The 72,089-nt window shown below is 38.9% G+C and overlaps 1 long non-coding RNA gene across 1 annotated transcript; it reads left to right on the top strand.

The window, feature by feature from the left end:
- Positions 1-16,310: 16,310 nt before the first annotated feature.
- LOC142829757 (uncharacterized) lies at positions 16,311-51,108 on the top strand. Its single transcript, XR_012904499.1, has 3 exons — positions 16,311-16,528; positions 44,569-44,738; positions 49,278-51,108. It is a non-coding gene; the product is annotated as an uncharacterized LOC142829757 (long non-coding RNA).
- The last annotated feature ends 20,981 nt before the right edge of the window (positions 51,109-72,089 follow it).

Genomic DNA, 72,089 nt, shown 5'->3' with positions numbered 1-72,089 from the left:
CCACATCTGTACACAGTGTTCAAGATGTGGGCGTACCATAGTTTTATACAGGGGCAGTAAGATATTCTCTGTCTTATTTTCTACCCCTTTCTTAATAATTCCTAACATCCTATTTGCCTTTTTGACTGCCGCTGCACACTGTGTGACAGTTTTCAGAGAACTATCCACGATAACTCCAAGATCTCTTTCCTGATTTGTTGTAGGCAAATTAGCCCCCATCATACTGTATGTATAGTTAGGGTTATTTTTTCCACTTTACACTCATCCATATTAAATATCTTTTGCCACTTTGTTGCCCAATCACTCAGTTTGGTGAGATTTTTTTGAAGTTCTTCACAGTCTGCTTCTGTCTTGACTATCTTAAACAGTTTAGTATCATCCGCAAACTTTACCACCTCACTGCTTGCCCCTTTCTCCAGATCATTTATGAATCAGTTGAACAGGATTGGTCCCAGGACTGATCCTTGGGGGACACCACTAGTTACCCTCCCCATTCTGAACATTTACCATTTATTCCTACCCTTTGTTTCCTTTCTTTTAGCCAGTGCTCAATCCATAAAAGGACCTTCCCTCTTATCCCATGACAATATAATTTACACAAGAACCTTTAGTGAGGGACCTTGTCAAAGGCTTTCTGAAAATCTAACTATACTATATCTACTGGATCCCCCCATGTCTGCAAGTTTGTTAACCCCTTCAAAGAACTCTAATAGATTAGTAAGACATGATTTCCCTTTACAGAAACCATGTTGACTTTTTTCCAACAAATTATGTTCTTCTATGTGCCTGACAATTTTATTCTTTACTGTTGTTTCAACTAATTTGCCCGGTACTGAAGTTAGACTTACTAGTCTGTAATTGCCAGAGCCCTTTTTAAATATTGGTGTCACGTTAGCTATCTTCCAATCATTAGGTACAGAAGCCGATTTAAAGGTTAGGGTACAAACCACAGATAAGAGTTCTGCAGTTTCCCATTTGAGTTCTTTTAGAACCCTTGGATGAATGCCATCCAGTCCTGGTGATTTGTTAATGTTAAGTTTTTTTTTTATTTGTTCCAAAACTTCCTCTAATGACACTTCAATCCAGGACAGTTCCTCAGATTCATCACCCACAAAGGACGATGCAGATTTGGGAATCTCCCTCACATCCTCAGCCGTGAAGACTGAAGCAAATAAATCATTTAGTTCCTCTGTAATGTCTTTATTGTCCTTGATTGCTCCTTTTGTATCTTGATCATCTAGGGGCCCCACTGTTTTTTTTAGCAGACTTTCTTCTTCTAATGTACTTAAAAAACATTTTACTATTGCTTTTTGAGTTTTTGGCTACCTGTTCTTCAAAATCTTTTTTTGCTTTTCTTATTACATTTGTACACTTGATTTGACAGTGTTTATGTTCCTTTCTATTTATCTCACTAGGATTGACTTCCACTTCTTGAAAGATGCCTTTTTGTCCCTCACTGCTTCTTTACATGGTGGTTAAGCCATGATGACTCTTTTTTAGGTCTCTTACTATGTTTTTTTAATTTGGGGTATATATTTAAGTTGGGCCTTCATTATGGTGTTTTTAAAAAGTTTCCCTGCAGCTTGCAGGGATTTGGCTCTAGTCACCGTGCCTTTCAATTTCTGTTTAACTAACCTCCTTATTTTTGTGTAATTCCCCTTTTTTAAATTAAATGTCAGAGTGCTGGATTGCTGAGGTGTTCTTCCCACCACAGGAATGTTAAACATTATTATATTATGGTCACTATTCCCAAGCGCTCCTGGAATAGTTATCTCCTGAACCTGATCCTGAGCTCCACTCAGGACTAAATCGAGAATTGCCTCTCCCCTGGTGGGTTCCTGTACCAGCTGCTCCAAGAAGCAGTCATTTAAGCCATTGAGAAATTTTATCTCTGCTTCTCTTCCTGAGGTGACATGTACCCAGTCAATATGGGGATAATTAAAATCCCCCTTTATTATAGAGTTTTTTTATTTTGGTAGTCTCTCTAATCTCCCTTAGCATTTCAATGACAGTATCACCGTCCTGGTCAGGTGGTCGATAATATATCCCTACTGCTAAATTCTTATTATTGGAGTATGGAATTACTATCCATAGTGAATCTATTGAACATGTTGATTCATTTAAGATTTTTATTTCATTTGATTCTACGTTATCTTTCACATACAGCGCCACTCTGCCACCCGCACGACCTATTCTGTCCTTTCGATATATTTTATATCCCGGTATGATTGTGTCCCACAGATTTTCCTCATTCCACCAGGTTTCAGTGATGCCTATTATGTCAATCTCCTCCTTTAATATAAGGTACTCTAGTTCACCCATCTTATTAGTCAGACTCCTAGCATTTGTGTGGAAGCACTTTAAAAAATTGCCATTGTTTATTTGTCTGCCCTTCCCGGATGCACTGGATTCCTTTATATGTGGTTGTTTGTCTAATCTGGCCCATTTTTTGTCCTCTCCCCTCCTCTCTTTCTTACTACAGCCTAGAGAATCTCTATCAATGGATTCTCCTCTAAGAGAAGTCTCCATCTGATTTATGTGCTTCTCCGCACCCATCGGCTTTCCCCCATCTCTTAGTTTAAAAACTGCTCTACGGCCTTTTTAATGTTTAGTGCCAGCAGTCTGGCAGTTTTACACTGAGTCTTTAATGCCTCTTCTCTTGTGTATGGTTTTTCAAACAGTTGTGCAGTTACCCTATAGTAATTTAATCTAGAGCGTGTTTCCCCAGGTTATTTATAAGAATGTCTTATTGTACTATATGAAAAAGCTTGCTAATGTTAAAATCACAGTTACCTTTTCCAACCACCCCTAAGAGTGTAATCTTGTTAAAGAAGAAAATACTCTGGCTGATTTGTGTTTGAAAAATTCATATTGGTCACTTCTTATCTGCTTATTCTATAGGTGAATACGAATAATTTGTTTAATAATTTTGTTGCAATATCTTTTCTCCCAGTAGCAAGGTAGGGTAACTGGCCTATAATTTGCTGGGTCCTCCTTCTTCCCTCTTTTAAATATAGGCAGGCCAGCTGGCAGAGGTGGTGAGTGAAGGGGACAACTGCCCCAGGGACTAGTGACTTGAAATGGTGCACGGGCTCCTGGCTACAACTACTACTACAGTGAGAATGGCAGCAGCTGGAGCCCTAGGCTCTTTAAATCCCCTCCAGAGCTCTGGGCAGCGTGCACTGGGTGGTGCTGAAGGGCTGGTTTTGGCAGGCTAGCCCCAACCCCACCTGACCCAAGATTCTGACCCATCTGAGGGCACAGAGCTGGCTCATCCACTTTTCCCTGGCTCAGTGAAATCTGTCAGCTGCCCTGAATATAGATACTATGTTTGCTATTCTCAGGTCCTCTGTGAGCTCACCTTTCCTTCATGAGATCTTATACTTGCGTAATTTCTTTCAAATCTATTTTGAAATGTGAAATTTGGCATGTCCACACTGTGCCAAATTCTGAAATAACGAGCTATTTCAAGCTGTCCCTTAACCCTTGTGCAATGAGGATTACCGGGATGCCGAAACAGCGTGCCTGTTATTTTGGAAAATATTTTGAAATAATGGTCAAATGGGGAAGATGTGGGGTAGCTATTTTGGGATACATCCTGAACTGTGAAATAGCAGTGCAATGTAGACATACCCATTCATATTTTGAATGACTACTGGAATATTCAAAATAGTTGTGAATGTACCATTAGTTATGTCAACTCATGCCATTTTTCTGGTTTTGTATTTCTTTCAAATAATGCTATGTTTAACCTCTCCTTGGAGAACAGTTTTGGTTTTCAAATGCGATAATGTTTTATGTGTAGTCTAATTATTGTTGAAATGCATTAGTCACATGTATCAGTACACTTTTTTGTGTATACAAAATTAAAGTCTGTGTGTGCAAATATCTAATTTGCAAAAGCACTGCTTTTTGTGTGCACAAAATTAGAAACTAACCAGAAAAAACATTGGCAGAGAACATCAAAACACCCAACAGTGCAGGATTCCATACATATCCTCCACAAAATAGAAGCTAGAAATGAACACTTGGAAATCAGGAGAGATGATGTGGAGAGGATTTCTGAGTGACTAAAAGGCCTCAAGCACTGTTACAAATCAGTAATTTCTAAGGAATTTCTTTGGGTTGTCTTATTGCCATTATGAATTGTGTTTTTATGTAAATTAAAAAAAAGGCAGACCTGTATAACTTTTACTAGTAGTTGCACACAGCCATGGTATCACTCTCATCAAATGGGAAAATTCTTATTGCTATCCAGTCTTCTAAAGCCAATTCATAATTTAGAAGAAAAATATTCACATGTATGTCAGTTACTAACATGTAAAAAAAGTTATATCTGTATGGTATTGTGGGAAATATTCTGTGTACAGAAGTTTTTTGTGTTCTATTTGTGTTTTCATCTTTAAGCAATAAAGTTGAAAGGACAACACAAAATATAGAAAATAGAAAGATCTATATTATCCAAAAACATCTCAAAACTCCTCTGACAGATCATGGAGTCAGGCGTGTCCTAATGTTATCACTAATTAGTTTTTAATAGAAAGATGTAAAACAGAACTGTCTTATCTTGCAGTCACTAAAGTACAATTCATATGCTGAAACATGAGCCATGAAATGTAACCAATTATACACAGTTCAATTATTTCCTCTCCAGTGCTTTCAAGATTAATTGTCAATAACTGCACTTAAAAATATCTGGAAAGGACAAGATGCAAAACCAAAAAAAGTGTGCCATAGAAAAAGCTGTCAAATTGTATTTTCCATTCAGTGGTGATGTGGGCAGCTTCCATTCTGGAAATGCTGTGAACACTACATAAAGCAAGGTGTGGCAATAGTAGTTTCACTATAGTAGTGAAGATTTGACCAGAATGTCTATCAGACATCATTTGTCCTTAGGAGTTCGTTCACCACAAATTTATTACATTTAAGTTACAATTTTGAAGTAAAGTTATTTAGCTGTATAGGGAAACACCCTCTGGTTTTAGAGCTCAACCAAAAATCCAGATCCTTAAGTAATACTGAGCCATACAAAATCCAGACCAAAACTTTGCAGCAGAGAGCCCTTTTGAGTTCACTGTGACTTCTCAACAAAGAAGATAATGCATGTGAGTAAAAGCCAGGAGGACTGGATGTTATCTCTATCCTAAGCTGAATCAGAATCACAAATACTACTACGCCAAACTTGCACTTCATCTCTAAATTTTACTTTATAAATAAATATAATCTCCCCCCTCCAAATGGTTTACCTTTGTCTCAAACTGGCTTTGAGTTTCAAAATGAAAGTGACAGATTGTTGGGGGGCAGAGGGGGGGGGGGTTCAGTTGGTTCTTACACATATTAGTGTAGTGTCATTGAAATCTTTCCATAAGGATTACTTGTGCTATGATGCATGAAAACCCCTCCATACTTTTTCAGAACTAAGCAAGTGAAGATCTGTGACTGCACCTTTTCCACTTTTTTCATTTCCAAACTTCCTTACTATTATTAGAACATGACTTCCATTAACTTTTATTCTTACTCACTACCTCATTTCTTACATTCTTCTTCATACAGCTGCTCCTAATTAAAACACAAAACTGAAAACAAAGCTATGTCAGCAAAAAATTTGTTACACATCTGTATCCATTCTTTATCATAGTCACTTCCTCATATATTTTATCTGTGATTCCAACCTTGCACCAGTTTATGGTTTTAGACTGTAAGCCTTTTGAGACAAAGATGGTCTCTACATTTGAATTAAGATCTTGTAAAAAAACAATGTTTATTATCACTAATACTAATAGTATGACTACTAATGTAAAAGTTACAAATTTTGTACATACCTTTTGAATGTATACCTACCTACTAAAACCACATGCGCAACTGATGATTAGAATGTAATGACTTAGAATATACTGAAGGAGGAAGGAGACAAAACAGCTGATTTCTTCTGTTACAAAACATATTCCCTTCTCTCCTCCCCTTTACAATCTCTTCATCTGTCAGTGCTCAGGACTGATAGATCCCAAGGATCCAGCAGGCAGCTACAATTAAAAATTAAAGAATCACATTTTTGTAGGGGCCAGTTGAACTATATTGCTATCCGCCCCTCTCTCCCCCCCCCAAAAAAATCTGTATTTTCAATAAGCTTTCATTTAATGTTGTTTTCATGAAATCATAGCAGACCCATCTGGGAGCTTCTGACTTCAACAGAGAAGTCTTGATAGGACCTAACGATATCCAGAATCATCTTCTTTATAGGAAAACTCTCAATTTTTTAAAGCAAATATTGAGTGGGTATACTTTAGAAATATTAATTTTAAAAGCATGTGTCAAATATGAAATATTGAAATGTCGGGGGTTTTTGTTTTAAGGAAAAGGGTCAACATTTTACTAATGTGACTTGTTCTGACTTCTTTCAGCTGAGAGAGACATTGCTAGGAAATGTAGACAAAGAGATCAGGACAGACTAGAAATAGGGCTGGTTGGAAAGCAAGCATTCCATTGTGTTGAGTGGTTGTGCATACATGTCTTTGTCCCTGCACACAATCTTATAAAAATCTATCAACTGCCTGGTGGTCACTGCATTTAGCTGGGTTGTGGGAGACCCAGGTTCACATCCCTGTTCTCTGTCAGTTAATTGTTCTGGTATTGAAAACTTATTTAAAAAAATCAATCTGGATTAATTTGTCAGTGATGAAGAATCCAATTTTGTACTCCACTGTACTGTATGCCTTATTTCTGGTCTGAATTTGTCCAGATTAAATTTTCAGGATTTGGATTCTACCCTTTGCAGCTAGATTGAAGAACCCACTATTAAATATCTGTTCCATTGTAGTCAATTCACCCCTCATCTTCCCTTTGTGAAGTTAAATAGATTGGCCTCCATTACAAGGCACATGTGCTAATCCTTTAATCATCCTGGTAGCTCTTCTATGAACCCTCTCCAGTTTCTCAATATACTTCTTCAATCATGGTCACCATAGATGGACATAGTATTCTAGCAGTGGTCACACCAGTGCCAAATACAGATATAATATAATCTCTTTATTCCAGCTGAAGATATCCCTGGTTATATGGATAGAACAATTGAATTAGCCTTAGTATTACAGTGTGGGTTTATGTTCCTCTGATTATCTATCATGTCCCCCAAATCTTTTACCAGATTCAGTGATTTCAAGGATAGAGTAAATATAAGTATGTGCACATTGTAGGAGTATGGCCTATATTCTTTATTGCTGGATTTAGCCATATTAAAAGTTACTTCCATTGCCCTATCACCACAGTATCGTAATCTTAATGCATTTACTTTCACAACACGCTTGTGAGGTAAGGAAGTAATACCTCCATTTTACAAGTGGAGAACTGAGGTACAGAGACACTATAAGTCAATTGCCCAAGCATGGGTGGTGGGTATAAGAGGCAGGGGAAGGCAATGCCTTCTCAAACTGCTTGGCTGGCCTGGCCCACCCTTTGCCTCTAGCCCCACCTTTAGAGCAGTTCCCTGAATCTCTTGGGGCTGCTGATCTTCAGGCCTGCCAAGGCTGAAGCTGGAGAGGGTGGGACTGGGTCATGTACCTCCTTCAGGGGGAGGAAGGTGGCCTGGTTCTATAGTGGGGGAGAAGGGAGCTTGGCTTCCATGGGAGGCGGTAGTGGGGCCAGCTTTAACTGGAAGTTTATTTCTGCAAAATGAAGGAAGAAGTGCAAACCACTGGAGAGAAAATGATAGCGGTGTTCCAGAGAAATTAGAGTGGTGAATGACATGAAGGTAGGGACTAGTTGCTGAGCTATGCTCATTAAATCAGTTTTAATTTTGTTTCTCTGAAAGTTCTGAGGCAGCTGGGTGAAAGACAGAGGTGGTGATCCTGTTCTGATCAGAAGTGGGTGGAAATAAAAGTAGAGAGGTCTTTGAATAAGTAATTTCAATAAAAAATGAAGAAGCAAGTAGCAGCAAAAAGTGGAGTATCAGGCAGTTGCCAGAGAAAGTTTTAAAATGTGAAAGAGCTTGCAAGAAAGCATTACCTATGATGCAGATTGACTTGTAATAGCACAACCTCTACTTTAAACAGCTTTGGATTCTTCAATATCTAAGTGATTTGGATAGGGGATACATTTTTTCCCTTTTTATTTTGAAAAAAATATTATTCCCAAAAAAACCCATATGCTTTTGAAACTAAGGAAGGCTTTAGATAGCAATAGCTGATAATGGGGAGAAAAAGCCTAAGAAGATGTATAAGGTGGAATGTGATAGAGAGCACAGAGACATTTCAGGTTAAAACTAAGGCTATGTCTAGACTGCAAACTTCTTTCGGAACAAGCTTTTCCAGAAGAAATCTTCTGGAAAAGTTTATTTTGAAAGAAAGTGTCCACACTGATTGGATACTATCTCACATTTAAGGTCACCCAGAACCAGTTCAGGGCATTAGATCAGCAGTTGTTTCTGCGTGCTGTTGCCTAAAGCTAGCTGAGACGCTTGTGTAAAGGGACACCCTCCTCCCCCGACAGGCATTTCTCAGCCTCTGCTGTGTACTTGCCTACCTCTCCAAGGGCCAGCAAAGCATTTGCAGTGTGTGCTCTGGCTGCCCAGCTTTTGGACACCACAGCACACTCCTTGCCATGGAGCCAGAGCTGCCTCTGGGCATGCAATGGCCCCACGCTGCCATGCAGCCGTTTCTGCAGCACTTGGGGCAGGCTGCCTTCATGGCCCTGCAGGACTCAACACCAAGCTCATTAATGAGACCTTCTGCCTGGGCGTGGGAGCAAGGCAGTTGCAACCGGACCCCACAGTGTAGAGATGCTTCTGGAGGCTGGACACCAGTTCTGACAGGCGGGACTGGCTGGTCGTAGAGCGGTGGGATGACCAGCAGTGGATCCACAACTTCAGAATGCGGAAGGCCACTTTCATGGAGCTGTGTGCCTGGCTTGCCCTTATCCTCCTCCTCCGGGACATCCAGATTCAATTTGCCATCCCTCTGGAGAAGTGGGTCACCATCACCATCTGGATGCTCGCCACCCCAGACAGCTACCTGTCTGTGGGCAACCAGCGCGGCATGGGAAAGTCTACTGTCAGGGCCCTCCTCATGGAGGTAATGCACTCTCGGGCTGCAGTCCCTGGGAGGGAGGGGAGCGGAGGGGAAATACTGGAAAGGGGGATTGAGGGTGCAGGGGGTGGGCTGGGAGGGAAGCCCTATCCTGGGGGTGGGGTTTCTGCATTCCTGTCCTCACACAGCCCTATGGGGGCATGGTTTCAGAAGGGAGTAGTTCCTGAGTGTGAGGGGGATGAGGATCTCCAAAGTGCTCAGGCTCCCCCTTTGATTCTCTGTTTTGTGTTTGGCTGTGTCTACACTGGCATCCCTTCCGGAAAAGGGATGCTAATGTAGCATGTTGGAATAGGCAAATCCGCGGGGGATTTAAATATCCCCCGCGGCATTTGCACTAACATGGCTGCCGCTTTTTTCCGGGTTGGGGATAAGCCGGAGAAAAGCACCCGTCTAGACGTGATTCTCCGGAAAATAAACCCTTTTCCGGAGGATCTTTTATTCCTACTTGAAAGTGTAGGAATCCAGTGCCAGTGTAGACGTAGCCCCAGTGTTTGTCTCCTTCTGAAGATGGTGAAGGTCATGAACTCCTTCCTGCTGGGCAGGGTCATCTGTTTGGGAAATCTGGACCCCATCCTGGCTGGATTTGCTGCCCTGGGCTTCCCCCAACTTCAGGGGGGCCATTGCTGGAATCCATATCCCCATGTGAGCACCAGAACAACATTGTGGAGAGCAAGGGGGAGGCCTTCCTACAGGGGTGGAGGGCAGAGGATGGCTGGGAGGGAAGGGCCTTTGAGAAGCCATGCACAGCTGCCGTCCATCAGGTGGGGATGCACATTTAGGAGGCCCTGAGGGAGAGTTTCTTTGAAGGACCCCAATAACTCTCCCCCAGGGCCTCCCCACTAGGGGTCTGTGCCTTGCTCCCCTGTGCCTTTCCCACAAGGACTCCTCCCTTCCCCCTTCAGTAAAAACAATGGTTTTGTTTTTAAAACATAACTTTGTATTTTGTTTTTCAATAAAATAACTGGGGGGAGGGAGGCTGAGAATCTCGATATGGAGAAGGGGGGTGAGAACCCAAGAGGGGAGAGGAGAGACTCAGGGCTGGGGCTCAGGATGGCATGTGATGTGGCTGGAAGTGCCCCCTCGGATCCGGGGACTGCAGTGACCTTAACAGTGGGGGGTGGGCGGTCCAGGGAGAACAGAGGGATAGTCAGGAGGGGGGCCTGGAGTGGGGGCAGGCATGGCAGGGGGACTGGGACCAGGAACATGCACTGGGACAGGAGCTGTGTAAGCCATCAGCTCCCATATGGTGACACACATGTTGTGGCCCTAGCTCAGTTACTAGCTCGGTTCACATTTGGGTCTGCCATTGGGAGTCATCCCAGACCTTCTGGGCCAGGGTCTGTTGCATGTCCTGGAGGATGACCATGTGCTCCCTATGAGGTCCTCCTGGACTGTCCAGCACCTGTGATTCCACAATGGAGATTATGCATTGCAGAAGGCAGATTGACAAAAGCTACTAACAAAGGGAGAAGACAGACAAACCAGTCACCAAGAATCAGGGAGTTTTCATAAGAAAAGGAATCCTGGGAGTTACCTTTATGGTGAAGGGTCTGATCAAAGATATACGTGCCTTAGGGAAAAAATGGTCTCCTAAACCTTGAGCACATAAGTCCTATTAAGAAGCACAAGTAGACACTAGGCACAATAATTTGTTTTGCCCATCTCTAAGCACAAATATTGGAGTTACATATACAATTTAGAGGTCTTCCCCCACCTGAAATAATCTTTATTACATAAAGATAAAAGCACCTTAAAATTAGTATTTTGGTGGTTCTTTTGAATTGAATTTTCTTAGCTTTCCCAGGTCAGATCACAAAAGGATAATCTGCTACACCAATTTTCTGTATATTATTCTAAATGTTCCTGCAAAAACCTCTTGCCATGTATTAAAAATGAGGAGAAATTTAATTGGCTTTTGAGATGACTAATCTTGAAATAAATTTAGCTGAGGCTACTACTTTAGACAAAAGTTTCAAAGGTGTCTGGCATTTAACCTGTGGAAACCTTCATTTATAGTCGTTCAGACTTTCATGTTATGGTGAGGTGTCTAATAGGGTACAACTTGAATTGCTGTTATAGTCTCCGTTAACATTTTTGCTGGTGATCTGAGAGCGACTGAACAACTCATAGCTGAAATACATATATTTAAATGAGAAAAATGTATAGATTCTAAGATAGTTAAAATAATGCCAAGGAAACCAGAGTTTAGAAATGTGGGGAGAGGAAAGATTAAGATAATATGATTTTTCATCAAGTGATTTAATCTTTTAGATGAAAGACTTCAGAAAAATGCCACTTAATCCATCCCTAGAGACTCTATTCCGAAGAGTAGATGGCTAATGGAGTAGAGAAATCTGTGGTGTATTGAAAATGACATGGAAATTGTAAGCTATCACTTTAAATCTTCATGTTTTTTTCCTAGCATTTCTTGCAGATTTCAATGCTGTGACAGCTATTGCAGTTGTTGTGTGCATTATTTTGCAGAGCTCAGTCATGCACTACCTATAGGCATGAAGTGAGTGAACTTCTCAGTGTCAGAGCTGAAGGTCAGACATCAGTCAGGGGTCTGGCCAGGCCAAAAATGCAAAGCCAGAGTTTGTTATAGAACTAAAAATGAGAGGTGAGAATCAGGGTCTGGCTGGGCCAGCATCTTTCACCAGGTTCAGCAATGGTCTTAAACCAGAGACTGTAAACGAAGCTTAGGCTGGAGAGCAGAGACTAGGTCAATGGCCATAAGTCTGGGATCAAAGTGAGTAGCAGTGAGCAAATGGCAAAATCGGTCTAAAGCAGAAGCAAACTGCAGGTCTGAGTTGCTAAACGAACTGCCAGAAATGGCTTCCTGCTTTGTAAGGGGAGCTGGGAATCATGGAGAGATCTATAGTTCATGTCCCTTAGGCCAGGAATTCCTGTGGGGTACAGCCCAGATACTGCCATCTGCAGCCCATCAGGGTTCTATGTGTGGCCTATGAGACAACTTGGTTACTGTTGCACATGCTCAGGGCTGCCAGACTCTGCTGGTCTTCATCTGCATAACTTTTTTTCCTACTGATATTACAAAAGTGATATACTTAAAACAGCGCACATGAAGTGAGGTGCGTGCTGATTGCATGCGATACTGTAAGAGCCATGCACTCCCTTTGCATCCAATCAAAGTGCTGCTATGGGCCAATCGACACACACCATAAATTCTAGGTATGCAGTTAGTAAAACTACCCTATCCCGGGAGACCATCTTGGTTATAACAATTTTGTGGCCCACTGAGTTGGAGGGCCACTCATGAAGCCCAATAACTAAGGTTGCCCCTCACTGGTTGCTTCTCAGTGGCAACACAATCTGGGTACCTCCATAGAAATGTGGAAGTGGCACCTGCCTTGAACTTCACACTCCCTGATTCTAGACCTATGGGTTGTTATAATATTTTTGGGTACCATCTTGTTTTAAGTCAATGGATAGTTTATGTACAAGTATGTTCTATTCCAAGGTGAAGAGTCCCCACAGCTCCTACAGAAAATAGAAAAAATGTGTATGGTGGTGGTGGGGAGAGAGGATGATTAATGCAAGTCACTCCTAAAACGAAACAACTCTACAGAGATACCATTCCCTGGAGGTTTTTGAATATATTGGTTTGAACTGGGTTTTCTGGCGATTAGGAGACAATGAAAGGGATTTTGGTACGAAAGGATAAGCTTGAATTGACCCTTATTTTGAGAATTTTGGAAGTAATGCGCTTGCAAATTTGAATGAGAAAGGGGTGATCAACAGTGATACATTTGTCACTCCTTTTAGCCAAGTGGAAAACCTTGAAGAAGAAATCGGCAATGCAGAGTCTGGGCATTATCTTAGAAAAATTGGAACAGAGGCGTTCACAAATAACATGCTCCGCTTTCAGGGATTTAATTGTAAACATCAGTGCCTGGTTCTATGCATTTTTGTCTAAGAATTGACTGCAGATAGAGATATTCAGGCAGGGAGCAAACATATTTGCTACTTGTCACAGCTTCCCCAATAGAAAACCAGAAACAACCCTTCATTTTCTTTCATGGTTAAAAACAGAGAAAAAGAACATGTAAGATTGTGAAAAACAGTATTAGCTGATGAGCCCTACAATAATATTATTTTTCCTGACCATATATCTAAGATTCTTGACCTAACTGAAGAGAAGCTTTCATCTTTCTTTTCTCCCCCTTTAAGAAGAATAAGGCTACAAAAATCAGATCATGGTTTAAAATCTGAAACTAAATAAGGTTTTCTTGCTTCCTTTGAGCTATGCAGTTGTCCCAAGTTTCAGAGATACTTAATAAGAAAAGAGACTCGGATTTCCAGTGAAATTCAGCACTTGTTTCTTCTACAGGAAGATCTGGAGATTCTGACCTATAAATGTGTAAGGTCTGTTTTAAAGGGTTATGTGGCTTCTCCAGAGCCCCACACAGGAAGATTAATTGGGGGTGGGAGGAAACTCCTGGCTTTGAAGGCAGAGGAAGATAAATTGTCCACACTAAAACCAGACAAAATATCTAAAACATGTATAAAATCCGCTGTTGTGTAATGTGGCATATGCTCTTGTAAGGAAAACTGTACAAGATACAAAATGCAAATAAGAAAATTGGCTGCTGTGTCAGGATCCCATTCTGGAAGGGTGCTGAGCACTATGGGCCAAGATCCATCAGAGCCTTTGAGTATGTGCATAGTTCTGTTTCAGTTCAAATGCTCGAGTACTTCATTGTATGGATCACCTTGCTGGATCGACAATTTAGCAGGCAAAATGATATTGAAGAAAAGCCAAATTGCAAGAAAACTGTAGTGAAGATAAAATAAAACATTGATCTGTACTTGCCACTCATTCGGAGGGGGTGGAATTAACAATGAAAAAGCTTATCAACTGCAACCCATATATATTCAACATGCTTCAGGTGGTACATGATCAGGATTCATCACTACATTTGATTTGCTGGTTGAATCATTAGCTTCTCAATGTGGGTCAGATACTGATGGGGACAGTGAAATGAGCACAGATCCTGCTTATAACTTTGGTTTAGAAAACTGATATGACCTGAATGTTGCCAGTTTTAACTCTGAATGCAAAAGGTGAATGTTTCTGAAAAGTTTGATGAAAACTGGCAAGCCATGTCTGTGTTACAGATCATTACACAATTTCTTGATAAGAAATGTTAATATACATCTATTTCTCTTTTTCCAACTTCCTGCACAATTAAATCTCCTTGAAAACTTGTGTTCTGGTTGGCTGTAAATAATGTGTCTATCACCTTAAGTTGCTTTTATCCTTCTCCATTCTCATCTTTGTTAACCTCACTAATGGTTGAACACTGGTACTGATAGTCTGAGGTGCAGAGTTCAATGTATGAAATAGTCTCAAGTTCTGTACATGATGTAAATATACTTTATACAGAGTACTTAGGTTTCAGTGTTTATTTACCTTTCTCTCCTGTCTCAGTCCTACTAAACTTATATAACATACATGCTATGACATGTTTCTTATTCTTCATGTAGCAAAGGTGTAATTAATTGTATTGCATCAAACAATATTACATTAAATATGATAGCTGTAAGCATATGTCTGGTGTCCATTTCATACTATACTCTTTTAATGATATTTAGAGCATTTTTTGGTCACAGCTATTGACAGTAATGGTAGAATGTTTATATCAGTTTCCTACTTTCAAATATAAGCATCTTCCTGTGAAATAATGGTTTTTATAAATGGAAGAAGAGATTAGTCCATATAAAGAGCTAGTTACATGCAACATTTCATTTCTAAAATAAAGTATGTTGCTAGAAATACAAAATATTGTAAGTGTCTTTGAATCTTTTGGCTACTATTTATTACAGATGGGCTCGAAACCAGTTTTGATCCAATTTGTTAAAAATGACTGATCTCAGAGTATATTATAGAGAGAAGGCTTCTTTTCACAAATATGTGGTCAATAATTGAAAATAAGCTTCTGTGTTGAAAACCAATTTGGACATTCACTATAACATAGTATAATTATTGCACAGCAGAGGAGCCCTGTTTATCTTTTTTAATTATTCAGTATTCTGCTGAAAATTAAAAGAAATTGTCATATGAAAGCTAGAATAAACTGATAACAACACATCAGTGGACTATCGTAAGTTCTCTAAATAATTTGCATTTTTATTAACTTAAGAATTTTCTTGTAAATGTTTTGGATTAGTTGATGCTAGAATGCATACCCATCTGCACATTTTGACTATTAGTCTAATTAGTAAGTTCATAGTTATTAGAAAAATGAGATAATAGTTAATTACTTTTCTGTTTTCCATCCTTTTAGACTTCATGAAAATAAATTAATCCTTCTTTAATGGCCATGTTACCAATGATTTCTGTGGATCATTGATTAAAAGTAGGACATGTAAAGTTTTATATAACCCTTTTCAGGAAAAACAGTTTAGTCGTTGAGTCTTGTAGTTAAAACTTTCTTCTACCATTTTCAGTTCAACTTCACCACTTTATTATTTGACTGGCATTATGCAACATAGGGAAGGTATAATGCCTTTTTTTTTGAAGATTGGTATATTAAGAGTGGAAATTAAGCTTTTAGGATTTCCTTAACACCTATTGTAAATGCATTTCTATTATATATTTTCTTGCAAGCAGTCCTCCCACCCCTGGTTTATGTACACCATAGCAATTAGCTGATTTAATGTTTAATTTTAAAACAACAAGAAATGAAGGTCAAATTTGAGTTTCTCACACTATTTAGATGGATTTGTTTATTTTCTGATGTAGTTCTAAGGAATACAATAGAAGACACAAAAAGCAAATAAGAATTGGGCTAATATGTTAGAAGTCCATTCTACAAGACATCTAAAACTATGGCCAAGATCCATCAAAGCCTTTAAGCATGAGCTTAACTTGAAGCATGTGCATAGTTGTGTTTTATTTCTTTCTCATTCTTACATATTTCACTGTATGGATCACCATGTAGGATCAGCCATTTAGCAGGCAAGATGTTTTTGAAGAAAAGCCAGATTACAAAAAAATTATAATGAAGATAAAATAAAGCATTGATCTATACTTGCCACTCATGGGTGTCGGGGGGTGAAAAGCCTTATTTACTGAGAATCCATATAGAAGAGGTGGGGTTTTTTTTAATGTTTGAAAGTTGACCATTTGTTAGATCATTTCCTTAAGAGGTCTCCTTTTGAAGAATGCTATTCTAGAATAGTATTGAGCACCTGTAGTAATGTGTTTCCTTTAGAAGAGTCCACAGGAAGGACTTTGGTTTAGACTCTACTTGCTATGTTCAAAGTTATCTTCTTTTTCTTTTTCTTTTTTCTCCACTGAAACAAGTCACTAGAGTCCATCAAGTCAGGTCAGATATGATGGAAATGTTGCCAGAGACAACCTCCAGCAAGGCTAATTTTTCTCTTTGGAGTTCTACATGGAAAAAACACTTTGGTATCTCAATGTAAGTACTGAAATTGGCATGACAGATCCTTCTTTGGTTAACCCAGAAACAGCATGTAGCATGATATGTAAAATTTCCATTCACACTGAAGATATTTCTGATCCTCATACACCAGAAATCCTTTTACTTCTTTCAGCTAAGGATTTCTAAAAAACTGCAAAGTGCCAGTACTGATAATACATGTACCTTGGTTTTAAAGAGTCATCTTCCTGCAGGATATAAATGTCAAGCTTAAAGTACTACCGAATTGCATAATGCTGAAATGTGCCAATATTACAATCCTCCTTTAATATTTTTTTATGTTTTTAAGTGAATTAATGTTCTAATAGCAGAGGTGAGCTAAAATATTTTTGTTATAAATATTTGCATTTTAACCAGTCATATATGCAAATTGAAGGGTGAGGACACTCAAAGGTTTCTATGCAGGTCTAGGGAATAAAACAAAGGCAGTGTGGACCCTTAACTAGAAGGGTGAAATCCTGGGCTCGTTAAGTCCATGGGATTTTTGCCATTGACATCAGCAAGGCCAGGATTTCACTTGCATCCTTTTCTGTGGCTCACCACAACCCCTTCTACCCTAGTCAGGAGACCTAGTGTGCACAATGTACCTTGTACCTGCTATCGAGGAGGTCTTATTGCTGCACAATGCCCTAGAAGCCTGGGGCATAGTGATAGAAATGTAGCCGTGTTAGTCTGGTGTAGCTGAAGCAAAATACAGGCTAGAAGCCTGGGGTGACCTTAGCATGGGCTGACCTTAGCATGGGTGCCAAGTTTGAATGGGTCTGTGACCCTGTTTGCAAGAGCTCAACAGGTCAGGTGGAGAGCTGGGTACAGCCCCATGGGACAGGTGCCCTCACTGCAGGGTGACTATGGAGTAGGCTCCGAACCCTGGGCCTCCTCTCAGCACTGGGCTAGGATTAGGATTGTGGTGCTAGGCCGGAGGGTGGTGCTGTGAGAGCTCATTAACACTTCCTCCCCCCTGCCCCTCATCCCGACTACAGTTCATTGAATGGAGACACTTTATTGGCCCCTGTCATGAGCTCTTCCTTTGCCATTAGCCTCCGTGTTATTTATTGCTGGAGGAAGTTCTTATCCTGTATGACTGTGGTATTCAGGATCATATTTGGAATTGATGGTACTATCTCATATGTAGAAAAAAAGTTTCACTTAAGCCTTTTGGTGATTGTTCTCTGTTATTACTTGTAGACAAGATAAAATTGTACTCTACGCTTGCTTTATTCAGACAAATAGTCCCAATATCCTCAAAGGAATTACCCTGATTGTATCAGGTTAGCACGATGATAAAGTATTTTATAAAGCAATTTTAAATTGTTAAAATAAATTAATTACATTCATTTACTGGCTTGACACTCCAAATAGACCATGTCCTGAAGTCCTTGACTTCCCTCAGTAAGGATCACAAGGTTTGGCTAAATATATTTTTCTTTGTGTGAAGACAGTTAAGCATAATGATTTTTTTATACAAAGAGATACAATGGGTAGTGACTCAGTTTTTGATCAACACACATATATAATTTCTCGGAATAATAAGGTCCTTTGTGGTCCAGCTACTGCTTGAAAAATGAACATTGCTGGCACTTGAGCTGAATCCAAATGTCTCAAGCAGGCTTTTAAGTTCAATTTAATAAGCCATTATTTCTGTTTCTTAAATATCAATGATTATTGAAAAAAAACCTCCAATGAGGTTAATAAGTAGCAAGACTTGAATCTATTTTCTTCGCAGTGATCTCCAAATTCCAAACACAAACTATTAGAAAGAGAAGGCTGGGGAGGTACTATCTTTTACCACAGCAAATTCTGTTGGTGTGAGAGAGAAGTTTTGGGCTTACATAGAGCTCTTTTTTGGGTTGGAGTTCTGTGTAATCTCAAAAGGTGTCTCTCTCACCAGTGGAAGTTGATCCAATAAAAAAAATTACTGCACCCATCTTGTTTCTATTATCCTGGGACTAACATGAATATAACAGCTGTAAGTCTTGATGGCTGTTGAAGTTTTAATCTGAATAGAGGCTGAAGGCTGGGATCTGTGGCACGCAATCCAATACACATTGAAGTTAATGGCTACAACAACCAACTTCAAGTAGGAGTTAGATCAGGATTTCTGAGTCTTTCAGAATATTAAGGAATCCCAAAAGTTAAGGAATCCCGTGCCGTGTGTAGCTGCGGGCAGGTAGTTCGAGCTACCGGGCATTTAAAAATGGCAGCGCCTGGGAACATGCAAATGAAGCCCGGGATATTTAAATCCCGGGCTTCATTTGCAAGTTCGAACGACTACATTAGCCACCCTAATCTGAACTAGGGTGGCTAGTGTAGCTATACCCTTAGAGACTAACAAAAATGTAGATATTATCATGAGCTTTCATGAGCGCAACCCACTTGTTCACATGAATGGAGCAAGTGATCATAATGTGGTTTCTAAGCTCATCAGTGGCAAAAAAAGTGTGTATACTGTAAAAGCATAAAAATATTAAAACCAGGATCAGTGATAGGCATTGTATTTGTGGTGTTATGTTTTTTGTAAAGAAACTTGGTTAAAAACACCCCATGTTTGTATTTACATATGCAGTTTATGATTTACAATGCCCTTAATTTGTTTACTGACATATAATGCTAGATTACTTCACTTAGCAATGTTGTAAAGGTTTTGTTCCATGAATAACAGAATATTGTCTGTACAAAATATTGTCTGTCCCTTAGACAACTTTTGTTTCAATAAAAGGCCATATTTGTATTAACAAAAAATCCGAAGGCACATTTTTACCAGCTATTTCATCCTGTTGAGTAGGGAAAAAAGAGAAGACCCCAGCTGAAAAGCAGCAGCCAGATCTTCATAAATTAGTATAGAGCAAACTGCTTGAGGAAATATATACATTATGCAAAAGATCCTAATAGTCTGAGTTTGAAACATTCAATCTTTTCAATAAGGTTTGTGAGTGTATATTACCTCTGAAAATGAGGTTGTAATTTTTATATAGCTTTTTTTTTAGGGCTTGCTGCCTTATGTAACTATTCAACTAACAGAATTTTAAAAATCAATTTCCAGAGACTTTCTAACTTTCAAATCACATTATATATAAATGTAAGGACACACCTTTCAAAAGTAAAATCTCGACAGAAAATGCTCTCATGTTCCACAAATTGCTGCATAGTTCTAGTGTCCATCGGCAGTCTTTATGATGAAATGTTATAAATATGAAGACAAATTTATTGAGTACTAGAAGTTAAGCAAAATGACACAGACAAATGAAGTTTGGTATGAAATTGCTACAATAGCCATGATGATGAACAAACTCTGAAGCCCATAACCATGCTGTAATTTATTCAATGAACTGTTGATCAGAGATAAAAGTTCTTGCACATTCACTTCTTGTACCAGTTCTTAATCCTTTTCACATAGGTACCTTGACAATGAGACTGAATAAACACAACCTAACACCATGAGTTGCCAGGGGAAAATTAACCATATTGATTAAACACCTTATGAGTAACTTGCTCATTTTTATGCTATTCACCCTTTAAAATGAGAGTTCATTTTCATCTGTGATTGGTAAATGCTTAGCCTATGTTGGAAACTACAATGCACACTAAATAATTTCTACATCATGACTGATATATTTAGGATAAAGATGTTATATTTATGAGTACAAAAACCCTGCCGGTGTGAACACCCCCATCCTGCTGAGTAGTGTGTGACTTCTGGAAAAAAATCAGATATGAAGATGTGAATCTAAACAAAACCTGATAAAAAGCTGTTCTGTACCAGCTGAGTGATGTTAAACCAGAAAAATGTACAAACCAGGTATGCTTACACATGGTAAGTACATACTCCATGCTCCAAGAAGTATGTTAACAACAATTAGATATTTGTTTTGTTTTGTCAAACCGGAAGAGTACTTGGCTGCATAGATACCCACTTTCTTAACATTAAACAAAAGAATAGCCATCAGATTAATTCTAAAATGAATACTAGTCTCAGGTTCCTCTCTGTCAGCCACATTGTAAAATGGATGAGGTAAACTCTAGCCAATAGACATATTAAAGATAAATAGATTTCCGACTAGAGAAGATGGGCTATTTTGATGCATTATGCTGTTTATCAACCTAATTAGGTCAAGGCAGAATACAAAATCATAAATCATAGATGGTTACTCACCAGGCAGAAGAGGTCAATATCAGTTGGTTGTCACAGATGTTTGAAGTCTCATCAGGGGGAAAGGGTACTAACAACAGGACAGTTGTAGTAAGAAATTGCATCACTGCCTGATGTACGGGTGCAGTCTACAACATTCCCTTTAATCTCACTGACACAAATAACAAAACTTAGCTTTTATATAGCACCTTTCCTCAATAGATCCTAAAGTGCATAAGAAATGGAGGCTAGTATCCTCCCCATTTTATTGATGGAGAAACTGAGGTATTGAAAGGCAAAACGGTTTGTGCAAGCAACCAGCAGTGTACATATGAACAGCATCTACTTCTTCTTTGTCCCAGTTCAGTGCCCTATCCACTTGACCAGCAACTCTCAACCTTTGCAGACTACTGTACCCAATTCTGGAGCCTGATTAGTCATTGCATTGCCCCATATTTCACCTCTCTTAAAAACTACTTGCTTGCAAAATGAGACATCAAAATCACACAATATACAAAATCACAGCACAATAGAATGAAAAAAATGCTTACTTTCTTATTTTACCATAGAATTATAAATAAATCAAAATATAAATATTGTACCTCTATTTTAGTGCATAGTATACAGAGCAGTATAAACAGACCTCCTGGCTGCTGTCTTGAGAGAACCCGGTGACCTGACCTCCTCTGGCCCACCTGCCTGGCTTTGCTGCCTGGCTTTGCTGCCCCCAACCCACTCCCACGACTCTGCTCTTGGGGTGCTCCGGCCCCATGCATTATCTGAAACATCTGAAATATGGTGCTGGTTGGGGCATCAGCCTTTATTTACTGTATTTAGACAAAGGTTTCTAGGGTTGGCTTTATGTACCTGCGCTAGATGTATATTTTTACGTAGTCAAACACACTAAGCTTCTCCCAGCTGAGAGGGTCTGCAGTTGTAGTGGTGATGCTTTTGATTGGTGTACCAATCACATAGAGGAAGCATTTAGATCAGTGTCTGGTTAGCTAGTATTTCTCACATTCAAATATGGCCTTTCTCAGAGGTTTGTATCCATCTCTGTATTCTTCCATGTATACTTGAAAGGGGTGCATATTGTCTGGGATTAGATTGCTTGCATAGTGTTGAGCACTATACATGAGAAACTGACTAGGAGTAGTAGGGAGTTTAGCCCATCTGACACTAAAGGAAATAAAACACTCATATAATAATACTCTATCAGATGAATATATTGCATGCTGGTGAAAAGACAGAGCAACCTGTATTTATGAATTTCCTCATACATTAGAACAACAGGATTGGGTTGCAGGAAGTTTTAACTGCATGCAGGTTCCATGCTTTAGTTGTGACCACATTTTGACAGCTGGAGAAGATTGTAAGTAGTCATAGATTGTTTGAATTGCAGATAGAATCAGGTGATTTACTTTCTGACTGATCAGTGTCTTGCCCACGCTTTTCTGAAATCGGCAATGTTATAGTGTGTGATGATAACTCTTTGCTTCATATTTTGCTGTAATAAAAGAGCCACATTTGATGTTCTTGTCACAAAATATAAACAAGAGCCTTCTTTGCTGTGAATACAACAGGCACATTCCTGAAGGGTATTGTTTTAAAAATGCAGATTATAAATAATAAGGGTTTATTTCTTTGAAAAAATGATCCCTGTTTGTCATCTTTATCTCTCCTGATTATATTGAACATGACCTGAATATTCACAATATTCACTTGATAGAGTACACCTTCTCTCATGTTGCTCTATGCAGTGATAGATTTTTCTCTATTAATTGTTTAGAAAGGTAATTAGAATTGATATATGTAGAAATATGCTGAGACACTCCATAGCTGTAACAGTAAAGGAAACTTATCTATTTTTAAGCATAATTGAGCAGAAGTAAAATAAATTATAGACTTAATCACTGTGGTTTTCTTTTCAGCACTGTCTTTTGCGTTGCATCTGGAAGGTTTTAAGAGTCTCAAAATTAATTTGCCAGGCATTTGACAGAATCCTTTCCAGAAGCTAGAATCCTTCCATTGCATATGGTATTAGGCTATCTTCATTATGGTGATTTGTAATTGAACGAGATTAGATTGCTTGCAGTGCCTAGAATTTTTAAATTTTATTTCTATAGGCATTGAGTGGACATTTTCTATATGTCCTAGTTTTGTATCTGGAATGCCCAGATGCCAAAATGAAAGGTGAAAGAGTTCTTATCTATCAAAATATTAAATCTTTGTTCACTTAATTAGTCTCTTGACTCGGTCAGTCCTCACACTGACCTTAGTAAAGTCAATTTGTTTATTATAAATTGAAAATGCTAATTGGATACCAGAAGGAATATTTGTTCATCTGTACATTTAAATGAAACCCAAGCATGTCATAGTGTTTTCAAAAGCATAACTATCAAGGGAATATTCATTAAGTTACCAAAACATGAACTAAAGAAGCAAATGTACTTTTGAGGTGAAATCCAATCTCTCTTGTAACATACAGTCATAGTAATGTTGAGAAAAATGAGCATCCATAAAATCAGGATTTTTTTCTGAATTTGATTACAAAATGAATATACCTTTTATTACCATTCAGAGAGAAACTAAAAAGAAAATGTGACATCAATGCTTACATATCACAAAATCCCAGAAAGCAATTATCAAAAGAGTAGGCAAATACATTTTTCTCTCAAATACTGTTCTAACTTATGTGTGACTATGTTTTAACTCTGTCCCAAGCGCATGAAATCTCTTATGGTATGTCTACACAGCAGGGCTAAAGTTAGAATAAGCTACGCAACTTGAGCTACGTCAATTGCGTAGCTTAAGACCAAATAGTTTAGCTTTGCTTTTGGTACTATCTACACAGCAGGAGGTTGAAGGAAGAACATTTTCCTTCAACATCCCTTACTCCTCGTAAAATGAGGGTTACCGGGAGTTGGAGTAAGAAGTCCTCCAGCTTGACATTATTTCAAAATAATGGCTTGCTGTGTAGACACACTCTTTATTTCAGAATAATGTAAATTATTCCAAAATAATGCTGCTGTGTAGATGTACCCTTCAGTGTTTTAGATGTTATTCAAAGACATTGCCACAGTGTTGCCTACTCTCTGAGTTTTATCACAGTTATGATAATTTTGGTGTGTTTTCTTAAATCTACAGCCTCTGCAGTCAGGTGAATGTATGGAAAATCTTAGGTCTCATCACCACAAAAGTATGTGTCTAGCCCACTGGTTGTGGACAGAAGCTTAGAACAGTGAAAACTTAAGGCTCAAATACCAGAAGACAAGTAAAATTTGAAATTTATATTTTAAAAATTACATGTTTGTTTTAGCTAGTCTTGATTTTCTGGGTGTGGGTGGGGGGAGCATCATGATTTTCAATTACTACAGTTGGCAATACAATTATCTCTGACATGGTCTTGGATGGTCTTGGATTTTGAAAACCAAAAAGAAGCTTACTTAATGATTGTATGAACTTGCAAAAGAGAGGCAGACTTCTGCACAAATTAACATTCAACTCCATTGAATGAGAGTGCAGTTGGGCCCCAAGAGTTCCAGTGAGTGCAGGCCACTTAAAATAGACGATTAGGTCATCATCTGGTGTAAAACTAGTATAGTTCCACTTAGGCTACATTTGTTTTACATAAGCTGAAGATTTGGCCAAAAAAATCTATTGTTCTCCCTGATTAACCCAATCTGCTATTGACTGAGGTGTAAGGGATGCTGACTTCTTTTGCAAGTTCCCTTCCCCAGCTCTTATTGCTTATAATAATAAATATATTTTTTCATATTTTCACCTCTTTGGCTGTAGTATTTTCCCTGTATCTGACTATGGAATAAATTAACAGACTTTAATTCAATTAGGGAAATACTATTAATGAAAAAACAAAGTAGAGCAGGTCTGTCCTAGTCAATAGTAAAACTAAACTGCAAAAGCTGTGTGACAGGTGCTATCTCCAGGATAAAATGGGGCTTACTCCTCTGTCAGTATCACCCATTGGTTACCTTAGGCAGCTCCCTGCCAGGCATGCTTGTTTTTGAGAATACCAATGTTAGGCAGCTCTCTCTCTCTATGTACTGTATAAGGAGTGTAGGCGTCTAACTCAAGCTATCTGAATCATAATGATTTTCTTAGGTATCACAACTCCAATCTCCTTTTGTGCATCTTCGGCACTTTAAAAAAATTTACCTCAGCTTGAATGACACCAGCTTTAAAAAATCTATGGAGGTTGGAATACTCTTATTTTTTGCTTTGCTACAATTTTTGTGCAATATGTTACATTAGAAATGAGTCTGAGCTGTAAAGTTAATATTAGCAAAGGCAGTGGAGTTTGGGTTTCTTTTTATTACTAGAATAGTGTATAAGATGGTGCATATAAAAACAAAATAAGACAGCCATAATAAAGAAAGTGAGAGGATTTATACACTTCTCCTTTCTTTTCATATAACTAGTTAATTGCTGGCAATTATTTTTTTTTACTCTCTTCATAATTCTTCATGGTATTAAAATCTGAGGCTCCCAAATAGGTCTTAAAGTGAAAATCAAAAGCAAACCCCAACTGCATTTACCACACTAATAGTTTATCCATTCTCCCATTCTTTCTGGTGGAAAGAGGGAAGCTTTCCAGGACAGAAAATGGAGCTAGGCCCCCAAATGCCATTAAAATCAGCTCTAGTGCCCTAGCTCTGTACCACTTTCTAAATGGCTAACTAATGCTTCAGCAACCATAGCTGACTTTAGCAGATCACACCAGCACTAGAACTAAGGTCAAATAAATCTAAAAAAGGAATCAAATGTCCTGCCACTTCCTATCTCATGTTACATTGATCTTTCAGACCTGCTTTTGAGCTTATCTGTGGAGTGTGGAATAGATAAATATGTTCAAAACTTAGCAAAATGTGTTTGCTTGTTTTTTTTTTAAATATTGGAGCTAATTGTATAGCTTAGTAACAGAGCTGGTAAAATGAATGTAAAAATGTTTTGCGAAAAAAGTGAATATTTTGTGATTTCCTCCTATTTCTTTGACTAGTTCTCACTATGTGAGATTTTATTCAAGTTTGTTAATATTCTGAGCGTGTTGGGAGAGAGTGGTACTTCATTACACTAACAGAATCTAGCTTCTGCTTCAGATCATGTAATAGGACAATATATGAAAGATGAGGCAAAAGCCTTTGGATATTTGTACAGCATTCTGTCTGAAGAAACAAAACCATGTCAGCCAATCAACTTCAGCCTGTTTTCAGACAAGGACAACTGCCACAAGGGAAAAAATGCATGCAGTGGTGTTGTAGCTGCATTAGTCCCAGGATATTAGAGAGAAAAAGTAGGTAAGGTAATAGCATTTATTGGAAAAAATTGGCAAAGACCCAATGTCACATACAGCCTCAAGTGTGAACCCCGGGTTGCCCTCTATCAAGGAATAAAATGTCTAAATTAAAAATTTCAGACTTTTTATCAAATAAAGAACCCTTGACTCCTCACAGCAGATTTTTAAAGAAACAAAACTGTGTTCTGTATGAATTAACTCTCAAGTTTAAACTTTTCTCTTTCCCTCTGTGAACCTGGTGAGCTAACCAGTACAATTTTACAATTTTCCTATCAGAACAAACATCCAGGAAAAACACGCAGTAAACAAATATATTTTAACCTTTCTTACACCTATAACAGCAGTCTGATACATCGTAGCACTTCATTTTATCTGAGTGATCATTGTATGATATTTGAGTGCATCTACACAACTGCACTAACTCAAAATAAGCTACACAATTTGAGCTATGCAAATTGCATAGCTTATTTTGAGCTTATTTTGATATAGTCTATTTTGAAATTTGGTGCTGTTTATATAGTGCTAAATTTCAAAATAGGCTGCTATTCCGACAAGTCCCTTAATCCTCATGAAACAAAGATTACCAGGATAGCGGAATAGCAAGCCCATGATTTTGATTGCATTTTAAAATAATGGGAGTGCTATTAAGATCTGGAAAATGCTATTTCAGGATACCAGATGTATCTTAAAATAGAGCTGCTGTCTAGACATACTCTTAATGTTATGGTACTGCCTAACTATTACGGTGACAGGCATAGTAGGAATAGCTTGAAAAAATGATATATGTAAATGAGTAAGGACACAGTTGTTCCCAATACTTTATTTGCTCTCTCTGGCATTGTTCCATAGCTATCGTCTGGTCCAAAATGGGGAGGAGGCCGTTGTCTTCACTCAGAGTTAATTCAAGTTATAATGTAATGGGTTGCCCCTAACTAGAGCAGCCCATGAGTTTTATCCACTACACAAACCCTTAAGTACAGTTGAAATCAAGCTGATTTCAACTTGAAATGGCAATTTCATCAGGAGGTGTTGGTGACAGGTTGAGTCAGCACAACTTGACAGTTGCTTAACACCCTTACCCTGCATGACTTGACAGTTATTTCTTTGTATGCCATTCTCACTTAAGTCCTCTCAGGTTACCTTAGATTAACTCCAGTGCAGATAACCCGAGTTGACTATTTAGTGGGGACAAAGTGTACTTTGATTGGGCTATTGAAATATAGAGAATTAATAATGACAACAAGGTGTCTCCATCTTCCAGTTGGTACAAAACGAGCTGCTAACATCATCTTTCTGGCCTATAAATTGGAACACATCAACTTCTTGAATACTTTCACTGTGTCCCTTTTTTCTCAGTTTTAAACCTTTTGCTATTGAGTTCAAAAACCTCCCTGACTTAGCCTTTCCTCACATGTCCAGTCCAGTTTATTATAATGCAGCCATATCTACTTTTGTATACCAACATTTGTTTACTTTTCACACAAATAAATCATGCCTTTTCATTTTGTCTCTTGTACATGGAAGTTCCTTCTTGATGTGCTTCAAAAGGCTAACTTCTCATTTTACATTTTTCTAGGAATTCTTGTTTGTCGTAAGTGGCCCCAGTATCACTCAAATTTAACCTGAATTCCCCCTCCACCCTCACACCCTCATCACAACAGGGCCAAATTTGAGTGAACAGTACCTCAATCCTGTGAGCCAGGTTGTAATGCCAAGGGTGAGGAGTCCAACTCCATGGGACAGAGGTCACTGCTGCAGGATGAATTTGGGGAGGCCTTGCTCTCTAAACTCCTCTTTTTGGACCTCTCAACATCAAGACAAAATTAGGTTCTTGGTGGATGGAGTGGGGTGGGAGTGTTGCTGCAGATTGTCAGTATTACTTTTGATGCTGGGTGGCCTTGGGAAAAAGGGACAAAATGCAAATGATGGTTGACTTTGTAAAAAGTTTGGTAACCACAACTTTAATACCACAGAGGAGTAGCCATGTTAGTCTGTAACTTGAAAAATGGGTAGTCCTGTAGCATCTTAGACACTAACAAACATATAGGATCATGAGCTTACACATACAAGCTCATGATCCTATATATTCGATAATCTCTAAGGTGTCACAGGACAACTCGTTGTTTCTACTTCAATATCAGCATAGAGAGTACGCTTATTAAGTTTTCAGATGATACCAAGTTGGGAGGGGTTGCAACTGCTTTGTAGGACAGGGTTATAATTAAAAATGACCTGGACAAATTGGAGAAATGGTCTGAGGTAACCAGGATGAAGTTTAATAAGGACAAATGCAGAGTGCTCCACTTAAAAAGGAACAATCTGTTTCACACATACAGAATGGGAAGTGACTGTCTAGAAAAGAATATAGAAGAAAGGGATCTAGGGGTTATAGTGGACCACAAACTAAATATGAGTCAATAGTGTGACGCTGTTGCAAAAAAAGTAAATGTGATTCTAGGATGCATTAACAGGTGTGCTGTGAGCAAGACATGAGAAGTCATTCTTCCGCTCTACTCTGCACAGGTTAGGCCTCAGTTGGAGTATTGTGTCCAGTTCTGGGCACCGCATTTCAAGAAAGCTGTGGAGAAACTGGAGAAGGTCCAGAGAAGAACAACAAGAATGATTAAAGGTCTAGAGAACATGACCTATGAAGGAAGGCTGAAAGAATTGGGTTTGTTTAGTTTAGAAAAGAGAAGACTGAGGGGGGGACATGATAGCCATTTTCAGGTATCTGAAAGGGTGTCATAAGGAGGAGGGGGAAAATTTGTTCATCTTGGCCTCTGAGGATAGAACAAGAAGCAATGGGCTTAAACTGCAGCAAGGGAGGTTTAGGTTGGACATTAGGAAAAAGTTCCTAACTGTCAGGGGGGTTAAACACTGGAATAAATTGCCTAGGGAGGTTGTGGACTCTCCATCTCTAGAGATATTTAAGAGTAGGTTAGATAAATGTCTATCAGGGATGGTCTAGAAAGTACTGGGTCCTGCCATGAGGGCAGGGGACTAGACTGGATGACCTCTCAAGGTCCCTTCCAGTCCTAATATTCTATGATTCTATGTTATGTCGACATTAGATTGAAAATTCTCTGGGAAGGGAAACTTTTTGTCTTACCTTTAGAGTGAGATGCCTAGCAAATTTTAGGTTCTGCGAAAATAATAAAAAAGAACACTTACTTACAAAAATATTGAAATTTAAAACCACGGAAGAAAGAAAGCTGAGAGGTTTAATGCCTGTTTTGCCATAATCTTTACTATAAAGGGACCAGATGCTTAACATAATTATATTAACAACATGGAGGAAGAAACACAATCCAGGAAGGAAAAGAAGAGGTTAAAAATATCGACATAAGTTAGATGTATTCAAGTGGACAGGTCCTGAAAAATTAATTGTACAATTCATAAAAAAAGTAAATTAAGAAAATCTCAGAATTATTAGCAATGATCTTTTAAAACTTAGGAGATAAGTGAAGTTCTAGAGTAGTAGAGAAGTCCATAGTCTCCATCTTTAAAAAGGAAAACAAAGATTTATACATACATAGGGATTTATTTACCCATCAGCTTAACATAAGAATGGCCATACTGGGTCAGCCTAAAGGTCTGTCTAGCCCAGTATCCTGTCTGCTGACAGTGGTCAATGCCAGATGCTCCAGAACAGGGAACACACAGGTAATTATTACGTGGTCCCTCTCCTGTTGTCCATTTCCAGACAAACAAAGGCTAGGATACCATTCCTATCTATCCTGGCTAATAGCCATTGATGGACCTAACCTCCATGAATCTATCTAGCTTTTTTTTGAACCCTGTTAAAGTTCTAGTCTTCATAAAATCCTCAAGCAAGGAGTTCCATAGGTTGACTATGTGCTGAATGAAGAAAAACTCCTGTTTGTTTGTTTTAAATCTGCTGCTTTTTAATTTTAATACATGCAAAGATACTGGAACAAATTATTAAACAATTAATTTGTAAGCATCTTGAGTATAATTGAGTCACAAGTAATAGTATGGAATTGTCAAGAACAAATTATGCCACACCAATCTTTTTTTGGGCAGGCTTATTGGCGTAGTGGATGGAGAAAATAGTAGATGTGATATATCTTGACTAAAAGTAAGCCTCTAGCATTCTCAGAAGTAAACAAGGGAAATGTGATCTAAGTGGAATTTTATTGGCTGAGAGCAAAACTGATTGCCAAATCATACAAAAATAGTTATGCTATCAAATTGGCAGGGCATATCTACTGTGATCCCAAAGAGGTCGGTCCTGGGTCCAGTACTAGTTGATATTTTCATTGATGACAGTGTGGAGATTTTATGCTTATAAACTAGCAGGTGACAGGTACTGTGGGCATTTAGGAGGACAGGATTAGAAGTCAAAATAACCTTGAAAATCTGGAGAATTGGTCTGACATCAACAAGGTACAAGTCAATAAAGAAAAGTGCTACACTTAGGAATGAAAAAAAATCAAATGCACAATGAAAACATGGAGAATAACAGGCTACACAGTAGCAGTGCTGAAAAGGAGCTGATGATTATATTGGATTAACTAATTGAATATGAGTCAACAAGATGAATCTCAGATCCAGGTAGGGAAAATTCTGCTTTGGCAAATTCCGAATATTGGTGATGCCTGTAAGCATTTTACTGAAGAAAAGATTTAATTTCACTTCTCTTTTCAGACATTACAATTGTTTTAAGTATTGCTGCTCATATATGATGATATTCTATCTTGCCCATGGGTGCACAATGTGGAGAAAGTATGCCAAGGTGTCTTTCCACCTACATAAAGGCTAGAAAGAACTGCAGTCCTTATTTGTCATCTTTCTCCAATTCCTAGCCTATTGTGTATAGTCTTTTTATCTCCTTACCCTTCTTCCTATCATTTTATTATTTGCTATCTTTCTTTTCTGGGTATGACTATACTGCAGAGTTTTTTCAGAAAAACAGGTGTTTTTCTGAAAAAAACTTCACTTGCATCCACACTGCAATCGCGTTCTTTCAAAAAAAAAAAAAAAAAAAAAAGAGGGGCTTTTCTGACATTGGTAAACCTTTTTCTATGAGGAAGAAGCCTTTTTCCAAAAGAGCTCTTACGGAAAAAGGCACGTATAGGCAGGGAAGAGGGAGTTCTTTCGAAAAAAGAGTAAAAGGGGAAAAAGCACAGGTGCCCTGGTGGCCACTCCATCCATAGTAATCACAGCTTAAATGTGAGATAGCATCCACACTGAATGAACGCTATCTTTTGAAAAAGCAGATCACTTTTTCAATGCGCTTCTGCTGTGTAGATGCTTTCTTTCGGAAGAAGTTGTGTCAGAAGATTGCTTCCGGAAAAGCCTCTTCTGAAAGAAGTCTGCCGTCCAGATATAGCCTCTGTCTCTGCACCCATGACTTCTATTTTTCACTCAGACCTTTCCCCCAGACAAATATTTTAGTGGCAGTAAAGACTTTGCACGTGAAGCTTTGGGCACTGAGATCCAAATTCATCCTATATCATCCCCAATTTTCAAATCTGTTTATTTCAAAATGTGAATCTTGTCTGCAGTACCAATTCTATTAACAGATGTTGAAAAAATGAAGTGTTCCAGACCTAAGTAATTTGTTTGATTTTTTTTTTGCAGTACTTTTTCCTACTTGCATATGTCAAAACAATTCAGAACAGCATGATATCCAAACTGATAGTAATTCATGAGAGAAAGAGCTTAAGCAGTAAATGTAATTAACCAAGCAAGTAAAAAGAAAAGACACACACACAATTAGAATGTATTCACTAGAAGAGGAATTACTATTAAAAAGCTGTAAGGGCTTCAAAATGAAAACTTATTTCTAATTCCTCCTATATCCTTTTCTTCCTCTCTTCTTTCTAAATACTCTATTTCTATCTTGTGTTGATAAACAACCATGGTTGTGGGCCTATGGCAGTAGTTGTTGTTTTTAGTTTACAATATAAATTACAGGTTGTAAATTTTAAGGATCCTGTTGGGGAGGGGTGACTCAAAGAATTACCATCACAGTAGCACTTACCACAATATCATTATGGTAGTAATCCAGTAACCTCAGCATGGTGCTAACAATAGTCAGTTTAGTACAACCACAGTTTAGTACAACTCTGTAACAGTGTTCCTTTTCAGGGGACTCTAGTTGAAGGTATTCCTCTAGGTGTTAAATACTTGAATAATCAGGAATCTAGGAAGAGTGAGCTCAAGAGAGAAATTTAAACCTGGTCGTTAAGGCATGAACATAACTTCAAGTCCCTGTTCCACATCAAGTAGAGGGAGGAATTGAGCCCACTATTCCACATCCTCATTGAGTGTCCTCACCATAGGACTAAAAGTTAAAAAAAACAAAGTTCTCTTAGGAGTCTAGCTCATTTTAATTTTTTGGGGAGGGGAGGAGGGGGGAAGAGCAGAAAATTTTCAAGGAATCAGTATCAAATTTGCAAATGGTTTTGGGGTGATCCAAGCTGCACTTTGTGTTGACTACACCTTGTCCAGAAATTATCACGACTAGTACTTTGGATAGACCCATGAGATAGGCTGGTGTAAGATATACTCCTACTAATAACTACACTATAAGGGTATGTCTACACTACCCCGCTAGTTCGAACTATCGGGGTAATGTAGGCATACCGCACTTGAAAATGAAGCCCGGGATTTGAATTTCCCGGGCTTCATTTGCATAAGCGGGGAGCTGCCATTTTTAAAACCCCGCTGGTTCGAACCCCATGCAGCGGGGCTACACGGGGCACGAACTAGGTAGTTCGAACTAGGAAGCCTAGTTCAAACTACCTAGTTCATGCCCCGTGTAGCCGTGCTGCATGGGGTTCGAACCAGCAGGGTTTTAAAAATGGCAGCTCCCCGCTTATGCAAATGAAGCCCGGGAAATTCAAATCCCGGGCTTCATTTGCAAGTGCGGTATGCCTACATTACCCTCCTAGTTCGAACTAGGAGGGTAGTGTAGACATACCCGAAGTGATAAGTAGATCACTGGAAGAAAAATCAAAATTAGCCACTGTAGTTGTGAAGAAAAGCTCAAAAATGTGACCCAGCTAGACCCAATACAGAGTTTTTGGTTTAAATTTACAAAGGAGGGAGTTGGGCAGCAGCTACAAGAGCCAGAGAGAAAGCCACCATAATATATCAGGTCCAGCTTGATTATTGACAATAGAGACTTGTATGTGTCACTGAGCCCTGAAGGATTGTATTCTGATTGATGGGGAGCACTAGTTTTTTGTCTTCCCTCCTTGGGACAGTCTTCACCTCTAAGTGTCAATAAAATTAGTGTCCTTCCACTACAAGTATCATGTCTTCCTTTGGGAGGAAAGGTTTTGGGGTTTTTTTTGGTTGGTTGGAGGTTTTTTGTACTTACCATTGTGTATAAATGACCCTGTTTGGTGATTAAGCAGATTTTGCAATCTGCTCATATCTGCTTAATTTTTATTATTTATTTGGATTATTGTATCATCTAAGAGCTATAATCATAGGTCAGTACTCCATTGGGCTAGGTGTTGTACAAGCATAGAATAATAGCAGATGATGGTTCATGACCCAATAAACTAACAATTTATCAGACAAGACTCAACTGATAGATACAGACACAAGGGGAAGTAGAATAAGACAATATTGATCAGTGTGACAGGTAGTGGTCTCAGCATACCCACATCTTAACCACTGTTAAAAATTTTTTGTAGGCCTCACAGTAAAGGCAAGGTTTGAGGAGGGGATTTGAAGGTGGATAATGAGAGAGATTTTGACAGGGAACACCTCCCAATCACGTGGAGCAGTACAGGAAAAAGGATCTATGTATCTGTCCATTCTTGTGTTGAAGATGACAATTGTAGATAAATTCTTCATCTTTAGTAGTAATGTAAATACATGAAATACCAATTAAACTATTTTTGTCCGCAGAACAAATTAATACGCATTGATGATTAATTCTTTTTCCTATTTTCACAGATTATTTTAATTTTAAAATATTTTGATAATTAATATACAAATAGAAATTATTAAAACAGAGAAATGAAAAAAATGAGTTATGATCTTATCCACATTGGACAGATTTACAAGCTCACTAGCTTCAAACTAAGTGGATTGAAGGGAACTATGGTTGCCAACAGATATCCTTTAGGAAAAGACATTTTATATATAGATAGAGACACACTTCATTGTGAACATCATTCAGTCAGGTACTTAAAAGCATGCAAAGTGGCCCATGAAAATAAGATTCCATTAACCTGATACAGAAGTGCATGTGGATAATTTTTTTCCACAGAGATTTAGTTAGGTTTGCATTTATTATTTATAGAATTCTCATTTAGGTAAAATTTCATGGCATTGTTTTGTTTTGTTTGCAATGTATTCTGAAAAATGCAGTTTTGCATCTGAAAAATGAATTTGTTACGTTACATGGGGCATTTTGCAAATTTACATGTAAAAGGGAAATATGAATTTATGAAAAAATTGTCCTTACTGTTCTGTCAGTGGCTGACTGAAAGTCAAGTGAAGTGTACAATTAATTTAATGAAACCTTTTTACTGAAAAATGAAGACATTTAACCTTCACAAAAACAAGACCTTTGTCTATGACTTCAAGACCTCTAAAAGCTCATTTTTAGTTTCCTATTTTTTTTGTTTTATAATGCAATAATAATTTAATAATACTGTAAAACTTAATAGTAGGGCTAACAATTGCAGTTAACTCATACAATTAACTCAAACTTAATCATGATTAAAAATTAATCACAATCACAGTATTAATCTCAATGTTAAATAAGGGAATTTCAGTTGAAATATATTAAATATTGTGGATGTTTTTCTGCTTTTTCAAATACATTAATTTAAATTATAATACAGAATACAAAGTACTCACTTTATAGTATTATTTTTATTACAAACAATTGCAGCATAAAAAATAGGAAACAAAATAAATTATATTTTTTAATTTACCTAATAGAAGTATCACAATGCAATCTCTTCATTGTGAAAGTGCAAATTAACAAATATAAATTATTTTTTGGTTACATAATTTGTACTCAACAGCAAAAAAATTTAAAATGTTAGGGCCTACAATCCACTCAGTTCTACTGTTTGTTCAGACAATCACTAAGACAAACAAATTTGTTTACATTTATGGGAGACAATTCTGCCTGATTCTTCTTTATAATGTCACCTAAAAGTGAGAACAGGCATTCAAATGGCACTGTCATAGCTGGCATCATAAGATCTTTATGTTCCAGATGATCTAAATGTTCATATGCCCGTTTTGTGCTTTGGCGACCATTCCAGGGTCCTTGCTTCCATGCTGATGACGCTTATTAAAAATAATGAATTGATTAAATTTTGTCTGACGACCTGGGGAGAATAGTATAACTTTTGCTCTGTTTTACCCATGTTCTGACCTATATTTCATGTTATAGCAGTCTTCGATGTTGACCAACCACTTGTTTTTTGTTTTAAGAATAGTTTTACTGTAGATTTGATAAAACAAAAAGGAAGTACCAAATGAAATTTCTAGAAATAGCTACAGTACTCAATGAAAGACGGATGGAGCATGCTTTCAAAAGTCTTAGAAGAGCAGCATTCTGATGCATAAACTACAGTGCCCGAACCACCAATAAAGAAATCAACCTTCTGCTTGCTGGTGGCATCAGATTCAGATGATGAAAGTGAACATGCATCTATATGTATTGTTTTAGAGGATCATTATCAAACACCTCCCATGATCAGCATGAAAGTATGTCCTCTGGAAAAGTGGTTGAAGCATGAAAGGATGTATGAATCTCTAGTGCATCCGGCACATAAATATCCTGTGATGCTGGCTACAACTGTGTCACATTGAATGCCTGCTCTCATTTTCAGGTGACAGTGGCTGGCTAAACAAGAAATAGGATTGAATGGACTAGTAGGCTCTAAAGTTTTACATGATTTCATTTTTGTATTTTTGATTGGAGTTATATTGGCACATCATTCTATATTTGTATGTTCAACTTTCATGATAAGTGTATGAAGAGAACTGAAAAATATTTCTTTGATTATTTGTAATAGAATAAATAGAAAGGGATCACTATGTACTTTGTATTCTGTGTTGTAATATTATCAATAGTTAAATAAATTATATTATTTTATTGTTTAATAGTGTGATTAATCACACTGTTTTTAGTCACTTAACAGCCCTTCTTACTATATTACCTTTACCTATAGATGTCTAACCAGTTTACAAATACAGTAAGCATTATCAGCATGTTATACATAGAGAAATTTGGTCAAAGCAAAGGATAGGAAGATTTAGCTTGTGTAAAGTGTAAATGTCTGGTCATGGGCAGAAGGAATTGAACTTGCAACTTTAGAGATTAAAGTCATGGGCTTGTACAGCATGAACTAAAAGCCAAGTGACTCTCAGATAAGGCTACAGAGAAGACTTCACTCTCATATGCCACTGATCTCCACACCTCTGGATTACACAAGAATGGCCTTTTTTTTGCATAATTTCTCCAAATTATGTTCAGCTCCATTATTACACCACCATGATTTTTGAATTTGGAGACTACACAGCTACCTTTTGACTTCAGTATGTAATGACCACTACCTATGAAGTTAATCCCATCCCCAGAGCCAACATTTTTCAAATACCTCAATCTTTATGTGCCAAACATTAGATATCTTAGATGGCCACCTAATTTGGGAGATATGTCAACAAAAATTGAGCCAAAGTGACTTGCCCAAAGACACACACAAATTAATGGAAGAATCACCCTGGTTTCCTGTTAACAGTATAATACTCAGTCCTGAATCTTGCTGCCAGTCAGGTTTTTATTTTCCTATGATCAGGAGTTGTCATATCATAAGTATTCAAAAGGAAAATGATCAATTACAGTCCTACACTTTCATGCATTTGAGGATCTAAGATGAAAAACATCTTTTTAGCACCAAACTAATAAATTTGTTTATGAAATGTGACAGGAGCAGTTCTGTGAAAGAAAACTTCTACATTACTTCATGTCAGTGATCAAAGATATTGGAGCATTTGTTTTAATCTTGGTTATTTCAGAAATTCAGCAGCTGCTTTGATATTAAATGCCATATGTAATCAGAGACAACATAGCATATATTTATCTCTGAACTCCAAGCTCCATCTAATTATCTAACAATCCATTTTATACAGTAAAAAGAAGGTTATTTCTATGCTATAAAGGATTCTACTGGTGCTGCCAACAAAACAAAAACAAACAAACAATACATTCAATCCAATTGCAATTTCACAGTTTCTGTGTGTGTGGTAAAAATGATGAGACCTTGAATAAAATCTGTATGTCCTTTTTCCTGAGGAATCATTTATCTGAATAAATAAAATAACTCTTACTTTTGTAAGGTTGGGTGTTTGTCTTTGCGCAAATGATGCTACAGCATACAAAAATTAATTCTGTTCATGAGAGATTGCTAACAGCTGACAAATTTTGCACTAAAAATAAAAATCTGTCACTGCAGGTTTCTCTGGCTCTAGCAGTCTTTCAGAAAGTGCACTTTCTGTAATAATATTGAAAAAGAATTACTGCTTGAACTTTCACTTTTATTCTGTGAATATTTCCTATTTATTTTATACCTCTCCTACAGTACTTGGCTCCTTATGTAGTGGAGGCACTATTAGTATGCAACTGCAGCTTTACTTGCAGTACGGCTCTGCCACTGCCAACTAATGACTGTGTCATAATCGGCCAACTCCCCACTGTAAATGATTTGTTCACAGCTGCAGTTGGAACAACGATAGAATAATTGTTTTGTCTAGGCCTTTGAGATGCAGATGCTTACATCTAACTTAAACTGCTAAAGTTGCTCCTAAATTACTTGACTCAAGATGCATCCATGATAGACACGTAAATGGAAGATGTAGAGCAGCAGCTGTCTGTGAGGAGCTCAGACCTCCCGCGGATAGGGGCTGCTGCAGTGAAGCAGCCTTTGCCCATTGTGGGCCTCAGCCTCAGACAGCTGCAGACAGAGGCTGCCTCATGGCCGTCTCCCCTGCTCTCTCCTTCCCCCCACCCCCGTCCCGATTCCTCTGCAGTGGCACCACAGAGCCGGTGCTGGGGGGAACTGGCTTTAAAGCCAAACCCTGCTAGCACCAGCTCCTGCATCCGCCCCCCCCCCCCAGCCCCTTTGCTGCCTCTGCTACAGAGGCAGCAAGGGGAGAATGCAAGTAGTTGAAAAGATTAGTTGATAAGCTTAGGCTATTGGTTAATCATCTAGCTGACTACTCATTGACATCCTTTAATTGGGGAGGAAGAGAGAAAGGGGCAGGGGAGCATGATTTCACCTATGTCTAACCAGGTCTGAAGTCCCTACTCTGACTTGATCTGAAGCTGCTGCAGCAAGTCACTCCGGCTCTTCAACCCATAAATGGACCATCCACACCTCTCTCATTTAACATGTAGTGAAGTCAATAAATATATGTAAAGTGGAAGCTTTTCTAAAGAGGCTATCGAAGTTGCATCCTTTAGCCAATGCAAAATTCTAAGCTTGTCAGAACAAACACAATGGCTACGTCTACACTGGCACCCTTTTCTGGACATGCTTAAAACGGAACAGTTTTCCGTTATAAGTATTTCCGGAAAAAGCGTGTCTACATTGGCAGGATGCTTTTCCGGAAAAGCACTTTTTCTGGAAAAGCGTCTGTGCCAATGTAGACGTGCTTTTCTGCAAAAAAGCCCCGATCGTCATTATCGCGATCGGGCTTTTTTGCGGAAAACACTACTGTGCTGTCTACACTGGCTCTTTTCCGGAACAGTTTTCCAGAAAAGGACTTTTGCCCGAACGGGAGCAGCATAGTTTTTCCAGAAAAACACTGATAATTTTACATTAGATCGTCAGTGCTTTTCCGGAAATTCAAGGGGCCAGTGTAGACAGCTGGCAAGTTATTCCGGAAAAGCAGCTGATTTTCCGGAATAAGTAGCTGGTGTAGACACAGCCAATAATGAAACATACAACTGAATGGTTATCATGCAGTTATCATCTTCCAGTACATAAATGGTGCTGAGAGTGATGAAACCACACATGCAAAAAGGATATATCATCCTATTTTGAAGGTGTATTTCCAGCATATATTTGAAAATTTGGCCCGAAGAAGACCTACTCTTCTTTTCCCCTTTATTGTAAAAGCAGTTGTTCTTTGAAAGGGTTTACCTCTTTGTCTATGCATGGGTTTTATTCATGGTTTGAATGATTTTGGAATAATTAGTAACATCCCCTTTCAGTTTCTGCATGAAAAGAATTTTTGTTAAATTACTAAGTTTCCTTTTGGAGAGACATGTATTCGCTTCCTTTCATTAGCTAAACTCATCCATAGTAAATGTTACTGTAATGTCATGTTTGTACATAAAAGTGATAAATTGCATCTTGCAATAGCATTTGGAACTTTATTGTTCTCTGTGCTACCTTGCTCTGGTAAACTCATCATTTTTTAGTAGAGATTTGTAACTTAATGTTTTATATACCAGTGACACTACGGACTCTCAGTAGGGCCCTTCTTTGGGTTTATCACATATTTGCTTCCATTTTAATTGTTTTATACACTTGATTTTCCAGATGTGATCTTCTGTTCTTATTTATTGACTAGTTTCACGAGACCTATCCTATGCTATTGCTTACCCAATATACTATAAAAAATGATTTTATACTGCTAATAGCAGGTTTTCAAGGAGAAATTTGGCAAAACAAACATGTATATAATGCAAAAGATAATCAAGTATTTTTTCTCTTTTAAAGTAATAAACAGAATCTGTGACAAATTATTAAATCTCCTTAATTGTTTAACAAGCATAATCTCCTTACAATAGTCAAGAGCCTGGATTGTCAATAATTTGTAAACCTTTTAGTGAATAACGTATTAGCAACCTCAGTTTGAGATTTTCAATATTTTCTGGCTGTTCTCTTTGGAATCCAGTTTTCAAAAATACTCATATTTAGTAGGAAAATTAATAATTTTGTTGATTTATCTGAACTGTTGAAGTATGCACTTGAAAAACTTCACTGTGTCTGAAGCAGTTTTTAACGCTGACGTAGATAATGCCCACTGTTCTTTTAATATGAATAACCTAACTATTTGAAATGTGTAGAAAGGAGAATCGTGGGCAAGATTCTCATTTACACAAAGGTCATTTGACATCACCATAGTTGTATACAGGAGCCTCAAGATGGGGGTAAATATATTTTATGCCAGAGCAACATAAACTGACCTTGGGGTACATGAAAACTAGAGCCATTATATCTATTACAGCAGAACAGATAATACTAGCCTATGATTTATTATTCAAAAACAATTGATTTGCAACTGACAGTGGCAGTCTGGAGTTTCTTGTTTATAAGCAGCTCTCGTTGTGCTGTCCATGGGCTGCAGATAACAGGCCAGCTCAGCCCACTTCTTCAAGAAGGTTGCTTTAGTGCTCTGTAGCCACTGCTCTTTATCTCAAACCTGCATGACAATGAGATCCCACCAATCAGTGCTAGTTTCCCCAGCTCAAAGCAATAGTCAGCTTCTCCGTGAATGCCAAAAGCACTGCTAAGTTGCTACTGTCCAAATCATGAAGAATGTCAGGTACTCGTGAGTCTCTCTCTGCCAATAACTTCACAATTAACTATGCAGCTATGCATGATGTCCTCATCTGTCTTAACAGAGCATAGGAGAGACATGTGGGATCCATCCTTTCTCATTGCAGTTGCTGGAGTTCACGACAAAAAATAGCATTGGAAAAATGGCACAAAAGGAAACTGGAAACCACAGGAAGGCTAGGACACAAAATAATGCCTGTTTCACATAGTGCGAAGATGCATTGTGCTCTGTTCTGCATTCCCACAACTCCTAGCTACAGAAGGTGTCACCAGGCACTGCGGGATACATATCCACAGTGCATTGTTCATGCTGTTGATGACTGTGTCCCCAATGTGGACATGTGTTGACAGAGAAAACAAGTGCAAATGTACTCTGGTGACTATGCTTTTGTTGTTGTTTTTTTCATACCATATTTCATATTAGTTTCATTGACAAAACTTTGTAGTGCTAATAGGCCCTTAGTTGCATAAGCAGGTTCATATTTTTGGGTGGGGAGACAAGTAAAAAAAATTCTGAAATTTGTATGGAAATTTTCAAGGGCATGAAGATCTGTTTTTATAAAGGAATATGCTTTAACTACTACATAACTTTCCTAAGAAGTTTCTTCAATATACAATATTCAATATACAGTACAGCAACCTTTGTAAGGATTGCATTAGCATATTACCAAGTGTCAATTTTACAACTGTTTTTCATATAAATGTAGATCAGTTTCTTTAACAAAATTTTAATTCACATAAACATAAAACTCTCTGAACATACCGTTATATTCTCCATTTTAGCAGAAGAATAGAAGTTCATAAGAGGGAGAGGGGGAACGCTCTGAAATGGTCAGGTCCTCAAACGATCATACTTGACCTGTTACATATTTTAGCTCCTTGTTTAACTGAACATGGAGATAAAACACTGTCTAGCTACTTATAAACGGCTGTTAAAGTGAAACATTTTAGAGAGTTTAAAAGAAAACAGGGGTGCTGACAGCCTCTGTGGCCCCTGGGCAAGTTGGGGAGGGGGCTGGCTCCATGCTCATGGAAGCGGTGGGGCCTCATGGAAAGGAGGGGGTCAGGGGCAGCCAGTGTGAAGTGTGCCATACCCCGCTTCCCATCGTGCATGGAGTGTGTGATGCAGCATAACACTCTGGCTGTGATTTAAAAAGATCGGTGCTTCAGCCACCACTGCTGCCGCAGTGGCTGGGAGTCGCAGGACCTTTTGAAGCACTGGGCCCCAGGTCAATTGCTTCCTTTTGCAACCCAGTCAGTGGGCCTGAAAGAAAAGTTAACATACTGTAGTACAATCATATAACACTTGCTAGCTGTACAGAACAAATGGATCTTCTCTCCATTACTCTAATGTAACAAAGAGTAACTGAGCAGAACTGGGACCGGACTGTAACTTAAACCATTGCTTATAGCTCCACTCAGATTGATCCACAAATTCAGACAACTTCAACCAATCTCCTCCAGGTTGCATTTAACTGAACTTAACAAAGAGACTCCAATAAAGCTGCTATCCCAGGACAATTGATGATTTCTGTTTATTGTATGGAGTTCCACAGTTGAAGAAGAAATCAATGGAAACACAGAGAGCTTGAGTAGTTGCAAGTGTCCATTTTATTGCATAACACAGAACTAATTGGAACCAGCCCAAACCGGCTGGGCTGACCCCTAGTGACCTAACTCAGTTACTATAACAACAAGATCTATATTTACAACCCAGTACACAACGTATTTCTCCCTCCTTAATAAAAAACTCCCTTTAATAAAACAAACACTAACTATGAAATGAGGGTAGACGGCCTCAAGTTCCTAGCTAAGCCCAGGGATTATTTTGCCCCATCTGTAAGTTAACTTCAACTAAAGGTCCACCCGTTTGAGGAGGCCTTCTTTCTCTAGGTGGATTACGGAGGACTTCTGGCGTTCTTGCACCCGAAGGTGTTATGAGTGTGGGCCTGACAATGGGTTGGGAACTTGCAGTACAAACAGGATCAGCTTGCTTAGGGAGGGGAGTTATGTTTGCCACAGGCAGTGATGGAGGAGGAGAGTCAGGAACAGGTGATTCTTGATGCAGTAGCTCACCAGCAGAGGGGAGAATGGGCAACTCAACTGGAGAAGTGTCTTGGGGCAGGTGTAACCGGGCAATAACTGATCAACATGCCACCACCAGATGAGATCCTCTGCATTTCTGACAGTATAGGAAACAGGTCCCGTTTAAGCAATAATAGTGGCAGGGACCCATTTAGCTCCAGGAGCATGGTTCCGAGCAAAAACTGGCTCTCCAGGATTAAAGGTTCGGTCCTTTGCTCTAGATGCACACTTGATGACTTGACCTTGGTGTTGACGTTGCACAATTTGTTGTGGTTCAGAAGGTTTCAGCAAATCAAAGCAAGTACGCAGCTGACATCCCATCATTTGAAAAGCCGGGGACATTTTGATTGTAGCATGAGGAGTGTTTCTGTAAGATAGTAAGAAGGTGTCCAGATGTTTTTCATGAGTGAATGTCCTCTAGCCAATTTCAAAGCTTGTTTCATTGTCTGCAAAAACCTTTTAGCCAATCCATTTGTGATTGTGTGGTATGGTGCTGACATGATGTGATGGATCCCATTTGCTTTCATAAAATTTCCAAACACCCGAGATACAAACTGTGGTCCATTGTCACTCAAGAGTTGTTCCGGAAGACCAAATAACAAGATTCCCCATAGTTTTTGGATAGTACTCTCAGCAGTAGTAGAAGACGTTATAGAGACTTCTGGACATTTGGAATGAGCATCTACCACCACCAAGAACATGCTACCTTCAAATGGGCCAGCAAAATCAATGTGAAGACGTTGCCACAGTTTTTCAGGCCAGTTCCATGGGTGTAGAAGTGCCAACTGAGGTGCCTTCCTCACACTTTGGCATGAAATACAAGCTCTCACCTTCTCTTCAATGGCACTGTCCAAGCTAGGCCACCAAAAATAGCTTTGTGACATTTCTTTCATGCACACCATTCCACAGTGACCCAAATGCAGCTGTTCTAACATCTGTTGTCTCAGTATTTTTGGAATCATGACATGCATTCCCTACAAAAAGCACCCAGGATGGATTGATAGCTCCGTCCTCCTGGATATGTAGGAGACAAAGTTGGGTGAGACCTGAGAGTTCCGTAGAGATGTTCCATGCATCACCAGAAACATAACCTGGGACAGTACTGTGTCAACACGAGTTTCTCTCTTAACTTGCGCAGCAGTGATGGGTATCTTCTCTACCTGTTCAAAGTAGAAGATTTCCTTCTGGCCAAGACAACCTAAAGAGACCATTTGCATTGCCATGCAGAGTGGATTTCCAATATCTAATTTCATATGTGTGTCCCGAAAACCACAATGCCCACCGCTGCATACGACTAGCAGCCAATGGTAAAATACCTGTGTGCAGACCAAAAATTGACATCAGAGGTCGATGGTCAGTGAGAAGTGTAAACTTCTGTCCAAACAGGTACTGGTGAAACTTCAGGAGCCCGAAAATGATTCCCATTGCTTCACGCTCAATTTGTCCATAGTTAGTCTCAGCCTTGCTTAAGGTGTGTGAAGCAAAAGCAATTGGCTTCTCTTCTTTCAAAGGCATAATGTGTGACAAGACTGCTCCCACTCCATACGGGGAGGCATCACAGGCTAACTGTAAGGGTAAGGATGAATCAAAATGCATCAGGACCTCCAACTTTAGCAATGTACATTTAGCTTTGTTAAATGCAACATCACAGGCTTCAGTCCACTTCCAGACCTTGTTCTGACCAAGGAGCTCATGAAGTGGTTTTAACAGTGTGGCTAACTAACTGTGAACTAAACTTTCCATAATAGTTCACTAGTCCTAGAAACGAGCAAAGTTGACTAACATTTTGAGGGCATGGAGCCTCCGCAACAGTCTTAACTTTTGAAGAGGACTTACGAAGGCAAGTAGCATCAATGATGTGTCCCAAATATTCAGAGGGCTGAAATAATTCACACTTGTTTTTGTGGACTTCTAGGCCATACTCTTCCAGTCTTTGTAGGGTAGCCTCTAAGCTCCTAAGGTGATCCTCCCCATCCCTGCTCATGACCAGAATGTTGTCAAGATAGCGCTGGACTCCTGGCAATCCACCCAAGATCTGGTCCATAGCCCTTTGGAACAAAGCTGGGGCAGAAGTTATTCCGAAAGGTAAGTGACAGTAACGATAAAGCCCTTTATGTGTCACAATAGTCAACAGCTCTTGGGATTTCTTATCAACGTTCATCTGTAAATATGCTTGACTCAGATTAATCTTACTGAACTTTTGTCCCCCAGCCAGGATCGCAAAGAGGTCATCGATGCGGGGACGGGGGTATTGCTCTGCACACAACACTGGATTAATAGTGACCTTAAAATCCCCACAAATTCGAATAGAACTGTCTTTCTTCACTATTGGAACTATTGGAGTTGCCCATGGACTATGGGTAACTGGTATTAGGACTCTATTTTTGACTAGGCGCTCCAAGTCCACTTCAACTTTTGGCTTGATGGCATATGGCACAATCCTGGCCTTCAGGTATTTTGGCTGGCTGCCAGGTTTAATGTTCAGTTTCACAGTGATTCCCCTCATACTTCCCAGATCCTCTCCAAAAACAGCAGCAGCTGTGTCTAGACTGGCCAGTTTTTCCAGAAAATCAGCCGCTTTTCCGGAAAAACTTGCCAGCTGTCTACACTGGCTGCTTGAATTTCCGCAAAAGCACTGACTTCCTACTGTAAGAAATCAGTGCTTCTTGCGGAAATACTATTCTGCTCCCGTTCAGGCAAAAGTTCCTTTTGAGCAAAGCTTTTGTGCAAAAGGGCCAGTGTAGACAGCTTAGATTTGTTTTCTGTAAAAAAGCCCCGATTGCGAAAATGGCGATCGGGGCTTTTTTGCAGAAAAGTGCTTTTGTGGAAAAGCGTCCGTGCCAATCTAGACACTCTATTCCGAAAATGCTTTTAACGGAAAACCTTTCCGTTAAAAGCATTTCCGGAAAATCATGCCAATCTAGACGCAGCCCAGCATGTTTCTTGAATGTATCGCTCAGACCTGTTTTTTCTTTAGTCATCTGGTGTACTTATGCCCAATTCATCAGGATCTTCCTAAGCCATGATCTACCCATTAAGGCTGGATAATGGCCTTTCACCACAAACAGTGGCAATTCAACTGTCTGTCCATTTAGTTCCACCTTAACATCAATAGTGCCCAATAGGGGTACTGCTTCTCCCGTATATGTCTTCAGAATGATCATTGTTGCCTTAAGTGGAAGATGCTTTAGTTTTTCCTTATACATCGTGTCTCAGACCAATGAAACTGCTGCACCGGTGTCCACTTCCATGCTTACAGTTTGCCATCCAACAATGCGGTAACCTAGTATTCATGGGAGTCCCCTTTCAAAGACAAAACATAGCAGGGCATTTCATCTTCAGAAAGGGTGTTGCCTTGATCATCAGGCATCTGTTCAACAGTATGCAGATTTTCCTTTTTGTCCTGCCAGACAACAGGCCTTTTTTTCTTTTGTTTGCAGGCACACTCAATGTGTCCTTTATTTCCACACTGTCGACACACTAGGTCCTTACACCAGCATTCTGGTGCACAGTGACCCAGCTTACCACAGTGGTAACATTCCTGGCTCCCCACTGTTTGGTGGATAGGTTCTTGGGACACTTTATGCACCCTAAGGGGTGCACTGAGATATTGTGCCTCCCGTGTGGCAGTTCCATGGAGACCGCACTATCAATGGCCTTCTGTAGGCTGAGCTGAGCTTCTGTTAACAGACACCTCCATATAGCTTCACTGTGCAGGCCACACACTATCCAGTCACATATGGCATCATTTAATATCTCCTTAAATTCACAGTGTTCAGCAAACTTTTTCAAATTTGCTACAAATTGTACAATTGTTTCACTTTCTTTTTGGTCTCTGTTATAGAACCTATACCTTTCTTCAATTACCAGTTGGTTTTGGAGCACAATGTGGCCCCAAGATTTCCACAGTGTCACTGTAAGATTTAGTCTCTGACTTAACAGGTAGCAGCAAACTCCATAGCAGAGAATAGGTCTTAGCCCCTACAACTGTTAAAAATATTGGCACCTTCTTCTCTTCCTTAATGTCATTTACAATAACAAAAAGTTCAAAACGCTCAGTATATACCTGCCATGGCTATATAATCTCCTTAAAAGGTCCCAGTGACCCTGTAAGTGTAGCCATAGCTGCTGCAACTCCCTTATTTCTTTTCTTTTTTCCTTTTTTTTTTCAACCTCTGGGCTCCACTGATCTTAGTTTCAGTTTGCACTGTCAGTTATTACCCCCACCTTCCAGAACAGCAAGGTTTGTTTTCTTACATTGACTTCTACTTCTTCTGTTGCTGGAGGCAGTACAGGTATCTCATCCTTGTCGCCACTTGTTATATCGTGTGGAGTTCCACAGTTGAAGAAGAAATCAGTGGAAACACAAAGAGCTTGAGTAGTTGCAAGTGTCCATTTTATTGCATAACACAGAACTAACTGGAATCAGCCCAAACCAGCCGGGCTGACCCCTAGAGACCTAACTCAGTTAGTATAACAACAAGATCTACAACCCAATACACAACGATTTCTATTTCCACTGGTGAAAACTGTTTTCCCCCTGCAATGTAGAAAGTGAAAATCTATTTGAGTGGATCATTGGAAAGTAACTTATTCTGCAAATGTACATTCAGAAGTTTGTCTTCCTTTTACAATGATACATTTTTTTACCACGTCCAGCTATTTGTACAGAAGAATTACTTCCCAGCAATAGCCTGTTGTTCTTTGACGTGACCTTTTGTCCCACTTATATTCCAAACTTGTTGACCTGCTTTCCCCTGCCCACGTAACTTTCCTAAGATGGTTCTTCAGTATACAGTACAGCATTCTTACCTAGCCCTGCATTATACCCAGAACTTGCTGCTGTCTGAAGGGTACTTTAAGCTGAGCCACTTGTCTATTGTGGGCTTATGTTAAGAGATTAGGCCATCTGGAAGAGGGCAAATCAGAGTAGTCCAGCAGCTCTTCTCCTAACATTTCTACAGATGAGTCCCTAGAAACGGTAAATAATATTCAGCATTAGGAAAAAAGACTCAACAAGGCCTGGACAAATAGCTGTGGTTATTACAAGCCTGAATTTAATTATAACCCATTATACTATTTAATAGGCTAGCCCAGAGAAGCCCATAATGTTGGAGCTGGTTGCAAGAGTGCTAGTGTCTGAACAAGTAACTGCTAGGCTTGTTTCTGCCAAGTATGCTGCTATCTCTTTACCCCCTGCTTCTTACTTGTTCCTGTTACCATTCCTTGCTCTTTGTTCCTGTCTACTTGTCCTGGCTCTGCTACTGCCTCCATTCTGCCACCATTGGTGTGACTTCTGAGGGCATGTTTACACTCACTGCGCTGGAGATTGACATTCTGGTGTTTGATTTAGTGTCTTCAATATAGACCCATAAATCTAGACATAAATATAGACCCAATATAAACATTTCCAGCCAGCACTTGTACTCTTCGCAGTTGCGAAGAGTGCAGGAAGCCGACTGGAACATTTCCTCCCTTAAGCTTCCTACTGTGTGAACACTGCCAAGCTCGGCTTAAGATAAGCTGACTCCTGCTATGTATCCTACAGAGTTGAAGCTGACAACTAAGTAAAACCACACAATTACAGGCCCTGACAGTAACTTAGCACTGAACTTACAGTAATAGAAGTTGAGGCATCCTCTTGCTTTATTAATAAGGCAGCAGGTGAGTAACGGTGTACAGTACTTTAATGTAACCTTCTCTTCCTTCTGTTAAGCAGCAGGCTTTACTTTTAAATAATGTCTATTTCAGATTAGTCTAAATATAATTGTCTTCTACATAAGAATCTATTTGAATTTATTACATAGAAGCTTAGTCACCTGTTATGCAAAAGGTGCCAGTATTGAGTTTCATCATCTCTTTCTTAGAAGTCCTTTGATCGATTTAGAGCACCTTTATTTTGCTTATATTGGAAAGTTCAACTTCTAGTTCTGCAATAATGAAGTAACATTACTTACACATTTCCACTCTGGATTTCTTACATGAGTTAGTATAGATACATTCATGCCCTTTCCAGATCAATATTCCCTATCAATGATTTATTTCTGGATTTCTTTTATACTTCCATTTTCATTCTCTAAATAATATCCTTTTACTCTCCTTTGTTGTCAAACAAATTCTCCCAGATTGGGTTGTTGATTTGGATGATAACTTTTGCTTTGAATATAAGCAGAGGCTACAATGTCGTCTGTCAATAAGCCTGTGTTATTATTTTAATTACAGTTATGAAGTGATCAAGATATTGCAAAAGGCCAAGAAATGTGGAAATTGCCACTACAAATTCAGAGCATTATAAAAACACTTTTATTGAAAAAAAAATGATGAGTCTAAATCAATCACAATTTTTGGACCACCTTAATTATTATTTGTATGGTGATTATGCATGTGAAATAGTTAAACTTTTAAACTGTTGTTTAAAGGTATTGAAAATCAACATGAAAGGAAAATGTGTTTGTGTGTATTTAACAAATAAACATTAAAATGCTACTCTGTTGGCAAATTCTGCTAAATATATGCATAATTAAATCACCAACTTATTCCTTAACTCAACTCCTAGTTGAAAACAATTCATTCTACTGAAAATCTGAATGCTGATATAAATTTGTATTGATTTTTTCCTGAAAGGGTGAAGATATTACTGGAGGGAAAGAGAAAGGAAGAGACTGATGACTTCATGTCATGCATTCAGAAACAGTTGGAATTCAGTTGTTACTTTATCGATCCCTGAAAGCTGAACAAGCTAATGTGCTTAAGGTAAAATCCTCCAAAGCAGACGAGCCATAATCAATGTGAATTGGATGTTTCTTTTGTTGGGTGGCAAAACCAAAAAGGCCCTGCAGAAGAAACCTAGAAGAAAAGAAGCATTGAGGTGAACTCTGTGACATAAGGCTTTTAGGCAACTCTCCTATCATGTGGGATAGGAGGTAAGAACCAGGCACTAGTGTATCTGATCAAAGGAACCTGCAGACCAAATGTCAGTGACTGATCCACATAGCAAAAGGTTAAGCCCAATAAAACTTTCTCAATGACAATTGATCATTGGTAAGTAGGTTCAAAGACAACTGAACTGGACCTTTCACAACCAGCACAGTGACCTCAGGGTAGCAGAGGTTCTATTTTCTACAGATGTAACAGTATGAAAAGAAGTCAAGTTTTGTCATCCTACAGCTAATAATACAGAATGCAGCAGTGAGACTCTTAACTTGGTTAATTATAGCAGTCCCCTCCACCACTTCTATCCTTAGGCATTTATAACTTTTCCATGAAAAACCTTTTAGCTTTTCCATGATAAACCTCTTATCTTCATTATTAGCATTTGAAGCTATCTGCTGTGGAAACAAATCTTGAAGATTGAATCTGAAATAAATGTGAAATGACTACCAAAATGCGTTCAGGTACACTACAAGCAACTCAACCAGCACTATACATATCCATATCCTAGCCATAAAACATTACTTTTCCTTCCAATTATGTTTCTGACAGGAGTCCAAAACAAATCAGCTTGGAGCACTGTATGGAGTAACTATTGCTTAACCAGGGGTGCATGAAGATAAACATGTGGACCATGTCTTAGCTCTTAGGCTCCTAAACTAACTACTCATCTGTGGCACATTTCATATAAGGATTTTGTAGAAGTGCTTGAGGTAAACCAAAATAGAGCTAATTCCCTCTAAATGTTTGCACTGTATTATCAAGCATATCTCTACATACAGTGCACAGTAGAATTTGACCTAAATTAATTTAAAATGGCTATTTAGTTGCATCTGCACAGAACCATGTCCTTTCAGGCTTTTTTCTGAAAAATGACTATAAAAATATTACCAGAGGTTTCCATGTTTTTGCCTCAAAGGTTTCTAGATAAAATAACCTCAGTTTTTTTTTAAAAAACTGCTTTGTTTGCAAACTCAGATTTTTAGAGTCAAGCTCATGCAAAACTATTACTGGCTCTGCTACCCAAATTTCTTTTTTCTGCAAACTATATTGATTCCTGTGTATGAAAGTCTGTGTGATTGAAACTTAGTAAGCAATTTTCTTGATGGTGTACAACATGCAATAAAATCTGCAGTTCACTCAATTTTAGCTGTGTTGGCTCAGAAGAGGTACAAGGAATAGAAAGGAGAAAACATTTGTGTGGAGTTTAAAGGTCGTTTATGGCCTACAAAGTGTTAGATAGTTTGGGACCAGCCCGCCTTAGAGAATGACTTTTTCCTCATGCCAGACTGCTACAGCTGCAGTCATCAGGACACCTGAGCTGGATTCCCCTCCTTCTAAAATAGGAGTGATTGGCAGCAAGTTCTCTGTGAAGGCTCCCAGATGCCACAATAGCTGGAATTTGATGGCATGATGCGAAATCTCTTCAAGAGGACTTCAGGAGAGTGAAAATGTGATGTTTTCCATAACAAGGAAGGCAGTTTTTTCTATATATGTCTGCAGGCTGAGTTCCTATTAAAATGGTGATTTTAATACTGGTGGGATTTTTGTTAACATGTTGTTATTTAGGGTGGTAGGACAGTCAGGGTGCGTCTACAAAGCAGGGCTTAACACAAAATAAGCTATGCACATTGAGCTACGTCAATTGCACAGCTTATTTCAAAATAGGGAGCATCTACACAGCACTAATTTTGAAATAGAGCACTATTCCTCTGACTTACCTTACTCATACAATGAAGATTACAGGAGTTGGAGTAAGAAGTCCCCCAACGTGACAGTATTTTGACAGTGAACGTAGTTTAGACGCGGCTTTTTCCTAATTTTTTGAGGAAGAGCAGCTTTTCAACAAAGAGGGGAGGGTGGTTCGCTGAAAAAGCTGTGTCTAAACTACTTTTACTTTCGAAAGCTCAGCTTTAGAAAGTGCAATTGGAAGAAGATATGCAAAATCCGAAGGAATTTGCATATCCTCTTTCGACTGTTCCACGTAGTCTAGATGAGCCCTAGTTCTTAACCTGCCTTTATTTAAAAGCTTTCAATTGCCAGAAGAGCTAGAGCAATGCAGAATATATTCCAGGAAGCTGGACATTAGAGAAGTACCATCAGAACCCTGTAATAATTCTTCACCATATGTGACGGGCCCCTCCCGCCTGCCCTCTTAAGTCCAAGGCCTTCTGGCCTGAGTCCAAAGCACAGTCCACATCCAGCCCTTTTTGGCAAGGCCGAGGCCCTCCGGCCTTAGTCCATAACACAGTTAAAGTTGGCCCTTTAAGACAAGGCCAAGGCCTTCCAGCCTGAGTCCATAACACCATTTAAAGCTGGCCCTTTAAGACAAGGCCAAGGCCCTCTAGCCTGAGTCCATAACACAGTTCAGGGTTGTAGCGGGGACTCACCCCAGGTACCCGGGCTCACCCTACTCCACAGGGTCCCGGCCCAGAGCCCTGTGAGTGATTGGGTAGCATGTCATTCCCTCAGCGGGGCAATCTGGCTGAAATGCGTTGAGGTTCTCTGGGTGGGAGAGGAGGCTCCCGTTCTTGCCCTGGGCCACTTCCTACCTGGTTCCCTGGGGTTCCTTCCCCTGTACTCGCCCAGCTTGCTGCAACCTCCGGGCCGGCATCTCCTCGGCAGGCAGTCCCTGGATCGCACCAGCTCGCAGGGACCTGAAGGCATGGGGCCCGAGGTAACTACCTTGCCCTAAGACAGGGCCTGGTGAAGGTATATTGTTATCGTACTGAGTTTGACAATAGAAATATCATGTCAGATTCTGATTTCACTTACATTGGCAAAATACCCTAACAAAAAACCCTAGCTAAAATCAGTCCAGATTTACACTAAAGTGTATTTTGTCAGATAATGCCATTTCATCAAAACTGATGCTTATAACAGGATCTTGAAAGTTCAGTTGAAAATGACACCAGAAAGATGTTAGTGGTATGGTTTTATTTGGGAGGGGAGGGATGTGCTGAGGGGAATAGTCAAACTTTGGATTAGCTAGGACACTCACTTGGGACATGAAACAACAGATAAAGTTTTAGCTTTGAATCAGAGACTTGAATATGGGTCCCCCAGGTGATTGCTAAGTGAGTCCACTTAGTATAAATAACTAAATATTCATTGGGCCAGTGAGACTGATTTTATAGCTCACTGGTTAGGACATTTATCTCAGGAATTGGAGACAAGTTTAATTCCTGATTTCAATCAGGAAGAGTAGGGAATTGAATCTGAGTGTTTCCCACCACAACTGAGAGTCCTGACTGAAAGTTATTGGTTAATCTGGGGTCTTTGTCTCTATTTTTGCACAAAAAGTTGAAAAAGTACTGATTTTCATCATATCATCATCATCATCATTGTTCCTCATGTCCATTGGCATATAGGGCAGCAATAAAGGTCCTCCACTTCTTTCTGTCTCTGGCCAGCCTCTCAATAGTGCCCCAAGTGTAATTCATGCTCTTCATTTCTACTTCAATGGTCCGGCTCCATGTTGTCTTGGGTTTTTCTCTTTTTGGCTTCCCTTCATGGGTCCAGTGCACAGCAATCTTTGTAATGGAGCTTCCATCTTTTCTGAGAATGTGCCCAATCCATCTCCAGCATCTTTTCATAATGATAGTAGCTATGTCATCTTGTTTACACTGTGCAAGCAGGTACTGATTTGAAATTATTCTTGGCCAAAAGATATGGAAGATACCAGGTCCTGATGAAATACATCCTAGAATAGTCTAGGAGCTGATAGAGGAGGTATCTGAGCCTCTAGCTATCATCTTTGGAAAATCATGGGAGACAGGAGAAATTCCAGAACACTGGAAAAGGGCAAATATAGTGCCCATTTATAAAAAGGGAAATAAGAACAATCCTGTTGGAAAGGTATAACTAGTGGGGTTCCGCAGGGGTCTGTTTTGGGACCGTCTCTCTTCAATATCTTCATCAACAATTTAGATATTGGCATAGAAAGTACGCTTATTAAGTTTGCAGATGATACCACGCTGGGAGAAGTTGCGACTGCTGTAGAGGATAGGGTCAGAATTCAAAATGATCTGGACAAATTGGAGAAATGATCTGAGGCAAACACGATGAAGTTTAATAAAGACAAATGAAAAGTGCTCCACTTAGGAAGGAACAATCAGTTTCACACGTACAGAATGGAAAGCAACTGTCTAGGAAGGAGAAAAGGATCTAGGGATTACAGTGGACGACAAACTGAATATGAGTCAGCAGTGTGATGCTACTGCAAAAAAAGCAAACATGATTCTGGAACTCATTAACAGGTATGTTGTGAGCAAGACACGAAAAGTCATTCTTTCGCTCTACTTTGTGCTAGTTAGGCCTCAGTTGGAGTATTGTGTCCAGTTCTGGGCACCGCATTTCGAGAAAGATGTGGAGAAATTGGAGAGGGTCCAGAGCAGAGCAACAAGAATGATTAAAGGTCTAGAGAACATGACTTATGAAGGAAGGCTGAAAGAATTGGGTTTGTTTAGTTTAGAAAAGAGAAGACTGAGGGGGGACATGATAGCCGTTTTAGGTATCTAAAAGGGTGTCATAAGGAGGAGGGAGAAAACTTGTTCATCTTGGCCTCTGAGGATAGAGCAAGAAGCAATGGGCTTAAACTGCAGCAAGGGAGGCTTAGGTTGGACATTAGGAAAAAGTTCCTAACTGTCAGGGGGGTCAAACACTGGAATAAATTGCCCAGGGAGGTTGTGGAATCCCCATCTCTGAAGATATTTAAGAATACGTTAGATAAATGTCTATCAGGGATGGTCTAGACAGTACTGGGTCCTGCCATGAAAGCAGGGGATTGGACTGGATGAACTCTCAAGGTCCGTTCCAGTCCTTGTATTCTATGATTCTATGTTATGTCGACATTAGATTGTCTAGACAGTATTTTGTCCTGCCATAGGGGAAGGGGACTGGACTCGATGACCTCTCGAGGTCCCTTCCAGTCCTAGTATTTTATGATTCTATGAAATCTCAAAATTTTATGCAATGGAAAAAAAATGTTTCCTTAGCAATCAATTGAGTGCAAAATAATCAATTTAGAGAAGGTTTTGAGTGAAATTGGAGTCAGGCCCAAGAGTTCTAACCAAGGTGAAAATGGCTTATTCATCTCAATAGAGTGTAATTGCTAAAGTTTAATGATGATAATAGTGGGATGCTTGGTGGTAAATGTTGAAGTATAATTCAATATGTGGTACATATGTGTGCATTTCTGAGATGTTGTGCTGGAATGTCAGAGGGAGCTGACATTCTGCTACAGGAAGATATAAACATAAGTCCAGTGATTGCAAGCGATTAACGCTGAATGGATCTGACTGCCTAAACAATGAAGCAGCAATTACAGTGCCCTGGCTAGCTGGCCGAGGAAAATCAGACTGAGGCAGAAAGGAAGACTGTACATCAAGCTATTGTAATATAAGGCCGTTAAATAATGTGGTGATGAGAGTTAAGACACACCAAGGGTACATCTGCACTTGCACCCTAGTTCAAACTAGGGATGCAAAAGTAGGTGACTGAAATTGCTAATGAAGCTGGGATTTAAATATCCTGCGCTTCATTAGCATGATCTCGCCGGCGCATTACTCCAGTGAAGAAGCTGTTTTGAAAGTTAGGAGTAATGTTATTTCAAACAAAGGGGTTTGGTTCGAACTAACGTGTCCTGGCGCACACTTTCACTTTCAAAACAGCTGTTAAGTGGAGTAACGTGCTGGCGAGATCATGCTAATGAATCGTGGGATATTTAAATCCCCGTTTCATAGCAATTTCAGTCACCTACATTTGCATCCTTAGTTCAAACTAGGGTGCAAGTGTAGAAGTACCCAAAGAGAGCGTGGGGGTTTCATGAGAGATTCTATTTTCATGGAGATGCTCTCCTGATGACATAGCTCTGTCTACATTGGGGAGTAAGGGGATGGGGTTAGGTCTGTATAACTACGTTGCTCAGGGACGCAGATTTTTTTTCACACTCCTGAACAACTTAGTTATTCTGATATAGGCCTGTAGTATTGGCCCAGCCCAAGAAAAACTAAAACTGATAAGAAAAGACTCTGACAATCTGGGACCAGGCTAGGTCTGAAGAGTTCCTTGGCTTCCTAAAAGAATGCAAAGTCAGATCTGTTTTTTTCCTATAACTCAAAAGGGAAGCCTATCTAATTTAGCTGGTAGTGAATCATGAGATTGGATGAAACTAAATATATGTGGAAGCTGTTTTGAAATTGTCTCTGAAGCTTTGTTGTTACTACTGAATAAAGAACTTGAATTTATGGAAGTTTCACGTCACTTTCATTAATCTCAGCAGCCCAAATCCCAGTTGGTTTTGCAGAGAAATAAGGGGGTAGAAAATATGGGGTGCTGTAGCCAGCTCTGGAGTAAGAGTGGGAGAATTTAGGATTCCACTCCTAGACCTGTAGGTGCACAAGTCCTGAAAGCTGAAGTGGTGCACTCAGAGACAAAAAATAATACAGAAGTTGAGCTAAATCCTTCACTAAATGACCCAACAGTGCACAGTCATCAGCAAACAGAAGGTCATAGATAGTTGTAGTAACTACTTTGGTGAAAACTTGAAGTCTCTGGAGATTGAAAATGCTGCCATCTGTTTGGAACTGAATGGGGTCAGGAAGAGGGGGAATGGGCATAGCAGGGGGGGCAGGATGGTGGTAGGAGGAATGACAGCAGGTGGGTGTGCTATCATTCCTCTCATGATGGCACACATGTTATCACACCACTGCATGAGCTGGTCCCAGGCATGACTCCGCCACTCTGCATCCTCCCAGATCTTCTGCGCCAGGATTTGCCACATGTCATGCAGAAGGCTGACATGCTGGCACATGAGGTCTTCCTGGACCCTGCTGCATTTCGGGTCCCCCAGGCTCTAGCAGCTGGCATGGTTGGTGTGGCTCACCATTCAGTCCTGGCTGGTCCAACTATGGAGAACTAAAAGAGGGTGAGGCGGTCAGTCATCCATACAGACACTGTCCCTGAGGTCATTCCCTCCTCTGTGAGCAGTGACCAACAGTCCTCAGGCCAGAGGAGGGGGATGTCCTAGGAGCAAGGCCATGTGTGGCCTGCACAGCAGGCCCTGCCTACCAGGGGCCCCAAGGTGCCCAGGGGACCATGCTGCCTTAACCTCCCCGCCGCCCACGGACAAGCAGGCAAGGGAAGTGTCCGGCCACAGTGGGAGCTCTTTTGGAAAAAGGCTTTTTCCACATAGAAAAAGGATTACCAATGTCAGAAAAAACCCTCTGTTCTTTCAATTTTCTTTCAAAATAACTCAATTTCTGCGTGGACGTAGTGTAGACATACCCTGAGTAATATAATTTATACCAAAATATGTTCTGATGTATACAATCCCTAAAATAAACCTTCTGCCAGGGAAGAGAACAAAGTTCTAGCATACATAAGAGTAAGAAGTAACTGTAGGTCTAAAGTTATTACAGTTTTCCCCCAGTTGTTCTAAATGGGCTCGTTTCAAAGACAAGTGAAGATTTGGTCATGAAGTGCTTCTTTGTTAGAGTATAAAGCCCTACATTAAAATGCAACTTTTAAGATATATTCTTTTATTCAGGAAATATATACCTTTTTACCCAAAATCCAGTGCTTTATGTGGTAAATACTGTGCTGTGACATGATAAAGCTGGACTGTTAGTGATTGTGGAGATGATTGGGGTATATTTTCTATTCTTCAATTTATAGGACATACAGGAGCAGGGCCAGAACTTCCCTTGTAAACAGGCTATATAGGGCTTCAATTATTCTCTCGAACACACTCATTTTAAACCAATGTAACTCCATTGATTTGAAATGAATTGCTCACAATTTACAAGTGAGAGAAAATTGGAATACTTTTGCTTTATCGTCTATTTTCTGACCTATAATTGTGTCAACATTTATTTCTGTTTCATGTATGCTGCATTAAATTAATAGAGAAGAAGGTGAATGACCAGGAACCCTAAAATTTGAAGCCACAAATTGAGATTTGAAACCACTCAGTACAACTTATTTTTTAAAGAAAAATCTTAGCTTTTGCTATGTGGTTTGGCTGGGAAATGCAGCTAGCTACATGCCACTATATCATGAGAGAGGTTATTCTCATTTTTTTCCCCAAAAGCTGGAAGCAGAAAGTACTGAAAATCTCTCAGGGTTTCTGTCTCAGTTTTTTAGATCAAAGGTGCCAAGAACTTTTGAATGCTTATCTGAAGCTGTAAAACTTTTTTGGTTCACAAATTACATGAAAGACTACTAAAAAGACATAAAACTTTTTTTCCATCCCTGAGTATTCAGCAGTCCACTCTTGATAACCAACATAATTTCTGATCTTATTTTGGTCTACATTTTGGTCTAAATAACTTGTTATATCTGTGCAATGTTTATATAATCATTTAGAAGTTAGTCCTCAATGAATTACATTATTATCTTTTACCAATCTCTGACAAAGTTTGCTTTCACTTTTTCTGTCATCAGTAAGACAAAATAATAAATAAGGGCAATGCAATATTTCTCAGAAATTAGTAAAATAAGAATAATGCTGTCTTCATTTGGTTGATTAGAGAATACTATTGATATGCTTTTGTGATGACACTTTTTTATTAACAAGATTGTGGTATTTGTTACCTTTTTTTCACTAAAGACCAACCCAGGGTTACACATATATTGCTTTTATTAAATGCGACTATTGCATTAAATGGAAAAGGGATTGTACCTGATAAACGCATACATCCATATACTCATGTACAAACAAACAAACCCCATCTTGCTTCTGCTTAAAGTTACCACTCTATTGCTCACATTAACTCATTGGCCAGGTGAGTTAAATGCAAGGGGGAGGAGTGGGGAATCTTCTTGGTCTGGACTGATGCTATGTTCTTCACTAGACAAGACTCAGAGATTCATGCAATACACCCCATCTTTTATAGTACTTTTCTCCCATTCAAGATCTATACATTTTGCTGCATCAGTTCTTAATCAATCACTGTCTGTTCTGTTTAACATCTTTTGGGAGTTATTCTTTACTCTGACATCAGTATGTTGGTGGTTTCTTCCCAGTGTTATTTCAAGGCTGTCTTGTTTGTAATTGGATGCTTGCCCTTAACATTCCAAAGCCATCCATAATATCCTGCATCAATCTGCTTTGTTTTGGGCCTCAATTTATAGTACCCTGACGTCCCTGAGTCGTATGGTCTCTTCTCCAACCTCTCACATTCAAAACTCATTCACTCCCACTCCCCAGGAACTACGCAATCATTTCACACAAGGGATACAATTGTCCATACAAAAGTTATCAATATACATCTAACACAAAGCTTCTGGTAGTACAAACTTTTAATCATTCATCATATTTTCCTTATAATACAACCTATGTTCTAATTATTCCTAAGAGCAACAGTGTGATCATGCTGAATCACAAGAATTCTTCTGATCTCTTCCTCACATAATGGAAGGTTACAGAGCTCAGAAGGTTACAAAACTTACATTCCCATTATACTGAGACTTACATTTACATTATACTGTATTGAGTGGAGGCTTTTACACAATAGTATTGAGGAAAAAACTATAAATCTGCAGATCCAATTAAATCAGCTAATCCACATGAGGATGCTTTCAGTATTTGTCATACTACAATATTGTGTTTGCCAATATCTTTCAGATCACATAACCTACTGAGAGCAATTGTGCCTATTAAAACGACATCTATAAATCAAACTGTTTACCCAAGTTAATCAGACTTTAGTGCAATACACCACACAGCAAACACCTAATTAAATTAAAAATAAATAGAATCCAAGTTATTTAATTTTTTTACTGCTCCTTGCAGCTCGTGGGATTCCTGCCCATGTGGACATAAAATCTGATGACCCGGGAGAAAATAATCCTGCCAAAGCAATGGCTGGTTCAAAGGATGAATTGTTACATTTTTTTATGCTTTTGCTGCAGCTGGGATCTGTGTACAACAGACTGTCTCTGGAATGAATGCAGCACCAGGATTGTGCATGAATATTATTACTAAATAGCAAGGATATTGTGAACCAAATTCTGCCATCTCTTACAACTATAAAGAGCTCAATTGGGGTTTCATAGATGTAATGGACAGTAGAATCTCTGTGTTATAGAGATTGAGTACCAGACATTAATGGATTATCTTGTAAAATTATGAGATATTCAATAACTTTTACAGCTTCTTCTGTTTGTGAACTATTTGTGGATGGATGTAAAATTCACAATTGTTGGAGTTACTAATGTATTCATGAATTTCTATGCAAAAAGTGTTCTTTTATTCTGAGACCCAAGTAATTCCTGATAGTATTCATGAAATGCTGTCTGGCAGTTTCTGGTACTGGTATATTTAATGTAAGTGATGAATACATGATAAACTATATGTGACGAACTCATGATAAACTATATTAGAACAATTCCATGTTCACTTATTTACATTTTGAAATATTGATACTAATCATAAGTTTTGAGTGTAGGATTTTTTCAGAATCATACATGACTTAGGAGGACATGTCCATGGGAAAGTCAAATGGGTTGTATGCTCCCAAGATCCTTAGTGCTTTTGAAAATCCCACTTTTAGTGCTTGAAAGTTGATGGAAAATTAATATAGTCCACTACACTTTGATTCGAAATTCAAATGAATATCCATAGGTGAAAAACACCTCCCTATTTCTTAGTTCAAAAAATTCCATCCTTGCATTTAAAAATATGGCAGTTTTAGAGATGTTTCAGGATACAGTTATCCTTGCCTAAATTGTAATATAAAACCAAAAACATGTATGAGGGGTTTAAAGATGAGTAGGAAAGAATGGTGAGTCAAAACCCTGTAAAAAAAAAAAAAGCCTTTTCTTATTCTCATGCTGAGTTTTTGATGAGGTCTGATATTAACAACACATTTGAAATAGTCTGCCATTAAAAATGATGAAGACCTTTTAGATGAAATATGCCTCTGCAAACACAAATCTATGTTCCGCTCAGAGTGTCAGGCCCCAGGCAAGTTCATCTGAGGGAAACCTGACAGGCCTGTTGGTGCACATTTTCAGAATGCCTACTATGATTTTGTTCAGGGGGAAAAAAACAGTTACTAGCTTCTGGCTGCCCCTTCCTTACCACAAAAAAATCTCATTTGTTTCCCACTTTTTAAATTTTCCCTCCTAAGAATTTAAAGCTAAAGTTAATGGAAAATCTAACACCATGGCTAACACTTTGCAATGACCCCTGGTTCTTGTGTTATATGAAAGGGTGATTTAAATTTCCTATTCACTTTCTCTGAATTATTCATGGTTTTATAGACCTCATCATATTTCCCGCTTTGTCATCTCTTTTTCAAGTAGTACAGTCCAAGTCTATTTAATCTCTCCTCATATGCAAGTTGTTCCATACACCTAATAATTTTTGTTGCCCTTCTTTGTATCTTTTCCATTTCATATTCCAGGTGCATGTGTACCATGGAATAATACGGTAGCATTGTGATATTTTTCAACTTTTCCTAATGGCTTCTAACATTCTGTTTAGCTTTTTTGACTCCAACGGCACACTGAGTGGATGCTTTTGGAAAACTATCCAAAGTAAATCAAAGATCTTTTTTAGTGTCACAGCTAAATTAGACCCCATCTTTTTGGATGTATACTTGATATTATGTTTTCTAATATGCACTATTTTGCTTTTTAGAACACTGAATTTCATTTTGTCATTTTATTGTCCAGTCACTAAGTTTGTGAGATCCCTTTGTAACTCTTTGAATCAGGTTTGAATGTAACTATCTTCAGTAATTTTGTGTCATCTGAAGACTTTTCCAGCTCACTATTTACCCCTTTTGTGAAGGTTGTTTATTTTTATTTATTTGAACAGGACTTGTCCCAGTACTTTTCCCTGGAAGTCCACTCTGTCCACTGCTCTCCATTCTGAAAAGCAACCATTCATCCCTGCCCTTTATTTCTTGTCTTTTAACCAATTACTGATCAATTAGAGAACTTTCCCTTTTATCCCATGACTGCTTACTTTTTTAAAGAGCCTTTAGTGAGGACCTTGTCACAGGCTTTCTGAAAGTCCAAGTATTCTATATCCATTGGATCATTCTTGTCCACATATGTGCTGGTCCTCTCTGAAAGAATTCTAATAGATCAGTGTGGCATGATTTCCCTTTACAAAAGCCATGTTAACTCTTCCCCAACAATCACATCATAGTTAGAAAAAACTTAGAATATGAAGAAAGAGCTAATATCACCATTTCCCTCTTAATCCTCCACCCTTTACACCAAATTGTTTATTTCCCCTGGCTGTCCTTTCAGGCAGCTTTTACTTTTGTTCCTTCAGTATAGATAATGACCAAAAGCAAAGTGAGGCAGCTGCCTTATCAAGAAACATAGTGAGGACCTTTCCTGAGCATCAAAAGAAATGAATAAATAAATAATTGGACTGCATTTACACAAGCAGGTAAGAGGATTCTTGTTTCAAAAGTCATTATGTACGTAATTTGTGGTAAAATGTGATGTTCACATTTCGAACAACAAAGTTCACAGTTACAGAAAATAACTAAAACTTCTATGGTTGTCTGTGATCATCTAAGCTTGCATGGCAACAGTATGATCCATTATAACCAGTGGTCTCCAACCTTTTTAAGCACAAGATCTTTTTTGAATTTTTAAGTGGGATCCATGAGCGACCTTAAACCCAAATACCTTTGCACCACCTCCTTTCCTGCTCCTTCTCTAAGGCCCCACCCTGGCTCCCTCTGCCATCTTCATTTATTTTCATGAGGCTGGGGCAAGGGAGTTGGGATGCAGGATCTCTGGTATTGTGTGAGGGGTTCAGAATGTGGAAGGGGCTCCTGGCTGAGCTTGGGGCACGGGGTTGGGGTGTAGGAGGGAGGTCAGGGCTGGGGCAGGGGTTCAGGATGCATATTCCATCTGAATAGCACATACCTCAGGTGTCTCCCAGACTGTGTTGCTATGGAGCTTCACCCTGGGCCTTTCTGCAGGCATTGCTACCACACTTCTTATTGGCTATGGTTCTCCATTCCTGGCTAATGGGAGCTGCAAGGGCAGCATATGGGGATCCCCTGTCCCACTTCCCCCTGGAGCTGCAGGGACATGTCAGCTGCTTCCAGGAGCAGCACAGAGCCAGGGCAGGGGTGCTTCCAGGAGCAGCACAGAACCTCCTGTTCAAGGCTTTTACTGTTCTGTGTGCCCTGCATGCTCCAGGCAAGCAAAGATGGATGTTACAGGGGGGTTCCTGTCTGGCTACACTCCAGGAGCCTGAGGCAAATTCTAGGAGGCCCCTGGCCAATATTCCATACATGGATTGGAAAAAAATAACTTAGAGGGAATGAATTTTGTTATATACACCAATATCAAGTTAAAGAGATGTGCATCAGCAAAAGAAACCAAAAACCTAAATATAATATATTTTTTAAAGAATCATCACAGTGATAATTACTCAAGCCACAACAAATTTATCATTTTAGAAATGACTACTGACAGAATTATTTTAAGCATAAGAGAGAAATAAAAATAATGCAATTTATAGATCAGTTAAAAACCTAGGGCTGTGTCTACATTGATGCGATCTTGCACAAAAGCAACTGCTTTTATGCAAAAACTTGCTGCCTGTCTACAGTGGCTGCAAGTTCTTGTGCAAGTACACTGACATTCTAATGTATGAAATCAGTGCTTCTTGCACAAGAACTCTGATGCTCCCACTCAGGAATAAGCCCTCTTGCGCAACTGTTCTTGCGCAAGAGGCCAGTATAAATAGGCAACATGAATTTCTTGCACAAGAAAGCTCTATGGTTAAAATGGCCATCAGAGCTTTCTTGCGCAAAAGAGAGTCTACACTGGCATGGATGCTTTTGCGCAAAAGCACATCTCTTGCGCAAACGCACATGCCAGTGTAGATGCTCTCTTCTGGAAGAGTTTTTGTACAAGAACTCTTCTGCAAACGAGTTCTTACACAAGATTATGCCAGTGTAGACGTAGCCTAAGATAACACACTTTGAAAGAAGAAGTGAAAGAAGAAGTAAAAGAAGTAACAACAATAACACACATGTGTGTTGGGTCAGGAGTTGAGTGTGAAAGACAGAGAGGGTAAGTTTTTATGAGTGACAGAGAAACATACACTGAGGGTACGTCTAGACTACATGCCTCTGATGACAGGGGCATGTAGATTAGGGTTGTAGACAAAGGGAAATGAAGTGGCAATTTAAATAATCGCTGCTTCATTTAAATTTAAATGGCTGCTGCGCTGAACCAAACAGCTGTTTGTCAGCTCAACGCGGTAGTCTGGACACTCCGCGGTCGACATCGAAGGCATTTGTCGATCTCCCAGGTAAACCTCATCGTAGGAGGCATACCTGGGAGGTCAACAAATGCATGATGTTGATCGTGGAGCATCCAGACTACCGCGTTGAGCCGACAAACAGCTGATCGGCTCAGCGCGGCAAACATTTAAATTTAAATGAAGCAGCGATTATTTAAATTGCCGCTTCATTTCCCTTTGCCTACAACCCTAATCTACATGCCTCTGTCGCCAGAAGCATATAGTCTAGACGTACCCTGTGTGAGTGACAGAGATTCCTCCATCCAGAACCCTGTCATGTCCTCCCTCTCTGTGGAGAAGAGATATGAGGAAAGGGACACCCTGACATCAGTGCTTCTCTCCTCTCCCACCTTTTCTATTCCTATATAGGTGGCTGGCCAAAATCCCTTATCAGAGACCCCATAGCCGCTGTGGATGCTGAATGCCTGAAATGTGCCAGGGGGAACAGGGTAAGGACAGCTATGCAAATAGTTAGGAGGATTCTTATTTTTAAAAAATCACACAGATGGGCCATGTCATGGCTACATTTCACACAGCAGTGGTCACATAGACGGGAGAATGACATGTACATTCTGGGAGTCCCTTTTAGGAATCCCGTATGACTCAGCTAGAATTCTATCTTGCAATTGTCACAGCTGTTTCTCCCCTAGACATCCCTTTAAATCTCATATGGCTTCAGGTGTCTTGGATAGACTTTATTTCCAAATTTGATAATTCTTCTACATAAATGGCAATGACTGTGATTTAATGTGACTTTAAGCAAGTTATAAATATCCCATCCTACTCTTCTCCGGGAAACTTTTAGTGTGAGAAGTCTAGTAAAAGTAGAGACATGTTTTTTAATAAGGGACTGCATCAATTATACCACATATAACTGATTAGAAATATTCAGATGAAATTTCTTTTTCTTGGAAAGGATCAAATATCCTTTTAATACATTGCCTCATTTGATTTTTGAGGGATGTGGGGGGCTTTGAATTGACCAAAATGTTTAATTTTTACATATTTTTTTAAAATTAAAAGCTTTAATTTTCCATTAAAAATGATTTTCATTTTGGGATGTTAATTAATACTTCAGAAAGCTGCAATAATAAAAAAATAAAAATGGAGAAAAATGGTTGAAAATTTTGTTTGAATAATGTTTTGATTGACCTTCCTACTCCTCATCCTCCTTCAATTTTGGATATAAGTTCATGGCCATTTTTGAGACTTTCGATTTTTCATACTGAGTTGGGATGGGAAATCATTTCTCAATTACAAAAGTTCTCATGACATAGAAAGCTATTGTCTACTCAGCTCTATAATTATGCAAAATATAGTGAAGTTTGTGCTAGAGTAGAACAATGGCTAGTAATATAATGCTGGCAATACAAATATCTATTTGCTCAGTCTTTCAACTTAAAATTTGCATTTACACTGCATTCTGTCAATCATAATTTTATATTAGAGTGGTGTCATTAATATGGCTTAAAACTCTTTTACGAGTGGCCTAAACTTTCCCAGGTTATAGATAAAACAATATCCCAACTGTACTTCACTGAGATTATTCAATGTGCCCCATGATATGCTTGTTGTAATTTCAGTATTCATTTTCTCATTCTTTTTTACTCTTTGTCACTTTATGACATAGAGGTAAAAATATTGTTGAGTAAAAGGCATATATCTTTAACTAGTGTAAAACCAAGCTCCAAATGCCTATCTCAAGATGTGTGGGCTCTATAATGTATAGGGAAAGTAAACAATTTTTGTCTTTCAACTAGAATGACCTCCTTACATCAGTAACACTGAGTTACAAAAGCAAAAGTAAAAGAACATTTTAAATGGTACTTCTTGTAAAAATTCTTCTTCCAGCAATAGTCCCTCCTTCAGCAATTTAAAACAATTAATAAGTAATAAGAAGAACTGGGTTTTGCTATAATTTGGAACAGTTCGGAGTACCCACCAGCTGGGAATGACTATGCTGAATAAATAAAAGAGGATTATTCTTCATTGCACTGAAGCTGGAAGTCCATTAACGTTTAAGGCAAAAGTGCTGGGGTGCATTGTGGCTACTTAGTCCCACACTGCTGGTGATTATACCCAAAGAATACATGAAAGGATCACCCAAAGTGTAGGAGAATCCTGTTGTGCATTAAAACTGATATAGCAGCTCATATATCTCCACTGCCAACATATAGGGCCTAGTTAAATAAAGTCAAGGCTGAGCCTTTATGGTCTTTTTTCATTTTATTGTGCATGAGCCTTGGGATATTTGCAAGCTACTGTACATTTAGAGAAGCTCTTTATGGACAAGGTAATATTGAAACCTCTTGGGGCATGTCTATTCTTAGTACAAGATTGACGCTCTGGAGGTCAATCTTTTAGCATTCGATTTAGCGGGTCTAGTATAGACCCATAAATCAAACACTGAGGACAGCAGTATCTGATACTCCTCCTTTTGTGAGGAGTAAGGGAAGGTGATGGGAGCATTTTCTCCCATCGGACTCCCGCTGTGTGGACATCACCAAGGCTTGACTTAAGGTATGCAACTCCAGCTATGCAAAATGCACAACTGGAGTCGACTTACCTTAAGCTGACCTTCCAGGACTATTATAGACCAGGCCTTAGTCAGTATAGGGCTCCAAGGCAAACAGCAAACTCCGATAAAGGAATTTCTTTAATTTTTCAGAAGTGGACAAAAAAACAAAATCATCATGCACAGGATCCAGAAGATTTGGTGACAACTCTCAAATAAGATACACTCTAGACCAGGTCTACTCAACTTTGGAAGACTCAGAGGCCACAATGATACTCGTAGCACATGCCAAGGGCTACAACTTATGTATGCAAATAGCTTCTTTCAAACTGACGGGCATGAATACAAATCACTTTCCACAATACCCAATGCTCCCGGCACCTCATCCCCAGGGGGCTAGAAATGTTGACACCCTGTACCCATCTGTTCTATCCAGCCCATCTGCTTGAGTCTTTCAATGCTCACCCCACATAGAAGATGCCTTGTCATTCTGGAGCATGTTCCCAGTGAGGCCATGTTTCAAGGATCCCACACATGGGCCACATGTTGAGCATCTGCATAAATCTAAACTGCACCGTGGGCCACGTGTTGAGTAGCCCTGCTCTAGACTAAGGAGGAGTAGCTAAGGGATTCTGAATTATTCAGAAGAATAGGCCTATCTCTCCAGTAATCCAGGTTCAAACCACCTTTTTGTCCACTTTCTTAAATCAGCTTTGTGCTTGAAAGAGGTAGAGGGAGACCTGGGCCCATATCTCTAAGGAGAAGTTGACTCTGTGCTGATTCTCATCTGCCTTATGTTGTTGTTTGTACTTTATGCAAGACAGTGGAGAATCAAGCTCTTTGTGTCTACCTTTTTAGACAAATCATGTTTATATATTTATATGCTGTGTTACTATGTGTATTGAAAAACCTTCTCTCTCCAAATTAGTTTCAAATTTGATAACAAGAACTATCATTCAGTGGTGACCCTTGCTGTTCCTCACTTCTTTGGAGTGTAGTCTATGGTTTTGACTATTTCAGAAAAAGCCTCTGTCTTCTGTGAATGATGATTTTTCTTTTGCTGTTCCTGGTTCATGGCTTGTTTTTCCTTTTAAGAACTCACCTAAACTAAAATACTGCCATTTATCTGCAATTGCTGTTTGCCTTATTGCCTGTTTGTTGACTCAGAGAGAAATCAAATTTTGATTAGTACGGCTTAATTGCTACAGTTTCATTTCCTTTATACTAGCAAGTTAAGGTATATTAATTTGCATTATGTCTGTGAAAGGTGACAACCTTCTGTGTTTGCAAAACACATAGTTCCTCATTTTTTATAGCTACCTTTCCATTAGCTGTTGTGATTCAGCACCTAACACATGCTAAAGGTTGGGGCTTTTTTTATAGCTCCTGAAAGTGTGTTTAGACAATCTTTGCTGTCACTGCAGTCTGGATGGAGTTCGTGTTTTTTCAGAGGTGGTGTGATAGAAAGGTCACAGTAAATTTAGGGAAAATAAGTGTTCTTTGAACAAAATTGACTTTACTTAGCGTTAGACGTTGATAAGAAGATCGATAATGTGAATTATATGAGCATGTACTGTATTTAGAACAATGTAGATATCTGAAAAGGTTTTTATAATGCCAACTGCAGTGTTTGGCAGGAGAACTAAATTTGCTATTTCACTGGTGTTCAAAAGACTGTCCCTTTGCAGCTTAATCAATTTCATGATAAATTATGTCAATAGATAATGGGTAGGTATTTTTTACTTTATTAACAATAGTTAATGCTGTTGTGAACAAGGAACCTTATTTTAGAGGTTTTACCAGTGTGCCTAAAGAAGGTAATTCCATTAATACTTTATAATTTACAAAACGGAATGCAAATTTCTACTCTTTAGACACACACATACATGTGTGTGCACATGAATCTGTTGACTGTGCATTAGCATTGTATTTACAGAAGATATTGAGCCATGCTACACTATTAAGTCTAGACTGAAGAACAACTGCAAGTGTTGTTATCAAGGTTGCTCTTATAGGACTTGACATAAATTTTGGCTCTTTAATTACTCTAGTTTGATGTGAGGAACAAGAGATGTATAACATTATGTTTGTGGCAAATATATAAAGAAGAGAAAGAAAAGATTAAATTGAAACAAAATATATAGACCTGTGTCAGTGAGCAGATAGTAAAATTCATGCACTATATAACACATTTGGTCTGAAGATCTGCCATGCTCATCTAGTTAAGTTAGAATGATTGTAAGAATAAAATTGAAACTTACATTTCTGAGACCACTTTCCCTTTTGTCCCTCTGACCCTTTTGTCCTCCCATCCTGTCAGAGTTGCATCCATCTGACCTCCTTACCTAGTCAGTGTCTCACATACACAGCCTCTGTGTGATAGAATTAATTTTCATATCAGGCATGCTGGTTTAGCTTAAATCAACACTTCAACAATGTAGTGCTTGATCAGGTGAACTATCTGGGGAGAAGTTTAATAGGTTCTTTTATCCATACATTGCCATTTGTTCCAAGAACTTTGAAAATCTCCTTCTCTCACTCTGAATGTACCGGCCAAGTTTCTCCATTCAAAACCTAACGTTATGTTTGATTGTATTTGAATGTCAGTCTAAAATGTGAAGGCAATTGGATGATGCTTTGCATTTCAATTGTCCCTGAGCTGAGTTGTTAGACCAAGTCAAACTCAGTTTGTTTTGAAACGACCAGATTTACCTTCTTATATCCTTCCCTTTGTTCCATTATTTTTACTCCTTGTTGACTATGAATTAACAGATGAGTGAAGAATATTCCAGCCTACAGACTCTCAGAGAAGACAGAACTAAAAGCATGTATTTAGTTACATGGATTATGTGGCTGCTACTAGTAAATCATTGAATAATCATCTTCAGCCTACTGCCACTGCTTTCTAATACAATATTAATCAGCAACCATATTAATCCCATCATATTCCTTCCTTTTTACAATTTGTAACTTTTGTTTGTGGATTTTTTTTGGTATTTAAAATGCATAGATCTATTAGTATTGCTTAGTACTAAAAATAGAGTGACAGGGTCTTAAATAGTTTAAGAAATTAATATTATTCCTGACTGCCATGTGTTGACATTTCTCTCCTGGGTTTCCTTGTCCAAACATTGCCAGTACTGCAACATTGCCCTAAATTATATGCTGGTTAAGGGACTACAAGTGTCATCTACAAACCACAATAAAATCATGAATTAATTTTCATTTGTGAATTAAGTTCACATCCCAATCTTCAATGATTAAACAATTTTAAATTGTACTGGTCTGAAATTTAGTCTGGTCTCTGATTCCATTTTGATAACCAGTTATTTCTTCTCACTTCTTGTGGGCTCATCAGGATGTTAAGTTCTTTTGTCATGGGATGGAAGAAAATATCTAATATCAAGTAATTAACAGGAATGAAATAATTAATTGATTCAGTATTCCAACACTGTCCCATTAATTCCTTTTACCATCCCCATTATAAAAGAAGCATGTGAGATCACAGCATTTTTAATTTTAACATTCCAAGATCAATCCCAGCTTCAGTTCATTTGGGTTTCTGATGGTTGAAATACTTATCTCAATTATTATACTGACTCTTTTTTAAGAATCAATGTCACTGGATAACTTGAATGAATGTTTATAGGGATGAGGACATCTAAGATGAAGCTTGACCACAGAAGTAGCTGTAAGAACATTTTTAAAACACGGTCATTCTTTTTACTGTTCTTCTTAACTAATAGCCACTCCTCAAGCCATTTGTGCTTGGTACTTTTCTGTTAAGAATGAAACACTTAAGATACACTGGGACTGATACAGTATTCCTATACAGCCAAAGACCTGTATATGAGCTTTTCTGTTTTTTTATGAAGAGACATAACTTACTGAAGAAAGAGCTTAATTTAACTGTATGATTTGTTTCTCTCAGGATCCGATGTGTCCACCTATGTCATTACGGCTATGTCTAGACTGCAAGCCTCTTTCGAAAGAGGCTCTTTCGAAAGATACTTTCGAAAGAGCCTCTTTCGAAAGAGAGCGTCTAGACTGCACGTTGAACTTTCGAAAAAGTGGCTTGCTTTTTCGAAAGAAAGCATCCAGTGAGTCTGGATGCTCTCTTTTGAAGAAGCCCTATTTACATTGAAGAACGCCTTCTTTCGAAAGAGGAACTTTCGAAAGAAGGCGTTCTTCCTCGTGAAATGAGGTTTACCGCCATCGAAAGAAAAGCCGCGTTCTTTCGATTTAATTTTGAAAGAACGCGGCTTGAGTCTGGACGCAGGGGAAGTTTTTTCGGAAAAAGGCTACTTTTCCCGAAAAAACCCCTGAGTCTGGACACAGCCTACTTGTGCTTGACCAGTGTCACAACATTGGTAAACAATGCTTAATGTTTTTCAATGCTCTTGGGCACAATATTACACTGTGATAATGTGACATTGTGTATTATGGCACAGTACCATTTTGAAGTAGAGGATTGAATTGGAAAGTTCTATCACTGCAAAAGTAAACTTGAAGGCACAGGACTAAGAGGAAAATACAATAGTGCTAAACACTTCTCCCTTCTCTACTAAAAATCCACTCAAACATCAGGAAGATAACCTAGATAGGGAGTCAATGATGCTTCATGGGAAAGGGAATGTTGTCATTTAAAAAAAAAATCTCTTTCCTATAAAAATACTACTTTGACCTAAAACTATTAACCAAGAGTGTCACTAATATACTATTTTTACATAGCTAAAATGTTACAAAGCTAAAACCTGCTTTTAAAAGTTGTTGAGTAATGACATTTAGGATTATTAATCTGGCAGTCTTTCAGACTGACACTTTCTGCCAAGTGTTTTATCCCACTGACCATCAAATTGCAACACACAAGGAAGACCAGAAGTGATCTTAAAACTGTAATGGCAGAGAGTGAACTTATGTTCTCCATTCCCATAACAATGATTGTCATAAAATATTTATATGGTGCCATTTTCTGCTCCCATTACCATTTTTTGTCATAAAAGTGGAGTGGCAGAATTCTAATGCTTTACACATTTGGTTAATTATAATGGAGTGTGCTATATGGCTTTGACCTTTTCAGTGTTCTGTGATTTGATTGGGTGCTCGTTGCAGTTTTCCCTTGCTTGAAACCCACTATCCTGTAGGGAAGCTGTAGAATGGTTAGCCAATTAAAGTATAGAATATTGAAAAGGTCAAAATAATACAAAACATTTTCATACCTAGAGTATATTAGATGTTTTAAAGATGCTGTAGCAATCTAATAAAAGTAAGAACGGGGCAAAGCACAACATTTAATTGTATTTTATTCCAGCTTGTAAACCAATGAGATTTTTTTGCTGTTGCACTTTCATTATTGCAATATGTGAATATACCCTGTTGATGTCTGGTAAAACCTGTGGTGGGTAAAACTCACAGGAGCAAGAGGGAAATGTAGGAACAATTTGATCCAGCCTACAGTTCCTGTTGCTGCCACCTCACCTCTCCTCTGCCCACTCCTATGCCAAACTCAGTCACAGTGGAGTTCTCGCCTTTTATGCTCACATAGCACTCAACTCTTTGTCAGGAGAAGAGGTATTGCTAGAAGGTGTGCCTCTTGCACAGAACTGTGTACTGGGGAAAATCACCTCCAGTACCCTCATCACATTAGGCCATATGAATTTTCATTGTCCTAGGGTTCCCAAAAATCTCCCATTCCCAT

The sequence above is a fragment of the Pelodiscus sinensis genome, chromosome 6 (genome assembly GCF_049634645.1).
Source record: "Pelodiscus sinensis isolate JC-2024 chromosome 6, ASM4963464v1, whole genome shotgun sequence".
Classification (NCBI taxonomy): Eukaryota; Metazoa; Chordata; order Testudines; family Trionychidae; genus Pelodiscus; species Pelodiscus sinensis.
The sequence above is the reverse complement of the archived record's forward strand: the minus strand, read 5'-3'. Positions and strand labels throughout refer to the sequence as shown.